The 71,002-nt window shown below is 51.2% G+C and overlaps 1 protein-coding gene across 1 annotated transcript; it reads right to left on the bottom strand.

The window, feature by feature from the left end:
• Positions 1-30,368: 30,368 nt before the first annotated feature.
• Positions 30,369-70,376, bottom strand: LOC139232737 (P2Y purinoceptor 4-like). The gene is made up of 3 exons (XM_070863246.1): positions 70,220-70,376; positions 40,915-41,045; positions 30,369-31,413 (listed from the first exon to the last, which is right to left on the bottom strand). Exons 1-3 carry the CDS (start codon positions 70,374-70,376, stop codon positions 30,430-30,432), a joined length of 1,272 nt encoding a protein of 423 aa, XP_070719347.1. The 3' UTR covers positions 30,369-30,429.
• Between the last annotated feature and the right edge of the window lie 626 nt (positions 70,377-71,002).

The raw sequence follows: 71,002 nt of genomic DNA, 5'->3' as shown, positions 1-71,002 counted from the left end.
CCAGTGTCCCCATGCTCGGTGTCACAGTGCTGGGTGCCCCAGTGTCCCAGTGCTGGTTGTCCCAATGCCCGAGTGCTGGGTGCCCCAGTTTCCCAGTGCCGGGTGTCCCAGTGTCCCAGTGCTGGGTATCCCAGTGTCCCAGTGCTGGGTGTCCCAGTGACTCAATACTGGGCGTCCCAGTATCCCAGTGCTGGCTGTCCCAGTGCTGTGTGCCCCGGTGTCTCTGTGCGGGGTGTCCCAGTGTACCAGTGCAGGATGGCCAAGGGTCCCAATGCTGAGTCTCCCAGTGTCCCAGTGCTTTGTATGCCAGTGCCGCAATGCTGGGTGTCCTAATGTCCCAGTGCTGAGTGAACCACCCTCCAAGTGCTGTGTGTCTGAATGTCCCAGTGCTGGGTCTCCCAGTGTCCCAGTGCTATGCATCCCAGTGCCCCACTACTGGGTGTCCTAGTGTCTCAATACTGGGTGTCCCAGTGTCCCAGTGCTGGGTGCCACGGTGTCCGAGTATTGGGTGCCCCAGTGCCCCAGTGCAGTATGTCCCAGTGTCCCAGTGCAAGGTGACCCAGTGTCCCAGTGCTGGGTGTCCCAATGTCCAAGTGCTGGATGTCCCAGTGTCCCAGTGCTGCGTGTCCCATGCCCCAATGCTGGGAGTCCCAGTGTCCCAATACCGGGTGCCCCAGTGTCCGAGTGTTGGATGCCTCAATGTCTGAGTGTTGTGTGCACCAGTGTCCCAGTGCTGGGTGCCCAGAGCCCCAGTGCTGGGTGTCCCAACGTCCGAGTGCTGGATTCACCCTGTGTCCCAGTGCTGGGTGCCCCAGTGTCCCAATACTGTGTTTTCTCCATATCCCAGTGCTGGGTATCCCAGTTTCCCAGTGATAGATGTCCCAGTCTCAGTGCTGGGTATATCAGTGTTCCAGTGCTGTGCATCCCAGTGTCGCAATGCTGTCTGTCCCAATGTCCCAGTGCTAGCTATCCCAGTGTTCCAGTGCTGGGTGTCCCAGTGCTGGGTGCCCAAGTGTCACGGTGCCTGGCGTCACAGTGCTAGGTGTCCCAGTGGCCAGTGCTGGGAGTCCCACTGTCTTTATGCTGGGTGTCCCAGCGTCCTAGTGCTGGGTATCCCAGTGTCCCAATACTGGGTGTCCCAGTGTCTCAGTGCTGGGTGCCCCATGCCCCAATGCTGGATGTCCCAGCTTCCTAGTGCTGGGTGCCAAAGTGCCCGAGTGTTGGGTGCCCCAGTGTCCCAGTGTGGGATGTCCCAGTGTCCCAGTGCAGGGTGACCCAGTGCCCCAGTGCTGGGTGACCCAGTGCCCCAGTGCAGGGTGTCCCAGTAGCCCAGTGCTGGGTGTCCCATGCCCCAATGCTGGGTGTCCCAGTGTCCCAATACTGGGTGTCCGAATGTCCGAGTGTTGGGTGCCCCAGTGTCCGAGTGTTGGGTGTCCCAGTGTCCCGGTGCTGCGCGACTGAGTGTACCAGTGCTGGGTGTCCCATTGTACCAGTGCTGGGTGTCCCAGTGCTGGGTTCTCCCTGTGTCCAAGTACTGGGTGTCTGAGTGCCCCAGTGCTGGTTGTCCCAACGCCCCAGTTCTGGGTTCTCTGTGTCCCAGTGCTGGGTGCCCCAGTGTCCCATTCATGGGTTCTCCCAGTTTCCCAGTGCTGAGTGTCCCAGTGCTGTGTGTCCCAGTGTCACAGTGCTGGGTGACCCAGTGTCCCAGTGCTGGGTGTGCCCGTGTCCCAGTATTGTGTGTTCCAGTGCCCAAGTGCTATGTGTCACAGTGTCCCAGTACTGTGTGTCCCAGTGCCCCAGTGCTGGGTGTCACAGTACCCCAGTGCTGTGTTCTCCAAGTGCCCCAGTGGTGGGTGTCCAGTGTCTCAGTGCTGGGTGTCCCCGTGTCCCAGTACTGGGTGTCCCAGTGTAGGGTGTTCCAGTGTTCCAATGCTGGGCGTCGCAGTGTCGCAGTACTGCTTGTCCCAGTGTCCCAGTGCTGACCGTCCCAGTGACCCAATGCAGATGTCCCAGCGTCGCAGTGTCCCAGTGCAGGGTTTCCCAGTGCTAGGTTTGCCAGTTCCCCAGTGCTGGGTGCCCCAGTGTCCCAGTGTTGGGTGCCCCGGTGTCCCAGTGCTGAATGTCCCAGTGTCGAAGTGCTGGGTGTCCCAGTGTCCCAGTGCTGGGTGTCCTAGAGTCCCAGTGCTAGGTGTCCCAACTGCTATGTGCTGGTTGTAACAGTGTCCCAGTGCTGGGTGTCGCTGTGACTCTGTACTGGGTATCCCAGTGTCCCCATGCTGGGTGTCACAGTGCTGAGTGCCCCAGTGTCCAAGTGCTGGTTGTCCCGGTGTCCCAGTGCTAGGTGTCCCAGTGTCCCAGAGCTGGGTGTCCCAGTGTCCCAGTGCTGGGTGTCCCAATGTCCAAGTGCTGGGTGTCCCAGTGTCCCAGTGCTGGGTGCCACGGTGTCCGAGTATTGGGTGCCCCAGTGCCCCAGTGCAGTATGTCCCAGTGTCCCTGTGCTGGGTGTCCCTACGTCCCAGTGCTGGGTGTTTTAATGACCTAGTGCAGCATTCTCCAACTGCCCCAGTGCTGGGTGCCCCAGTGTCCCTTTGCTGGGTGTCCCAGTGTCCCAGAGCTGGGTGTCCCAGTGTCCCAGTGCTGGGTGTCCCAGTGTCCCAGTGCTGGGTGTCCCAGTGTCCTAGTGTCCCACTGCTGGGTATCACAGTGCCCCAGTTCTGGGTTCCCAGTGCCCCAGTGCTGGCTGTCAGTGTCCCAGTGCTGGGTGTCCCAACGTCCCAGTGCTGGGTGTTCCAATGACCCAGTGCGGCATTCGCCAAGTGCCCCAGAGCTGGGTGCCCCAGTGTCCCTTTGCTGGGTGCCCTAGTTCTGGGTTCCCCAGTGTCCCAGTGCTAGGTGCCCCAATGTCCCAGTGTCCCAGTGCTGGGTGCCCCAGTGTCCCAGTACTGGATGTCCCAGTGTCCCAGTTCTGCGTGTCCCATGCCCCAGTGCTGGGTGCCCCAGTGTCCCACTGCTGGGTATCACAGTGCCACAGTTCTGGGTGCCCAGTGCCCCAGTGCTGGATGTCCCAGTGTCCCCGTGCTGGGTGTCCCTACGTCCCAGTGCTGGGTGTTTCAATGACCTAGTGCAGCATTCTCCAACTGCCCCAGTGCTGGGTGCTCCAGTGTCCCTTTGTTGGGTGTCCCAGTGTCCCAGTTCTGGGTGCCCCAGTGTCCCAGTGCTAGGTGCCCCAATGTCCCAGTGCTGGTTGCCCGGGTGTCCCAGTGATGGGTGTCCCAGTGTCCCAGAGCTGGGTGTCCCAGTGTCCCAGTGCTGGGTGTCCCAGTGTCCCAGTGCTGGGTGTCCCAGTGTCCCAGTGTCCCACTGCTGGGTATCACAGTGCCCCAGTTCTGGGTTCCCAGTGCCCCAGTGCTGGATGTCAGTGTCCCAGTGCTGGGTGTCCCAACGTCCAAGTGCTGGGTGTTCCAATGACCCAGTGCAGCATTCGCCAAGTGCCCCAGTGCTGGGTGCCCCAGTTTCCCTTTGCTGTGTGCCCTAGTGCCCTAGTTATGGGTTCCCCAGTGCCCCAGTGCTAGGTGCCCCAATGTCCCAGTGTCCCAATGCTGGGTGTTCCAGTGCCCCACAACTGGGTATCCCAGTGTCCCAGTGCTACTTGTCCCAGTATCCCAGTGCTGGCTGTCCCAGTGTCCCAGTGCTGGCTGTCTCAGTGCCCCAGTGCTGGGTGTCCCATTATGGCAGTAATGTGTGTCCCAGTGTCTCAGTACTGGGTGTCACAGCGTCTCGGTGCTCGGTGTCCCAGTATCCCTGTGCTGGCTGTCCCAGTGTCCCAGCGCTGGGTGTCCCAATGTCCCAGTGTGGGATTATCCAAGTGCCCCAGTGCTGGGTGCCCCAGTGTCCCAGTGCTAGGTGCCCCAATATCCCAGTGCTGGTTGCCCCGGTGTCCCAGTGCTGGTTGTCCCAGTGTCCCAGAGCTGGGTGTACCAGTGTCCCAGTGCTGGGTGTCCCAACGTCCCAGTGCTGGGTTCACCCTGTGTCCCAGTGCTGGGTGCCCCAGTGTCCCAATGCTGTGTTTTCCCCGTATCCCAGTGCTGGGTATCCCAGTTTCCCAGTGATAGATGTCCCAGTCTCAGTGCTGGGTGTATCAGTGTTCCGGTGCTGTGCGTCCCAGTGCCCCAGTACTGGTTGTCCCAGTGTTCCAGTGCTGGGTGTCCCAGTGCCCCGGTGCTGCGCGACTGAGTGTACCAGTGCTGGGTGTCCCATTGTACCAGTGCTGGGTGTCCCAGTGCTGGGTTCTCCCTGTGTCCCAGTGCTGGGTGTCTGTGTACCCCAGTGCTAGTTGTCCCAACGCCCCAGTTCTGGGTTCTCTGTGTCCCAGTGCTGGATGCCCCAGTGTCCCATTCCTGGGTTCTCCCAGTTTCCCAGTGCTGAGTGTCCCAGTGCTGTGTGTCCCAGTGTCACAGTGCTGGGTGACCCAGTGTCCCAGTGCTGGGTGTGCCCGTGTCCCAGTATTGTGTGTTCCAGTGCCCCAGTGCTATGTGTCACAGTGTCCCAGTACTGTGTGTCCCAGTGCCCCGGTGCTGGGTGTCGCAGTGCCCCAGTACTGTGTGTCCCAGTGTCCCAGTGCTGGGTGTTACAATATCCCAGTTCTGGGTGCCCCAGTGCCCTAGTGCTGTGTTCTCCAAGTGTCCCAGTGGTTGGTGTCCAGTGTCTCAGTGCTGGGTGTCCCCGTGTCCCAGTACTGGGTGTCCCAGTGTAGTGTGTTCCAGTGTTCCAATGCTGGGCGTCGCAATCTCGCGGTACTGCTTGTCCCAGTGTCCCAGTGCTGAGCGTCCCAGTGACCCAATGAAGATGTCCCAGCGTCACAGTGTCCCAGTGCAGGGTTTCCCAGTGTCCCAGTTTCCCAGTGCTAGGTTTGCCAGTTCCCCAGTGCTGGGTGCCCCAGTGTCCCAGTGTTGGGTGCCCCGGTGTCCCAGTGCTGAATGTCCCAGTGTCGAAGTGCTGGGTGTCCCAATGTCCCAGTGCTGTGTCTTCCAGTGCCCCAGTGCTGGGTGTCCCAGTGTCCCAGTGCTGGGTGTCCTAGAGTCCCAGTGCTAGGTGTCCCAACTGCCATGTGCTGTGTGTCACAGTACCCGCGTGCTGGCTGTCCCAACACTTCCGTGTTGGATGTCCCAACGTCCGAGTGCTGGGTGTCCCAGTGTCCCAGTGCTGGCTGTCCCAGTGTCGCAGTGCTGGCTGTCCCAGTGACCCAGTGCTGGTTGTAACAGTGTCCCAGTGCTGGGTGTCGCTGTGACCCTGTACTGGGTATCCCAGTGTCCCCATGCTGGGTGTCACAGTGCTGGGTGCCCCAGTGTCCCAGTGCTGGTTATCCCAATGCCCGAGTGCTGGGTGCCCCAGTTTCCCAGTGCCGGGTGTCCCAGTGTCCCAGTGCTGGGTATCCCAGTGTCCCAGTGCTGGGTGTCCCAGTGACTCAATACTGGGCGTCCCAGTATCCCAGTGCTGGCTGTCCCAGTGCTGTGTGCCCCAGTGTCTCTGTGCGAGGTGTCCCAGTGTACCAGTGCAGGATGGCCAAGGGTCCCAATGCTGAGTCTCCCAGTGTCCCAGTGCTTTGTATGCCAGTGCCGCAATGCTGGGTGTCCTAATGTCCCAGTGCTGAGTGAACCACCCTCCAAGTGCTGTGTGTCCGAATGTCCCAGTGCTGGGTCTCCCAGTTTCACAGTGCTGGGTGTCCCAGTGTCTCAGTGCTGGTTGTCCGAGTGTCCCAGTGCTGGGTGTCCCAGTGTCCCCGTGCCATGCATCCCAGTGCCCCAATACTGGGTGTCCTAGTGTCTCAATACTGGGTGTCCCAGTGTCCCAGTGCAGGGTGCCACGGTGTCCGAGTATTGGGTGTCCCAGTGCCCCAGTGCAGTATGTCCCAGTGCCCCAGTGCAGAGTGACCCAGTGTCCCCGTGCTGGGTGTCCCAGTGTCCCAGTGCTGGGTGTCCCAGTGTCCCAGTGCTGGGTGTCCCAGTGTCCCAATACTGGATGTCCCAGTGTCCCAGTGCTGCGTGTCCCATGCCCCAGTGCTGGGTGCCCCAGTGTCCCGCTGCTGGGTATCACAGTGCCACAGTTCTGGGTGCCCAGTGCCCCAGTGCTGGATGTCCCAGTGTCCCTGTGCTGGGTGTCCCTACGTCCCAGTGCTGGGTGTTGTAATGACCTAGTGCAGCATTCTCCAACTGCCCCAGTGCTGGGTGCCCCAGTGTCCCTTTGCTGGGTGTCCCAGTGTCCCAGTTCTGGGTGCCCCAGTGTCCCAGTGCTAGGTGCCCCAATGTCCCAGTGCAGGTTGCCCGGGTGTCCCAGTGCTGGGTGTCCCAGTGTCCCAGAGCTGGGTGTCCCAGTGTCCCAGTGCTGGGTGTCCCAGTGTCCCAGTGCTGGGTGTCCCAGTGACCTAGTGTCCCACTGCTGGGTATCACAGTGCCCCAGTTCTGGGTTCCCAGTGCCCCAGTGCTGGCTGTCAGTGTCCCAGTGTTGGGTGTCCCAACGTCACAGTGCTGGGTGTTCCAATGACCCAGTGCGGCATTCGCCAAGTGCCCCAATGTCCCAGTGTCCCTTTGCTGGGTGTCCCAGTGTCCCAATACTGGATGTCCCAGTGTTCCAGTGCTGCGTGTCCCATGCCCCAGTGCTGGGTGCCCCAGTGTCCCACTGCTGGGTATCACAGTGCCACAGTTCTGGGTGCCCAGTGCCCCAGTGCTGGATGTCCCCGTGTCCCCGTGCTGGGTGTTCCTACGTCCCAGTGCTGGGTGTTTCAACGACCTAGTGCAGCATTCTCCAACTGCCCCAGTGCTGGGTGCCCCAGTGTCCCTTTGCTGGGTGTCCCAGTGTCCCTGTTCTGGGTGCCCCAGTGTCCCAGTGCTAGGTGCCCCAATGTCCCAGTGCTGATTGCCCGGCTGTCCCAGTGCTGGGTGTCCCAGTGTCCCAGAGCTGGGTGTCCCAGTGTCCCAGTGCTGGGTGTCCCAGTGTCCTAGTGCTAGGTGTCCCAGTGTCCCACTGCTGGGTATCACAGTGCCCCAGTTCTGGGTTCCCAGTGCCCCAGTGCTGGGTGTCAGTGTCCCAGTGCTGGGTGTCCCAACGTCCCAGTGCTGGGTGTTCCAATGACCCAGTGCGGCATTCGCCAAGTGCCCCAGTGCTGGGTGCCCCAGTGTCCCTTTGCTGGGTGCCCTAGTGCCCTAGTTATGGGTTCCCCAGTGCCCCAGTGCTAGGTGCCCCAATGTCCTAGTGTCCCAATGCTGGGTGTTCCAGTGCCCCACAACTGGGTATCCCAGTGTCCCAGTGCTACTTGTCCCAGTATCCCAGTTCTGGCTGTCCCAGTGTCCCAGTGCTGGCTGTCTCAGTGCCCCAGTGCTGGGTGTCCCATTATGGCAGTACTGTGTGTCCCAGTGTCTCAGTACTGGGTGTCACAGCGTCTCGGTGCTGGGTGTCCCAGTATTCCTGTGCTGGCTGTCCCAGTGTCCCAGCGCTGGGTGTCCCAATGTCCCAGTGTGGGATTATCCAAGTGTCCCAGTTCTGGGTGCCCCAGTGTCCCAGTGCTAGGTGCCCCAATGTCCCAGTGCTGGTTGCCCCGGTGTCCCAGTGCTGGGTGTCCCAGTGTCCCAGAGCTGGGTGTCCCAGTGTCCCAGTCCAGGGTATCCCAACGTCCCAGTGCTGGGTTCACCCTGTGTCCCAGTGCTGGGTGCCCCAGTGTCCCAATGCTGTGTTTTCCCCGTATCCCAGTGCTGGGTATCCCAGTTTCCCAGTGATAGATGTCCCAGTCTCAGTGCTGGGTGTATCAGTGTTCCAGTGCTGTGCGTCCCAGTGCCCCAGTACTGGTTGTCCCAATGTTCCAGTGCTGGGTGTGCCAGTGCCCCGGTGCTGCGCGACTGAGTGTACCAGTGCTGGGTGTCCCATTGTACGAGTGCTGGGTGTCCCAGTGCTGGGTTCTCCCTGTGTCCCAGTGCTGGGTGTCTGAGTACCCCAGTGCTGGTTGTCCCAACGCCCCAGTTCTGGGTTCTCTGTGTCCCAGTGCTGGATGCCCCAGTGTCCCATTCCTGGGTTCTCCCAGTTTCCCAGTGCTGAGTGTTCCAGTGCCCCAGTGCTATGTGTCACAGTGTCCCAGTACTGTGTGTCCCAGTGCCCCGGTGCTGGGTGTCGCAGTGCCCCAGTACTGTGTGTCCCAGTGTCCCAGTGCTGGGTGTTACAATATCCCAGTTCTGGGTGCCCCAGTGCCCTAGTGCTGTGTTCTCCAAGTGTCCCAGTGGTTGGTGTCCAGTGTCTCAGTGCTGGGTGTCCCCGTGTCCCAGTACTGGGTGTCCCAGTGTAGTGTGTTCCAGTGTTCCAATGCTGGGCGTCGCAATCTCGCGGTACTGCTTGTCCCAGTGTCCCAGTGCTGAGCGTCCCAGTGACGCAATGAAGATGTCCCAGCGTCACAGTGTCCCAGTGCAGGGTTTCCCAGTGTCCCAGTTTCCCAGTGCTAGGTTTGCCAGTTCCCCAGTGCTGGGTGCCCCAGTGTCCCAGTGTTGGGTGCCCCGGTGTCCCAGTGCTGAATGTCCCAGTGTCGAAGTGCTGGGTGTCCCAGTGTCCCAGTGCTGTGTCTTCCAGTGCCCCAGTGCTGGGTGTCCCAGTGTCCCAGTGCTGGGTGTCCTAGAGTCCCAGTGCTAGGTGTCCCAACTGCCATGTGCTGTGTGTCACAGTACCCGCGTGCTGGCTGTCCCAACACTTCCGTGTTGGGTGTCCCAACGTCCGAGTGCTGGGTGTCTTAGTGTCCCAGTGCTGGCTGTCCCAGTGTCGCAGTGCTGGCTGTCCCAGTGACCCAGTGCTGGTTGTAACAGTGTCCCAGTGCTGGGTGTCGCTGTGACCCTGTACTGGGTATCCCAGTGTCCCCATGCTGGGTGTCACAGTGCTGGGTGCCCCAGTGTCCCAGTGCTGGTTATCCCAATGCCCGAGTGCTGGGTGCCCCAGTTTCCCAGTGCCGGGTGTCCCAGTGTCCCAGTGCTGGGTATCCCAGTGTCCCAGTGCTGGGTGTCCCAGTGACTCAATACTGGGCGTCCCAGTATCCCAGTGCTGGCTGTCCCAGTGCTGTGTGCCCCAGTGTCTCTGTGCGAGGTGTCCCAGTGTACCAGTGCAGGATGGCCAAGGGTCCCAATGCTGAGTCTCCCAGTGTCCCAGTGCTTTGTATGCCAGTGCCCCAATGCTGGGTGTCCTAATGTCCCAGTGCTGAGTGAACCACCCTCCAAGTGCTGTGTGTCCGAATGTCCCAGTGCTGGGTCTCCCAGTGTCCCAGTGCTATGCATCCCAGTGCCCCACTACTGGGTGTCCTAGTGTCTCAATACTGGGTGTCCCAGTGTCCCAGTGCTGGGTGCCACGGTGTCCGAGTATTGGGTGCCCCAGTGCCCCAGTGCAGTATGTCCCAGTGTCCCAGTGCAAGGTGACCCAGTGTCCCCGTGCTGGGTGTCCCAATGTCCAAGTGCTGGGTGTCCCAGTGTCCCAGTGCTGCGTGTCCCAGTGTCCCAGTGCTGCGTGTCCCATGCCCCAATGCTGGGAGTTCCAGTGTCCTAATACCGGGTGCCCCAGTGTCCGAGTGTTGGATGCCTCAATGTCTGAGTGTTGTGTGCACCAGTATCCCAGTGCTGGCTGTCCGCGTGTCCCAGTGCCGCGTGCCCCAGTGTCTCTCTGCTGAGTGTCCCAGTGACCCAGTGCTGGGTGTCCAATGTCCCAGTGCTGGCCATCCCAGTGTCCCAGTGCTGGGTGGCCCAATGCTGGGTGTCTCAGTGTCCCAATGCTTGGTGTCCCAGTGTCCCAATGCTGGGTGTCCCAGTGTCCCAATGCTGGGTGGCCCAGTGCTGGGTGTCGCAGTCTCCCAGTGCTCAGTGTCCCACTGTCCCAGTGCTGGGTGTTGTAGCCTCCCAGTGCTGAGTGCCCCAGTGTCCCAGTGCTGGCTGCATCAGTGTCCCAGTGCTACATGTCCCAGTGTCCAAGTGCTAGGTGTGCCAGTGCCCCAGTGCTGGTTGTCCCAGTGCTGGCTGACCCAGTGTTCCAGTGCTATGTGCACCAGGGTCGCAATGCTGTCTGTCCCAATGTCCCAGTGCTAACTATCCCAGTGTTCCAGTGCTGGGTGTCCCAGTGCTGGGTGCCCAAGTGTCACTGTGCCTGGCGTCACAGTGCTAGGTGTCCCAGTGGCCAGTGCTGGGAGTCCCACTGTCTTTATGCTGGGTGTCCCAGCGTCCTAGTGCTGAGTATCCCAGTGTCCCAATACTGGTTGTCCCAGTGTCTCAGTGCTGGGTGTCCCATGCCCCAATGCTGGATGTCCCAGCTTACCAGTGCTGGGTGCCAAAGTGCCCGAGTGTTGGGTGCCCCAGTGTCCCAGTGTGGGATGTCCCAGTGTCCCAGCGCAGGGTGACCCAGTGCTCCAGTGCTGGGTGACCCAGTGCCCCAGTGCTGTGTGTCCCAGTAGCCCAGTGCTGGGTGCCTCATGCCCTAATACTGGGTGTCCCAGTGTCTGAATACTGGGTGTCCGAGTGTCCGAGTGTTGGGTGCCCCAGTGTCCGAGTGTTGGGTGTCCCAGTGTCCCAGTGCTGTGTGTCCGAGCGTCCCAGTGTCCCAGTACTGGTTGTCCCAGTGTTCCAGTGCTGGGTGTCCCAGTGCCCCGGTGCTGCGCGACTGAGTGTATCAGTGCTGGATGTCCCATTGTACCAGTGCTGGGTGTCCCAGTGCTGGGTTCTCCCTGTGTCCCAGTGCTGGGTGTCTGAGTGCCCCAGTGCTGGTTGTCCCAACGCCCCAGTTCTGGGTTCTCTGTGTCCCAGTGCTGGGTGACCCAGTGTCCCATCCCTGGGTTCTGCCAGTTTCCCAGTGCTGTGTGTCCCTGTGGCATAGTGCTGGGTGACCCAGTGTCCCAGTGCTGGGTGTCCCCATGTCCCAGTATTGTGTGTTCCAGTGCCCCAGTGCTATGTGTCACAGTGTCCCAGTACTGTGTGTCCCAGTGCCCCAGTGCTGGGTGTCGCAGTGCCCCAGTACTGTGTGTCCCAGTGTCCCAGTGCTGGGTGTTACAATATCCCAGTTCTGGGTGCCCCAGTGCCCCAGTGCTGTGTTCTCCAAGTGTCCCAGTGGTGGGTGTCCAGTGTCTCAGTGCTGGGTGTCCCCGTGTCCCAGTACTGGGTGTCCCAGTGTAGGGTGTTTCAGTGTTCCAATGCTGGGCGTCGCTGTGTCGCAGTACTGCTTGTCCCAATGTCCCAGTGCTGACCGTCCCAGTGACCCAATGCAGATGTCCCAGCGTCGCAGTGTCCCAGTGCAGGGTTTCCCAGTGTCCCAGTGCTAGGTTTGCCAGTTCCCCAGTGCTGGGTGCCCCAGTGTCCCAGTGTTGGGTGCCCCGGTGTCCCAGTGCTGAATGTCCCAGTTTCGAAGTGCTGTGTGTCCCAGTGTCCCAGTGCTGGGTGTCCTAGAGTCCCAGTGCTAGGTGTCCCAACTGCCATGTGCTGTTTGTCACAGTGCCCCAGTGCTGGCTGTCGCAACACTTCCGTGTTGGGTGTCCCAACGTCCGAGTGCTGGGTGCCCCAGTGTCCCAATGATGGGTGCCCCAGTGCCCCAGTGCTGGGTGCCCCAGTGTCCCACACCTGGGTATCACAGTGCCCCAATTCTGGGTGCCCAGTGCCCCAGTGCTGGATGTCCCAGTGTCCCCGTGCTGGGTGTCCCAACGTCCCAGTGCTGGGTGTTTCAACGACCCAGTGCAGCATTCTCCAACTGTCCCAGTGCTGGGTGCCCCAGTGTCCCTTTGCTGGGTGTCCCAGTGTCCCAGTTCTGGTTGCCCCAGTGTCCCAGTGCTAGGTGCCCAAATGTCCCAGTGCTGGTTGCCCCGGTGTCCTAGTGCTGGGTGTCCCAGTGTCCCAGAGCTGGGTGCCCCAGTGTTCCAGTGTTGGGTGCGCCAGTGTCCCAGTGCTGGGTGTCGCAGTGCCCCAGTACTGTGTGTCCCAGTGTCCCAGTGCTGGGTGTTACAATATCCCAGTTCTGGGTGCCCCAGTGCCCCGGTGCTGTGTTCTCCAAGTGTCCCAGTGGTGGGTGTCCAGTGTCTCAGTGCTGGGTGTCCCCGTGTCCCAGTACTGGGTGTCCCAGTGTAGGGTGTTTCAGTGTTCCAATGCTGGGCGTCGCTGTGTCGCAGTACTGCTTGTCCCAATGTCCCAGTGCTGACCGTCCCAGTGACCCAATGCAGATGACCCAGCGTCGCAGTGTCCCAGTGCAGGGTTTCCCAGTGTCCCAGTGCTAGGTTTGCCAGTTCCCCAGTGCTGGGTGCCCCAGTGTCCCAGTGTTGGGTGCCCCGGTGTCCCAGTGCTGAATGTCCCAGTTTCGAAGTGCTGTGTGTCCCAGTGTCCCAGTGCTGGGTGTCCTAGAGTCCCAGTGCTAGGTGTCCCAACTGCCATGTGCTGTTTGTCACAGTGCCCCAGTGCTGGCTGTCGCAACACTTCGGTGTTGGGTGTCCCAACGTCCGAGTGCTGGGTGCCCCAGTGTCCCAATGATGGGTGCCCCAGTGCCCCAGTGCTGGGTGCCCCAGTGTCCCACACCTGGGTATCACAGTGCCCCAGTTCTGGGTGCCCAGTGCCCCAGTGCTGGATGTCCCAGTGTCCCCGTGCTGGGTGTCCCAACGTCCCAGTGCTGGGTGTTTCAACGACCCAGTGCAGCATTCTCCAACTGTCCCAGTGCTGGGTGCCCCAGTGTCCCTTTGCTGGGTGTCCCAGTGTCCCAGTTCTGGTTGCCCCAGTGTCCCAGTGCTAGGTGCCCAAATGTCCCAGTGCTGGTTGCCCCGGTGTCCTAGTGCTGGGTGCCCCAGTGTCCCAGAGCTGGGTGCCCCAGTGTTCCAGTGTTGGGTGCGCCAGTGTCCCAGTGCTGAATGTCCCAGTGTCGAAGTGCTGGGTGTCCCAGTGTCCCAGTGCTGTGTGTTCCAGTGCCCCAGTGCTGGGTGTCCCAGTATCCCAGAGCTGGGTGTCCCAGTGTCCCAGTGCTGGGTGTCCCAGTGTCCCAGTGCTGGGTGTCCTAGAGTCCCAGTGCTAGGTGTCCCAACTGCCATGTGCTGTGTGTCACAGTGCCCCAGTGCTGGCTGTCCCATCACTTCCGTGTTGGGTGTCCCAACGTCCGAGTGCTGGGTGCCCCAGTGCCCCAATGCTGGGTGCCCCAGTGTCCCGCTGCTGGGTATCACAGTGCCCCAGTTCTGGGTGCCCAGTGCCCCAGTGCTGGATGTCCCAGTGTCCCCGTGCTGGGTGTCCCAACGTCCCAGTGCTGGGTGTTTCAACAACCCAGTGCAGCATTCTCCAACTGTCCCAGTGCTGGCTGCCCCAGTGTCCCTTTGCTGGGTGTCCCAGTGTCCCAGTTCTGGGTGCCCCAGTGTCCCAGTGCTAGGTGCCCCAATGTCCCAGTGCTGGATGCCCCGGTGTCCCAGTGATGGGTGTCCCAGTGTCCCAGAACTGTGTGCCCCAGTGTCCCAGTGTTGGGTGCCCCGGTGTCCCAGTGCTGAATGTCCCAGTGTCGAAGTGCTGGGTGTCCCAGTGTCCCAGTGCTGTGTGTTCCAGTGCCCCAGTGCTGGGTGTCCCAGTATCGCAGAGCTGGGTGTCCCAGTGTCCCAGTGCTGGGTGTCCCAGTGTCCCAGTGCTGTGTGTTACAGTGCCCCAGTGCTGGCTGTCCCAACACTTCCGTGTTGGGTGTCCCAACGACCGAGTGCTGGGTGCCCCAGTGTCCCAATGCTGGGTGCCCCAGTGCCCCAGTGCTGGGTACCCCAGTGTCCCACTGCTGGGTATCACAGTGCCCCAGTTCTGGGTGCCCAGTGCCCCAGTGCTGGATGTCCCAGTGTCCCCGTGCTGGGTGTCCCAACGTCCCAGTGCTGGGTGTTTCAACAACCCAGTGCAGAATTCTCCAACTGTCCCAGTGCTGGGTGCCCCAGTGTCCCAGTTCTGGGCACCCCAGTGTCCCAGTGCTAGGTGCCCCAAAGCCCCAGTGCTGGTTGCCCCGGTGTCCCAGTGCTAGGTGTCCCAGTGTCCCAGAGCTGGGTGTCCCAGTGTCCCAGTGCTGGGTGTCCCAGTGTCCCAGTGCTGGGTGTCCCAGTGTCCCAGTTCTGGGTGTCCCAGAGTCCCACTGCTGGGTATCACAGTGCCCCAGTTCTGGGTGCCCAGTGCCCCAGTGCTGGGTGTCACAGTGTCCCAGTGCTGGGTGTCCCAACGTCCCAGTGCTGGGTGTTCCAATGACCCAGTGCGGCATTCTCCAAGTGCCCCAGTGCTGGGTGCTCCAGTGTCCCTTTGCTGGGTGTCCCAGTGCCCTAGTTCTGCGGTCCCTGGTGTCCCAGTGCTAGGTGCCCCAATGTCCCCGTGCTGGTTGCCCCGGTGTCCCAGTGCTGGGTGTCCCAGTGTCCCAGTGCTGGGTGTCCCAGTGTCCCAGTTCTGGGTGTCCCAGAGTCCCACTGCTGGGTATCACAGTGCCCCAGTTCTGGGTGCCCAGTGCCCCAGTGCTGGGTGTCACAGTGTCCCAGTGCTGGGTGTCCCAACGTCCCAGTGCTGGGTGTTCCAATGACCCAGTGCGGCATTCTCCAAGTGCCCCAGTGCTGGGTGCTCCAGTGTCCCTTTGCTGGGTGTCCCAGTGCCCTAGTTCTGCGGTCCCTGGTGTCCCAGTGCTAGGTGCCCCAATGTCCCCGTGCTGGTTGCCCCGGTGTCCCAGTGCTAGGTGTCCCAGTTTCCCACTGTTGGGTGTTCCAATGTCCCACAACTGGGTATCCCAGTGTCCCAGTGCTACTTGTCCCAGTATTCCAGTGCTGGCTGCCCCAGTGTCCCAGTGCTGGTTGTCTCAGTGCCCCAGTGCTGGGTGTCCCTTTGTCCCACTATCATGTGTCCCAGTGTCCCAGTGCTGGGTGTCCCATTATGGCAGCACTGTGCGTCCCAGTGTCTCAGTACTGGCTGTCCCAGTGTCCCAGTGCTCGGTGTCCCAATGTCCCAGTGTAGGGTGTCCGAGTGTCCCAGTGCTGTGTTTCCCAGTGCTCAGTGCCCCAGTGTCCCAGTGCTGGACGCCCCGCTGTCCCAGTGCTGCACGTCCCTGTGACCCAGTGCAGATGCCCTTGTGTCCCAGTGTAGGGTTTCCCAGTGCTCCAGTGTTCCAGAGATAGGTTTGCCAGTTCCCCAGTGCTGGGTGCCCCAGTGTCCCAGTGTTGGGTGCCCCGGTGTCCCAGTGCTGAATGTCTCAGTGTCCAAGTGCTGGGTGCCTCAGTGTCCCAGGGTCCCAGTGCTGGGTGTTCCAATGTCTGAGTGTCCCAGTTTTGGGTGTCCCAGTGTCCCAGTGCTGGATGTCCCAGTGTCACAGTGCTGGGTGTCCTAATGTCCCAGTGCTAGGTGTCCCAACCTCCATGTGCTGTGTGTCACAGTGTCCCAGTGCTGGCTGTCCCAACGCCTCAGTATTGGGTGTCCCAATGTCCGAGTGCTGGGTGTCCCAGTGTCCAAGTGCTGGGTGCCCCAGTGGCCCAGTGCTGGGTGTCCCAGTGTTCCAGTTCTGGGTATCCCAGTGTCCCACTGCTGGGTATCCCAGTGCCCCAGTTCTGGGTGCCCAGTGTCCCAGTGCTGGGTGTCCCAACGTCCCAGTGTGGGATTATCCAAGTGCCCCTGTGCTGGGTGCCCCAATGTCCCTTTGCTGGGTGTCCCAGTGTCCAAGTTCTGGGTGCCCATGTGTCCCAGTGCTAGGTACCCCAATGTCCCAGTGCTGGGTGTCCCAGTGTCCCAGTGCTGGGTGTTCCAGTGTCCCGCAACTGGGTATCCCAGTGTCCCAGTGCTACTTGTCCCAGTGTCCCAGTGCTGGCTGCCACAGTGTCCCAGTGCTGTGTGTCCGAGGGTCCCAGTGCTGGGTGCCCCAGTGTCCCAGTGCTGCGTGTCCAAGGATCACAGTGCTGGGTATCCCACTGTCCCAGTACTGCATGTCCGAGTGTCCTAGTGCTGGGTGTCCCAGTGTCCCAATGCTGGGTGCCCAGAGCCCCAGTGCTGGGTGTACCAACGTCCGAGTGCTGGGTTCACCCTGTGTGCAGTGCTGGGTGCCCCAGTGTCCCAATGCTGTGTTTTCCCAGTATCCCAGTGTCTGGGTGTCCCAGTGCTGGTTGTCCTAACGTCCCAGTTCTGGGTTCTCTATGTCCCAGTGCTGGGTGCCCCAGTGTCCCATTCCTGGGTTCTCCCAGTTTCCCAGTGCTGGGTGTCTCACTGTCCCAGTGCTGTGTGTCCCAGTATCCCAGTTCTGGGTGCCCCAGTGCTGTGTTCTCTAAGTGTCCCAGTGCTGGGTGTCCAGTGTCTCAGTGCTGGGTGTCCCCATGGCCCAGTACTGGGTGTCCCAGTGCTGGGTGTTCCAGTGTTGCACTGCTGGGCGTCTCAGTGTCGCAGCACTGCTTGTCCCAGTGTCCCAGTGCTGGGTGTCCCAGTGCCCCAGTGCTGGGTGCCCCAGTGTCCCAGTGATAGGTGCCCCAGTGTCCCAGTACTGGGTGTCACCTTGTCTCAGTGTCCCAGTGCTGGTTGTCCCAGTTTCCCAGTGCTGGGTGCCCCAGTGCCCAGTGCTGGGTGTCCCAGTGCCCCAGTGCTGGCTGTCTCAGTGTCCCAGTGCTGGGTGTCCCTATGCCCCACTGCCGTGGGTCCCAGTGTCCCAGTGCTGGGTGTCCCAGTGTCCCACTGCTGGCTGCCCCGGTGTCCAAGTGCTGGGTGTCCCAGTGTCCCAGTGCTGGGTGTTCCAGTGTCCCGCAACAGGGTATCCCAGTGTCCCAGTGCTGGTTGCCCCAGTGTTCCAGTGTGGGGTGTACCAACGTCCCAGTGCTGGCTTCTCCTTGTGTCCCAGTGCTGGCTGCCCCAGTGTCCCAGTGCTGTGTGTTCGAGTGTCCTAGTGCTGGGTGTCCCACTGTCCCAGTACTGCATGTCTGCGTGTCCCAGTGCTGGGTGCCCCAGTGTCCCAGTACTGTTTGTCCCAGTGTCCCAGTGCTGGATGTCCCAGTGCCCCCGTGATGTGTGTCCCAGTGTCCCAGTGCTGGGTGTACCAGTGGCCCAGTACTGTTTGTCCCAGTTTCCCAGTGCTGCGTGCCCCAGTGTCCCGGTACTGCGTGTCCCCGTGTCCCAGTGCTGCATGTCCCAGTGTCCCGGTGCTGAGTGTCCCAGTGTCCCAGTGCTGGGTGTCCCAGTGTCCCAGTGCTGGGTGTCCCACTGTCCCAGTGCTGCGTGCCCCAGTGTCCCAGTGCTGTGTGATCCAGTGTCCCAGTGCTGGGTGTCCCAGTGTCCCAGTGCTGGTTGCCCCGGTGTCCAAGTGCTGGGTGTCCCAGTGTCCCAGTGCTGGGTGTTCCAGTGTCCCGCAACAGGATATCCCAGTGTCCCAGTGCTGGTTGCCCCAGTGTCCCAGTGTGGGGTGTACCAACGTCTGAAGTGGAGGAAGTGCATCCGGGAGGGCACTGAGCACCTCGAGTCTCGTCGCTGAGAGCATGCAGAAATCAAGCGCAGGCAGCGGAAGGAGCGTGTGTCAAAACCTGTCCCAGCCACCCTTTCCCCTAACGACTATCTGTCCCACCTGTGGCTCTCGTATTGGACTGTTCAGCCACCTAAGGACTCATTTTAAGAGTGGCTGCAAGTCTTCCTCTATTCCGAGGGACTGCCTATGATGATGATGATGATGATGATGCATATTGATAGAGAAGTTCAAATCACCAACATTAAAATGCCCCAACAACGGTTTCTCACCTGTTCGAATTGCTGTAAATCCTAAAGTCAGTTGAAAGTGAACTGCTGCTGTGAGGGAAGTCACTGGGTAGATGCTTAAATTCTCAGTTCCCATTCAAAAAACAACATAAAATGAGCATTTGTTTCTATTTTCTATTTACTTTTGACACTGTTAACTGAATTGTTGAAGTATGACAGATGTTTGCTGGACAGATGAATGGAGCAGGCAGCAACAACTTAGATAATGCAGTTTGGATTAGGTACAGTCAAGGAGAACCATTTGAATGATGGCTTTTAGTTTGTTAATTTATTTTACTGCTTATTTAATTACAGCCATTATTCAAAAATGATATTTGTAGTTACACATTAACATTTCAAAGAGCTTCACAAAATGAGATATTTTCAAGTGCAATGAATTTGCGTTATTCCTTGTGGTCAAAACCCAAGGACTTCTTATTAGCAAAATGCATAGGGGAGGGGAGGGGGAGGAAGTTCTATTTTTATATTCTGTAAAATCAGGGTAATATTGAATTATAAAAGGCATGACTATTATAGGAAAAGTGTTTCTTGGACAGGCCTCAATCTTCCCATCATTTACTGTATATTCTGATTTAACTTCCCAGACTTTCCCAATCCAACCCAGGAGGAGATGTACAAATTGGCTAAAAAAAAATGAGCCATTGCTGTTCAGCAGCACTGAGCTTGGTCCTGCTGCTGCCATTCGAAACATGATTTCTGGCATCAGTCAACCAGTCATCACCATTGCGGAGCTCCTTCAACCAGTCACAGTGAAGCCCAACGCCGTGGAACGAGAGCTACTCAATACCCAGAGGTGGATTAACCCCGGGGGGATTAACCCCGGGGATTAACCGTGGGGGGATTAACCACAGGAATTAACCGCAGGGGGGATTAACCACGGGGGGATTAACCCCGGGGGATAAACCACGGGCGGATTGACCACGGGGGGATTAACCACGGGCGGATTAAACACGGGGGAAATAACCACAGGGGGATTCATCCCGAGGGGATTAACCACTGGGGGAATAACCACGGGGCGGATTAACCACGGGGCAGATTAAACACAGGGCGAATTAACCCCGGGGGGATTAACCCCGGGGGGATTAACCACAGGGGGAATTAACCCCGGGGGGATTAACCACGGGGTGGATTAACCATGGGGGGATTAACCCCAGGGGGATTAACCACGGGGGGATTAACCCCAGGGGGATTAACCACGGGGGTAATTAACCCCGGGGGGATTAACCACGGGGTGGATTAACCACGGGACGGTTTTACCCCGGGGCAGATTAACCACGGGGCGGATTAACCGCGGGACGGTTTTACCCCGGGGCAGATTAACCCCGGGGCGGATTAACCACGGGACGGTTTTACCCCGGGGCAGATTAACCCCGGGGCGGATTAACCACGGGACGGTTTTACCCCGGGGCAGATTAACCCCGGGGCGGATTAACCACGGGGCGGATTAACTGCGGGGCGAAGGGGGCTTCAGCCCCAGGCCCACCAAATAAATGTAGGAAAAAAATATAAGGCCTCCCAAATAAGCTGAATAGAATCGACAATGAGAGAGGAAAAAACAAGACTGGGGAAAATAGATGCACTTGGTTCTATCTATATACAGAAGTACCTATATACACTAATGTACCTATATACAGAACAGAATATGGACTAGCCTGTTTTATTTCTCGTTATTGATAGAAATTTGCATATATGTATAGAAATCTAGTATTGCAATGTTACCAGAACCAGAATATATACCTATTTGATACAGAATATATGCTTTCATTGTTGAATATACTGGCCTATGTTTTCATACTCAGAATCAGAATCATATACGTAATGTAAAGAACATGAAGAAACAGAACTAAAGGCCCATTTGGATCAGTTTGCCCCGAAGCAAAAGAGGAAATAGCAGAGGCTTTGACAATCATTTTCCAATCCTCTCTGGCTTCAGGTGTGGTGCCACAGGACTGGAGGACTGCTAATGTGGTACCTTTCTTTAAGAAGGGAGAAAGGGATAGACCGCGTAATTACAGGCCAGTCAGCCTAACCTCAGTAGTGGGAAAATTATTGGAAAAAATCCTGAAGGACAGGATAAATCTTTACTTAGAAAGACACGGATTAATCAAGGACAGTCAGCACGGATTTGTTAAGGGAAGGTTGTGTCTGACGAACCTGTTTGAATTTTTCAAGGAGGCAACCAGGAGGGTCAATGAGGGCAAAGCGTATGATGTAGTGTATATGGATTTTAGAAAAGCTTTTGATAAGGTCCCACATGGCAGACTGGTCAGAAAAGTAAAAGCCCATGTGATCCAGGGCAAAGTGGTAAGTTGGATCCAAAATTGGCTTAGAGGCAGGAAGCAGAGGGTAATGGTTGATGGATGTTTTTGTGACTGGAAGGCTGTATCCAGTGAGGTTCTGCAGGGCTCAGTACTAGGTCCCTTGCTTTTTGTTGTATACATTAATGATCTAGACTTGAATGTAGGAGGTATGATTAAGAAGTTTGCAGATGACACTAAAATTGGTTGTGTGGTTGATAATGAAGAAGAAAGCTGTAGACTGCAGGAAGATATCAATGAACTGGCCAGGTGGGCAGAACAGTGGCAAATGGAATTTAATCCAGAGAAATGTGAGGTAATGCATTTAGGGAGGGCTGACAAGGAAAGGGAATACACATTAAATGGTAGGACACTGAGAAGTGTAGGCGAACAGAGGGACCTTGGAGTGCAGGTCCACAGATCCCTGAAAGTAGCAGGTCAGGTAGATAAGGTGGTTAAGAAGACATATGAAATGCTTGCCTTTATTAGCCGAGGCATAGAATATAAGAGCAGGGGGGTTATGTTTGAACTGTATGAAACACTAGTTAGGCCACAGCTGGAGTATTATGTGCAGTTCTGGTCACCACATTACAGGAAGGATGTAATTGCACTGGAGAGGGTGCAGAGGAGATTTACCAGGATGTTGCCGGGAGTGGAGAATCTAAGCTATGAGGACAGATTAGATAGGCTGGGTTTGTTTTCATTGGAACAGAGGAGGCTGAGGGGAGACCTCACTGAGGTGTATAAAATTATGAGGGGCATAGATATAGTGGATAGAAAGGGCCTATTTCCCTTAGCAGAGGGGCCAACAACCAGGGGGAATAAATTTAAAGTAATTGGTAGAAGGTTTAGAGGGGATTTGAGGGGAAATTTCTTCACCCAGAGGGTGGTGGGGGTCTGGAACTCACTGCCTGAAAGGGTGGTAGAGGCAGAAACCCTCACCATATTTTAAAAGTACTTGGATATGCACCTGAAGTGCCGTAAGCTACAGGGCTACGGACCTAGAGCTGGAAAGTGGGATTGGGCTGAATAGCCTCTTGTTGGTCGGCATGGACACGATGGGCCAAAATGGCCTCCTTCCGTGCTGTAAACGTCTATGATTCTATTAGGCCCATCAGAACCTAATCCAACACCACCTCCAGTGTGTCAGTGTAGCCTTCTGTCACCTGAGGAACAGAGTGTTTGAAGACCAGGACCTCAAATCTGGCACCAAACTTATGGTCTACAGGGCAGTAATGATACCTGCCCTCCTATATGGCTCAGAGACGTGGACTATATACAGCAGACATGTCAAAGCGCTGGAGAAGTACCAGCAGTGCTGCCTCCGCAAGATCCTGCAAATCCCCTGGGAGGACAGACGAACCAACGTCAGTGTTCTCAATCAGGCCAACATCCCCAGCATCAAAGTACTGACCACACTACACAAACTCCGTTGGGCGGGCCACATTGTCTGCATGCCCGACACAAGACTCCCAAAGCAAGCACTCTATTCTGAACTCCTACATGGCAAGCGAGCCCCAGGTGGGCAGAAGAAACGTTTCAAGGACACCCTCAAAGCCTCCCTGATAAAGTGCAACATCCCCACCGACACCTGGGAGCCCCTGGCCCAAGACTGCCCTAAGTGGAGGAAGAGCATCCGGGAGGGCGCTGAGCACCTCGAGTCTTATCGCCGAGAGCATGCAGAAATCAAGCGCAGACAGCGGAAGGAGTGTGCGGCAAACCAGTCCCAGCCACCCTTTCCTTCAACCACTGTCTGTCCCACCTCTGACAGAGACTGTAATTCCTGTATTTGCCGTACAGTCACCTGAGAACTCACTTTTAGAGTGGAAGCAAGTTTTCCTCGATTTCGAGGGACTGCCTATGATGATGATGATGAATCCGGTCCTGTCGACACAAAGGGTTAACCTTCATCTTCAGCATTCGCAGCACACAGAGATTGCAGGAGCGGACAGCAATAACTGTGAGACACATGTGCCATGACTTCTCATCCATTCGGATAATTTCCCCTTGGTATAGTTGGAGATTGATGGGCATGTGGGAGGCCGAGGGTGGCTGTTGACTGAACAGTTAGCCGGTGAATTTGCCGGCTCAGTCATTTCATCTTCGGAATAGTTGGGTGTGACTGTCCGACATATCAACTGTTCAGGAGTGGTTTTGGGTGTCTTGCCAATATCTTTCATTTCAGATCTTCCAGTAACATTTTGGAAGCAGCAATAATTGGAAAGCTGTAATTTTTATTGCAAATATTTTGCAGTTTGTACATTTAAGCACCAAGGGCAAAAATCTTTTTTAACAAATACTGTGTATATTTGGAAAATAGTAGAGAATACAACTGGCATCCAAAGTCATTCCATTCAATGTAAACTATTCACCATTTAGAACAACTTGAATTTATATAGCGCCTTTAACATGGTAAAACATCCCGAGGTGCCTCACAGCAGCGTTACAAGACAAAACAGATAAATTTGACACCAAGCCACATAGGAAGAAATTAGGGCAGATGACCTAAAGCTGGGTCAAAGAGGTAGGTTTTAAGGAGCGTCTTAAAGGAGGAAAGGGAGGTAGAGAGGCGGAGAGGTTTAGGGAGGGAGTTCCAGAGCTTAGGGCCCAGGCAGCTGAAGGCACGGCCACCGACGGTGGAGTGATTATAATCAGGGATGCTCAGGAGGAGCGCAGACATCTCAGGGGGTTGTGGGGCTGAAGAAGATTACAGAGGTAGGGAGGGGCGAGGGCCATGGAGGGATTTGTAAACAAGCATGAGAATTTTGAAATCGAGGCTTTGTTTAACTGGGAGCCAATGTAGGTCAGTGAGCACAGGGGTGATGGGTGAGCAGGACTTGGTGCGAGTTAGGACACGGGTCAGCGAGCACAGAGGGTAATGGGTGAGCGGGACTTGGTACGAGTTAGGACTCAGGCAGTGAGCACAGGGGGTGATGGGTGAGCAGGACTTGGTGCGGGTTAGGACACGGGGAAGCCGAGTTTTGGATGATCTCTAATTTACATAGTGTAGAATGTGACAGGCCGGCCAGAAGTGCATTGGGGTAGTCAAGTCTAGAGGTAACAAAGGCATGGATGAGGGTTTCAGCAGCGGAAGAGTTGAGGCAGGGGCGGAGGTGGGCAATGTTACAGAGGTGGAAAAAGGCGGTTTTAGTTATGGCCAGAAGCTCATTTCAGAGTCAAATATGATATCTAGGTTGCGAACAGTTTGGTTTAGCCTCAGATCGATGTTAGGGATGTAGTGTCCCTGCACCTTACTGCAAATTCACACGAGGCATAGATATATCAGACACGGTCACTCTGTGACCTAACCTTTATTCCCAGGACCAAGGAGTGCTGACCCTGGGTGGGACCTCCCCTTTTATACCTGGAAACCCAGGTGAGGAGTGTCTCCTGCAAGTTCACCCCCTGTGGTCAGGGTGTGCATTTCTAGGGTATAAGTACAGTGTACAGGAGTTGCATGAAGGTTACAGTTACATGACGATTACCATTGCGAGATGGTTACATACATGACATCACCTCCCCCCTTAAGTCTTTTTGCCTCAAAGGTTAAGTCTTTCAGGTGGTCGACGCTCTCTCGTGGAGCGCCACAGTTGGAGCTCTGGTGGCTGAGCCTCGGCACGCATCTCTGTCACTTGAAGTGATTCCGGCCTGTCCGGGCTGGCCGCAGGGACTGTGCATGCTGTGGACTGTCCTTGTTGCTCGTCCACTGGCAGTGGAGCGGGTGACATCTAATGCTCTTCTTCAGGTTCCTCTGTGTCTATGCTGAACCTTTTCTTTACTTGGTCCAAGTGTTTGCGACATATCTGCCCATTGTTTAGTCGGACCACCATGACTCTATTTCCTTCTTTGCCAATTACGGTGCCCTCAAGCCAATTGGGTCCCAAAGCATGGTTAAGAACAAATACCGGGTCATCCATTTCTATACACCTCCCCCTTGAGTCTCGATCATGGAACTGAGTTTGGGACTGGCGCTTGCCCTCAACAATGTCTGCCAGGGCTGGGTGAATGAGAGACAGCCGTGTGCGTGCATTTCATGAGGCGGAACTCCTGTGAGCGAGTGCGGGCAGGACCTGTAGGCCAGCAGGAGGCGCGATAGGCAGTACTGAAGGGAGCGTCCTTGGTTGCCCTGTTTTATGACTTGGACCACACGTTCCGCCTGGCCATTGGAAGCTGGCTTGAACGCCGCTGTCCGGACGTGTTTGATACCATTGCCCGACATAAACTCCTGGAATTCATGGCTGGTGAAACACGGGCCATTGTTGCTGACCAGGATGTCCGTCAAGCCATGGGTCACGAAAATCGTACACAGACTCTCCACAGTGATGGTTGTCGTGCACGAGTTTAATATGATGCACTCGATCCATTTCGAGTATGCATCGACAACGATCAGGAACATTTTTCCCATGAACGGGCCCGCATAGTCTACGTGAATACGTGACCATGGCCTGGTGGGCCAGGGCCATGGGCTGAGTGGGGCCTCCCTGGGGGCATTGCCCAGCTGGGCACACGTCGTGCACCTGCGAACCCAGTGTTCCAGATCTGAGTCAATCCCCGGCCACCATACATGTGACCGGGCAATGGCCTTCATTAACATGATGCCAGGGTGCTCACTGTGGTGTTCCCTGATGAACGCTTCCCTTCCTTTCTGGGGCATGACTACCCGGTTGCCCCATAGCAGGCAGTCGGCTTGGTTGGAGAACTCAGCCATCCGTCTCTGAAACGGTCTGACTTCCTCGGGGCGCCCCCTGTGCGCGGGTGCCCAATCCCCAGTCAGGACACATTTTTTTATCATGGATAGGAGGAGGTCCCTGTTGGTCCAGAGTTTGATCTGGCGGGTTGTGATGGGGGAACCTGCGGTGTCAAAGGCCTCAACGGCCATGACCATCTCAGCGCTCTGCTCTGACGCCCCCTCGGTGGTGGTCAGTGGGAGCCTGCTGTGCACGTCAGCGCAATTTAAGGTGCCTGGCCAGTGCCGTATGGTGTTGTCATACACAGCCAGCATGAGGGTCGATCGCTGTATGCGAGCTGACGCATTGGCATTGACAGCCTTGCTGTCGGACAACAGGGATGTTAACGGCTTGCGGTCCGTCTCTAGCTTGAACTGTCTACCAAAAAGGTACTGGTGCATCTTTTTCACACCGTAAGCACACGTGAGTGCTTCCTTCTCGACCATGCCATATCCACGCTCCGCCTGGGAGAGTGACCTGGAGGCATAGGCCACCAGTTGGAGTCGACCGTCATCATTACCCTGCTGCAACACACACCCAACCCCGTAGGACGATGCATCGCACGTTAAAACCAGTTTTTTACAGGGGTCATACAAAGCCAACAGTTTGTTAGAACACAGCAGGTTCCTCGCCTTATTGAAAGCCCGTTCTTGACTGTCCCCCCAAAGCCATTCACAACCTTTACGCAGGAGCATGTGTAACAGCTCCAACAATGTGCTTAAGTTCGGCAGAAAGTTCCCGAAATAGTTCAAAAGTCCCAGGAATGATCACAACTCCGACGTGTTGCTGGGTCTGGGCGCCCGGCGGATCGCCTCCGTTTTTGATTCAGTGGGCCGGATCCCGTCTGCGGCAACCCTCCTGCCCAAAAACTCAACTTCTGGGGCCAAAAACACACACTTGGCCTTATTCAGCTGCAAGCCTACCCGGTCCAGTCGGCGTAGCACCTCTTCCAGGTTGTGGAGGTGTTCCTCGGTGTCTCGGCCCATTATAAGAATGTCATCTTGGAATACGATTGTTCCAGGAATGGATTTGAGTAAGCTTTCCATGTTTCTCTGAAAGATAGCTGCAGCTGAACGAATGCCAAACGGACACCTGTTGTAGATAAATAATCCCTTGTGCATCGTGATGGTGGTCAGAAACTTGGATTCTTCAGCCAGTTCCTGAGTCATGTAGGCCGAAGTGAGGTCCAACTTCATGAACAGCTTGCACCTGCCAGTGAGGCAAAAAGGTCCTCCGCTCTCGGGAGCAGGTATTGGTCTTACAGCGACACTCGGTTGATGGTGGCTTTGTAGTCACCACAAATCCTGACCGAGTCATCTGCTTTAAGGACAGGAACGATGGGACTTGCCCAGTCACTGAATTCAATGGCCGAAATTATGCCCTCTCTGAGCAGCCTGTCCAATTCACTTTCAATTTTTTTACGCATCACATACGGCACCGCTCTGGCTTTGTGGTGCACTGGTCTGGCGTCCGGAGTGATGCGTATCACTACTTTAGTGCCCTTGAACGTTCCGACACCGGGTTGAAACAGTGACCCGAATTTCTATAGGACCTGTGAGCATGAACTTCGCTCCACGGATGAAATGGCGTGTACATCCTCCCATTTCCAATTCATCTCAGCTAGCCAACTCCTCCACAAGAGCGTGGGGCCATTTCCCGGGACAATCCAGAGTGGCACCTGGTTCTGTGATCCATTATGTGTTACTACCAAGTTTGCACTGCCCAGCACTGGGATGAGCGCGTAAATTGGCTTGGTCTCCTCTTCCCCTGCCATAAAGGTCTGAGCTATCAACGCCGCCCCTTCTAAAGTCAAGTCCTTGGTCTTTATGAGATTCTTGAAAATCCCGGCATGATTAATGCCCTCGATGAAAAAATCCCTTAACATCTCCCTCCTGCAGGCGTCTGTGAACTTACAGAGACTGGCCAAGCGCCGCAGGTCCGCAACGAAGTCCGAGACGTTTTGTCCCTCCCGACGCCGGTGTGTGCAGAACCGGTGCCGGGCCATGTGTATGCTACTCGCCGGCTTGAGATGCTCACTGATCAGCTGGCTGAGCTCTTCAAAGGACTTGTCCGCTGGCTTTTGGGGTGCGAGCAAGTCTTTCATCAGCGTATATGTCTGTGGTCCACAGCTGGTTAGTAGATGCGCCCTCCGCTTGTCAGCCACTGTCGCTCCCAGCCAGTCCTTCGTGACAAAGCTCTGCTGGAGTCTTTCCACGAAGTCGTCCCAGTCCTCACCCACACAGTAACGTTCCTCTGTGCCACCGATGGCCATCCTCGTGGTTCGGTGATTCCCGTTTCTAGTCGCCAAATGTGGTGTCCCTGCACCTTACTACAATATCACACGAGGCATGTACTGCAGACACAGTCACTCTGTGACCTTAACCTTTATTCCCAGGACCAAGGAGTGCTGACCCTGGGTGGGACCTCCCCTTTTATACCTGGAAACCCAGGTGAGGAGTGTCTCCCGCAAGTTCACCCCCTGTGGTCAGGGTGTGCATTTCTAGGGTATAAGTACAGTGTACAGGAGTTGCATGAAGGTTACAGTTACATGACAATTAACATTGCAAGATGGTTACATACATCCCAAGGGAGAGGGATGGAGTCAGTGGCTAGGGAACTCAGTTTGTGGCGGGGACCAAAGACAATGGCTTCGGTCTTCCCAATATAGAGTTGGAAACATTTCTGCTCATCCAGTACTGGATGTCGGACAAGCAATCTGACAATTTAGAGACCATGGTGGGGTGGAGAGAAGTGGTGGAGAGGTAGAGCTGGGTGTCATCAGCAAACATGTGGAAATTGACGCTGTGTTTTCAGATGATGTCACCGAGGGGCAGCATGTAGTTGAGAAATAGGAGTTGGCCAAGATCAGATCCTTGGGGGACACCAGAGGTAACGATGAGGGGCAGGAAGAGAAGCCATTGCAGGTGATTCTCTGGCTATGATTAGATAGATAAGAATGGAACCAGGCGAGTGCAGTCCCACCCAGCTGTACGATGGTGGAGAGGCATTGGAGGAGGATGGAGTGGTCAACCGTGTCAAAGGCTGCAGACAGGTCCAGGAGAATGAGGAGGGATAGGTTACCTTTGTCACAGTCACAAAGGATGTTATTTGTGACTTTGGTGAGAGCCGTTTCGGTACCATGGTAGAGACCATAACCAGATTGAAGGGATTCAAACATGGAGTTCCGGGATTTGAGAGGCAACAACACGTTCAAGAACTTTGGAGAGGAAAGGGAGTTTGGAGATGGGGTGGTAGCTAGCAAGCACAGTGGGGTCAAGGGTGGGTTTTTTGAGGAGGAGCAATGATGGCAGATATGACGAAGAGGGTACCTGAGGAGAGAGAACAGTTAACAAGGTCAGCTAACATGGGAGCCAGAAAAATAAGTTGGGTGGTCAGCAGTTTGATGGGAATAGGATCAAGGGAGCAGGAAGTGGGTCTCATGGATAAGATGATTGTGGAGAGGTCACGAGGGGAGATCGGAGAGAAACTGGAGAAAGATGTGAGGTCAGGGCTAGGGCAGGTGGGAGCCTCAGAGGAAGTTTCCCCGGTGGGTTAGGGGAAGGAAAGGAAGAGGCAGAGGCAGCTGACCAAATGGTCTCAATCTTCATGAGCTCTTTATATGGTAAATATGGGTATTTTAAAAAAACTATTCTGCGTTCTGTATGCAAATTGTTTGTCTATAAACACAAAGTAAACAACTTGCATTTATATAGTGCCTTTAACATAGTGAAAGATCCCAAGATGCTTCACAGGAGTGTCATCAGACTCTTTTAGCACTGAGAATTGTGACATATGCTTTCTCTATTTAAACACTGAATTTGAATGAGAACTACCTAAATTGTCCTGGCTATTTCTGATCTCTCCATGTGTTGACATTACAGCCACTCCAGCCATTTCCTCTTTGCAATATCATTCTCACAATTTTTCAATCACTAAGGCACAGGAAATAGGGGGCTGGTCCCATCATGGCTTTTAGTCTCTCAGGAATGTTGTTTAGTCCATGCAGCACAGATGGGAGTGGGTGAGTATTGCACGTCCTCAGACACAGTGCTTCACAAGTGACGAGCTTCCCCTTGTGGCAAGGAAGAGAAATTGGAGTAAAAACTACAAATCTGAAACAAAGGCACAAAATGGCAGAAATACACAGCAGATTCATTGGAATCTGAAAACAGATAATGTCACACGTGTAGACCCACCATCAGAACAATGCTGACAAAACGTTTCTAACTGAATTTTAGATGCCGATAAGCTGCTATATATTTTCAGCAACTTCTGTTTCTATTCGCTGGAGAAATATCACCAACGATGTTTCCGCAAGATCCTACAAATCCCCTGGGAGGACAGGCGCACCAACATCAGCGTCCTCATCCAGGCCAACATCCCCAGCATTGAAGCACTGACCACACTCGATCAGCTCCGCTGGGCAGGCCACATTGTTCGCATGCCACACACGAAACTCCCAAAGCTCTACTCGGAACTCCTTCATAGCAAATGAGCCAAAGGTGGGCAGAGAAAACATTACAAGGACACCCTCAAAGCCTCCCTGATAAAGTGCAACATCCCCACCGACACCTGGGAGTCCCTGGCCAAAGACCGCCCTAAGTGGAGGAAGTGCATCCGAGAGGGCGCTGAGCACCTCGAGTCTCGTTGCCGAGAGCATGCAGAAATCAAACGCAGGCAGCAGAAAGAGCATGCGGCAAGCCAGTCCCACCCACCCCCTCCACTGTATGTCCCACCTGTGACAGAGTCTGTGGACTATTCAGCCACCAAAGAGCTCACTTCGGGAGTGGAAGCAAGCCTTCCTCGATTCCAAAGGACTGCCTATGATGATGAATGACAATTCTTTTTTAAACGCCACTTCTTCCTTCCATATACTTTTTTCTTTTCACCTCTGCAATTTGCAAACATGGCACTGACCTGTTGGATTAGGAGAAAATGCAGTTTAAATTCGCCAAGGCTTCTTCGGCAGTACCTCCCAAACCTGCAACCTCTACCACCTAGCAGGACAAGGGCAGCGGGTGCATGAGAACACCACCACCTCCACGTTCCCCTCCAAGTTACACACCATCCTGACTTGGAAATATATCGGCCGTTCCTTCATCGTCGCTGGGTCAAAATCTTGGAACTCCCTCCCTAACAGCACTGTGGGAGCACCTTCCACATGGACTGCAGCGGTTCAAGAAGGCAGCTCACCACCACCTTCTCGAGGGCAATTAGGGATGGGCAATAAATACAGGCCTTGCCAGCGACGCCCACATCCCAGAACGAATTTTAAAAAAATGACACTACACTGCCAAACTCAGTATCCTCCACAGATATTGGATTCTCCTCTATTTTATATTGATACTGATTTTAAAAGTAGAATGATCTGCATAAATTATAATTATTGTTATAAAATAGCAATATTTTGAATCGTATAAAATACATAATTATGTTTTATTTAACCCAAGGACAATTAGGAAAACAAGTACAAAAGCAAAATACCGCAGATGCTGGAAATCTAAAATAAAAACAGAAAATGCTGGGAATACTCGGCAGGTCAGGCAGCATCTGTGGGGAGTGAAACAGAGTTAACGTTTCATGTCCACAACCTTTCATCAAAGACAAGTGATTGGGGCAGCATGCAAGTCTGACAAGAAAAGGAAATACTCATTTGCACTTCTTGTTCTAGCATCTTACAGAACGCACAACACTGCTGAACGACTCCTTGAATTTTTTAGAAGCAAAAAAATACAATAAGGGGTCTAGGCAACAATTTGAGCTCGACAGCGCCAAACACTTGTAATAGACAAGCTCGATGATATTCAATAATTGACACTGATCAGGGTGAAAGAGCTTAATTGTAATTCCAACTGTTCGGGACACATGTACAGGCAGGAAGCAGATTATAAAAATCATCAGGGACACCACAATCATTTGCATGGACTTCATCTTCATATATTTACTCTTAAGTTGATTGGGGTTCAGTTGAACAATGAAGCTGCCAAGTAAGCTATAGCAAACAATGGAGACAACAAATGGAATAAGGTAGCCAGTGAATAAAATAGTTGTGTTCCACACAAAATACAAAACCATCATCTCATCCTGATGTATGTTCAAACACTGGGTGGAATTGTTCATTTCGCTGGTCTTGAGGACAAAAAAGAATGGAATTCCTTGGGCAAACAGAAAAACCCAGACTCCCACACAAAGGAGCTTGACAAACGTCTCCTCCTTAAAGATGGTCTTCTTTGTACAGTGCACAACGGCGATATACCGGTGTATGCTAATTAGGGTGAGAAAGTAAATACTGCCGTACATGTTGGTGCTCAATAAGAAGACCTTCAGCTGACAGAGAAATTGCCCAAAGGGCCAGTGCGACAGTGAGAAGTAGGCGATCATAAATGGTGCAGCAGGAGTTATAATGGCATCTGTTAAAGCCAGATTGAACTGCAGAATCATTCCAGCACTCCATTTCTTGATGCAAAACCAGAAGATCCACAGGCTGATGCTGTTCAAAATGAAACCCACTGAAAAAACCAAACTTAGAAAAATGGGAATGAAAATACCGAGCTCCTCAGGTCTACAGGGAGGGTTCCCAGTCGAATCATTGGCACTCACTTGCCAGTAGGAAGATGTGGAGGATGAACCATTCATCTTCAGCACTTGAATCTGGGAGAAAATTGAAATATTACTTCCATAAAAAATAACACTTATTAATACCAAGAGGTATAGTTTTCTCTTTTCAGAAATAGACAGATCCTGTGGAAGTTAACAGACCAGTTTAAAATGGTGATTGTGGGCCATTTTGCCAAGGTGGTCTCCGTGATATCTGACTCTGTTAGAAGAGCACAGGCCGTCAAGGATCCGCCTGCAATAAAGCTGGGTTTACATTTGTTCAACACATGAATTGTCATTTACTTGGTTCACATGGTGAATCATTCATTTGCCCAGCAGTGGAGGGCACGGGTTCTGAAAGGAATGTCTTCCTTAAAGTAACGTTCATTGACCTGTGCCTGAATACCCTCATAGATAATGTATGGGAAACACATGCTGCACTTTATGATCTGGGGACTGTCCATGATGACCCAATGCACCTGGCAAACATAGAAACATAGAAACATAGACAATAGGTGCAGGAGTAGGCCATTCGGCCCTTCGAGCCTGCACCACCATTCAATAAGTTCATGGCTGATCATTCCCTCAGTACCCCTTTTCTGCTTTCTCTCCATACCCCTCATCCTCTTAGCAATAAGGGCCATATCTAACTCCCTCTTGAATATATCCAATGAACTGGTATCAACAACTCTCTGCGGCAGGGAATTCCACAGGTTAACAACTCTCTGAGTGAAGAAGTTTCTCCTCATCTCAGTCCTAAATGGCCTACCCCTTATCCTAAGACTGTGACCCCTGGTTCTGGACTTCCCCAACATCGGGAACATTCTTCCCACATCTAACTTGCCCAGTCCCATCAGAATCTTATATGTTTCTGTGAGATCCCCTCTATTCCTTCTACACTCCAGTGTATAAAGACCCAGTTGATCCAGTCTCTCCTCATATGTCAGTCCAGCCATCCCAGGAATCAGTCTGGTGAAACTTCGCTGCACTCCTTCAATAGCAAGAACGTCCTTCCTCAGATTAGGAGACCAAAACTGAACACAATATTCCAGATGAGGCCTCACCAAGGCCCTGTACAACTGCAGTAAGACCTCCCTGCTCCTATACTCAAATCCCCTAGCTATGAAGGCCAACATACCATTTGCCTTCTTCATTGCCTGCTGTACCTGCATGCCAACTTTCAATGACTGATGAACCATGACCCGCAGGTCTCGTTGCACCTCCCCTTTTCCCAATCTGCTGCCATTCAGATAATATTCTGCCTTTGTGTTTTTGCCCGCAAAGTGGATAACCTCACATTTATCCACATTATACTGCATCTGCCATGCATTTGCCCACGCACCTAACCTGTCCAAGTCACCCTGCAGCCTCTTAGCGTCCTCCTCACAGCTCACACTGCCAGCCAGTTTAGTGTCACCTGCAAACTTAGAGATATTACACTCAATTTCTTCATCTAAATCGTTAATGTATATTGTAAAGAGCTGGGGTCCCAGCACTGAACCCTGCTGCACTCCACTAGTCACTGTCTGCCATTCTGAAAAGGACCCGTTTATCCCGACTCTCTGCTTCCTGTCTGCCAACCAGTTCTCTATCCACATCAGTACATTACCCCCAATACCATGTGCTTTGATTTTGCACACCAATCTCTTGTGTGGGACCTTGTTGAAAGCCTTTTAAAAGTCCAAATACACCACATTCACTGGTTCTCCCTTGTCCACTCTACTAGTTACATCCTCAAAAAATTCGAGAAGATTTGTCGAGCATGATTTCCCTTTCACAAATCCATGCTGACTTGGACCTATCCTGTCACTGCTTTCCAAGTGCGCTGCTATTTCATCCTTAATAATTGATTGCAACATTTTCCCCACTACTGATGTCAAGCTAACTGATCTATAATTACCCGCTTTCTTTCTCCCTCCCTTTTTAAAAAGTGGTGTTACATTAGCTAACCTCCAGTCCATAGGAACTGATTCAGAGTTGATAGACTGTTGGAAAATGATCACCAATACATCCACTATTTCTAGGGCTACTTCCTTAAGTACTCTGGGATGCAGACTATCAGGCCCCAGGGATTTATCGGCCTTCAATCCCATCAATTTCCCTAACACAATTTCCCGCCTAATAAGGATATCCTTCAGTTCTTCCTTCTCACTAGACCCTCGGTCCCCTAGTACTTCCTGAAGGTTATTTGTGTCTTCCTTTGTGAATACAGAACCAAAGTATTTGTTTAATTAGTCTGCCATTTCTTTGTTCCCCATTATAAATTCACCTGAATCCAAGGGACCTACGTTTGTCTTCACTAATCTTTTTCTCTTCACATATCTATAGAAGTTTTTGCAGTCAGTTTTTATGTTCCCGGCAAGCTTCCTCTCGTACTCTATTTTCCCCCTCTTAATTAAACCCTTTGTCCCCCTCTGCTGAATTCTAAATTTCTCCCAGTCCTCAGGTTTGCTGCTTTTTCTGGCCAATTTATATGTCTCTTCCTTGGATTTAACACTATCCTTAATTTCCCTTGTCAGCCACGGTTGAGCCACCTTCCCCGTTTTATTTTTACTCCAGACAGGGATGTACAATTGTTGGCATTGATCCATGTGATCTTTAAATGTTTGCCATTGCCTATCCACCGTCAACCCTTTAAGTATCATTTGCCAGTCAATTGTAGCCAATTCACGCCTCATACCATCGAAGTTACCTTTCCTTAGGTTCAGGACCCTAGTTTCTGAATTAACTGTGTCACTCTCCATCTTAATTAAGAATTCTACCATATTATAGTCACTTTTCCCCAAGGGGCCTCGCACAACCGTCCTTTTAGTCCTCTCTCATTACACATCACCCAGTCTAGGATGGCCAGCTCTCTAGTTGGTTCCTCGACATATTGGTCTAGAAAACCATCCCTAATACACTCCAGGAAATCCTCCTCCACCACATTGCTACCAGTTTGGTTAGCCCAATCAATATGTAGATTAAAGTCACCCATGATAAATACTGTACCATTATTGCATGCATTTTCATTTCTTGTTTGATGCTGTCCCCAATCTCGCTACTACTGTTTGATGGTCTGTACACAACTCCCACTAGCGTTTTCTGCCCTTTGGTATTCCGTAGCTCCATCCATACCAATTCCACATCATCCAAGCTAATGTCCTTCCTTACTATTGCATTAATTTCCTCTTTAACCAGCAATGCTACCCCGCCTCCTTTTCCTTTCTGTCTATCCTTCCTAAATGTTGAATACCTCTGGATGTTGAGTTCCCAGCCTTGGTCACCCTGGAGCCTGTCTCCGTGATTACAATTACATCATAACCGTTAACTGCCATCTGCGCATTTAATTCGTCCACCTTATTCCGAATACTCCTTGCATTGAGGCACAGAGCCTTCAGACTTGTCTTTCGAACGCACTTTGCCCCTTTAGAATTTTGCTGTAATATGGCCCTTTTTGCTTTTTGCCTTCGGTTTCTCTGCCCTCCACTTTTACTTTTCTTCTTTCTATCTTTTACTTCTGTCCCCATTCTACTTCCCTCTGTCTCCCTGCATAGGTTCCCATCCCCCTGCCATATTAGTTTCACTCCTCCCCAACAGCACTAGCTAGCACTTCCCCGAGGACATTGGTTCCGGTCCTGCCCAGGTGCAGACCATCCGGTTTGTACTGGTCCCACCTCCCCCAGAACCGGTTCCAATATCCCAGGAATTTGAATCCCTCCCTTCTGCACCACTCCTCAAGCCACATATTCATCTGAGCCATCCTGCGATTCCTACTCTGACTAGCATGTGGCACTGGTAGCAATCCCAAGATTACTACTTTTGAGGTCCTACTTTTTAATTTAGCTCCTAGCTCCCTAAATTCGTCTTGTCGGACCTCATCCCGTTTTTTACCTATATCGTTGGTACCTATATGCACCACGACAACTGGTTGTTCACCCTTCCTTTTCAAAATGTCCTGCACCCGCTCCGAGACATCCTTGATCCTTGCACCAAGGAGGCAACATACCATCCTGGAGTCTCGGTTGCTGCTGCAGAAATGTCTATCTATTCCCCTTACAATAGAGTCCCCTATCACTATAGGTCTCCCACTCTTTTTCCTGCCCTCCTGTGCAGCAGGCCACCCACGGCGCCATGAACTTGGCTGCTGCAGCTCTCCCCTGATGAGTCATCCCCCCCAACAGTACCCAAAGTGGTGTATCTGTTTTGCAGGGGGATGACTGCAGGGGACCCCTGCACTACCTTCCTTGCACTGCTCTTCCTGTTGGTCACCCATTCCCTATCTGGCTATGTACCCTTTACCTGTGGTAAGACCAACTCACTAAACATGCTGTTCACGTCATTCTCAGCATCGTGGATGCTCCAGAGTAAATCCACCCACAGCTCCAGTGCCGCAACACGGTCTGTCAGGTGCTGCAGGCAGATGCACTTCCCACATATGTAGTCGTCAGGGACACTGGAAGTGTGCCTGACTTCCCACATAGTGCAGGAGGAGCATAACACATATCCGAGTTCTTCTGCCATGACTTAACCCCGAGATTAACTTAATTTGGCAACAATAGTGCTAAAGTAAACAATAGTACACAAGGTGAACTTAGGGTCTACAGTCACCATTGGATCATTGGGGAAGTTTGCAAAAAGTTCCACAACTTGAAAAAGGTGACCAAGTTAAGGCCGGAAAATGCCCCCTTTCTTAATATGGCATAGTTAGCTGATTTAAGTTTCAGTGTGTTTCTTTAATTGCCTTGTAATGAATCAAATACTCACACATGCAAATTAATAATTGGCATGCCAGTTGGCCAGTCTGTTATAAATTCACACAGCTCTTACAAAGATAAAGTTGCATGAAATAATGAGAGACGTCTACCCATGAAAGGTGTTAACTGCCTCTGTGAACAGAGATTAGTGAATGAAAGCACTGCTCCTCATCAGGCTCAGAACCTGGGGGGGTACCATATAAATCATATTGGGGCCTATTTTCCAGGGTTTAGCAGCATATAGGAAAGCAGGCATAATTCATAGGAAAATTTGGCATTAACCATTTGCCCTCACTGCCTGAATACACAAATCCTACATTTTCTGCAAGTTATTTTTAGATAGCTGCACTTGACTGCGCCTGAAGAGGGGACAGAAATGTACGGTAAATGCAATTGAATGTCAGATACACACAGTTCCCTGCTACAGCACCAAGCACCATGGACAGACTGCTCCCAGATACAAGTTGGTGCTAATATTTCCAGAGCTGTCATTTAGCTGCCATCACTGTTAAGGAACAGGCTGGTATTGTCAATAAATATCTGTCTTTTTAGTTTTTTGTATTATAAATGATTTTGGTGCTTCAGTGCTTTTGCAGAATGCTTTCAGTCTTTTCACTTATTAACAAAGGCCGTATTTCAGAAATGTTGTGTTTATGGACTTGCACAAAACATTTGATAAAATACCACATAATAGACTTAGAAACATAGAAACATAGAAAATAGGTGCAGGAGTAGGCCATTCGGCCCTTCTAGCCTGCACCGGCATTCAATGAGTTCATAGCTGAACATGCAACTTCAGTACCCCATTCCTGCTTTCTCGCCATACCCCTTGATCCCCCTAGTAGTAAGGACTACATCTAACTCCTTTTTGAATATATTTAGTGAATTGGCCTCAACAATTTTCTGTGGCAGAGAATTCCACAGGTTCACCACTCTCTGGGTGAAGAAGTTTCTCCTCATCTCGGTCCTAAATGGCTTACCCCTTATCCTTAGACTGTGTCCCCTGGTTCTGGACTTCCCCAACATTGGGAACATTCTTCCTGCATCTAACCTGTCTAACCCCGTCAGAATTTTAAACGTTTCTATGAGGTCCCCTCTCATTCTTCTGAACTCCAGTGAATACAAGCCCAGTTGATCCAGTCTTTCTTGATAGGTCAGTCCCGCCATCCCGGGAATCAGTCTGGTGAACCTTCGCTGCACTCCCTCAATAGCAAGAATGTCCTTCCTCAGGTTAGGAGACCAAAACTGTACACAATACTCCAGGTGTGGCCTCACCAAGGCCCTGTACAACTGTAGCAACACCTCCCTGCCCCTGTACTCAAATCCCCTCGCTATGAAGGCCAACATGCCATTTGCTTTCTTAACCGCCTGCTGTACCTGCATGCCAACCTTCAATGACTGATGTACCATGACACCCAGGTCTCGTTGCACCTCCCCTTTTCCTAATCTGTCACCATTCAGATAATAGTCTGTCTCTCTGTTTTTACCACCAAAGTGGATAACCTCACATTTATCCACATTATACTTCATCTGCCATGCATTTGCCCACTCACCTAACCTATCCAAGTCACTCTGCAGCCTCATAGCATCCTCCTCGCAGCTCACACTGCCACCCAACTTAGTGTCATCCGCAAATTTGGAGATACTACATTTAATCCCCTCATCTAAATCATTAATGTACAGTGTAAACAGCTGGGGCCCCAGCACAGAACCTTGCAGTAGCCTACTAGTCACTGCCTGCCATTCTGAAAAGTACCCATTTACTCCAATCTTTGCTTCCTGTCTGACAACCAATTCTCAATCCATGTCAGCACACTACCCCCAATCCCATGTGCTTTAACTTTGCACATTAATCTCTTGTGGGGGACCTTGTCGAAAGCCTTCTGAAAGTCCAAATATACCACATCAACTGGTTCTCCCTTGTCCACTCTACTGGAAACATCCTCAAAAAATTCCAGAAGATTTGTCAAGCATGATTTCCCTTTCACAAATCCATGCTGACTTGGACCTATCATGTCACCTCTTTCCAAATGCACTGCTATGACATCCTTAATAATTGATTCCATCATTTTACCCACTACCGATGTCAGGCTGACCGGTCTATAATTCCCTATTTTCTCTCTCCCTCCTTTTTTAAAAAGTGGGGTTACATTGGCTACCCTCCACTCCATAGGAACTGATCCAGAGTCAATGGAATGTTGGAAAATGACTGTCAATGCATCCGCTATTTCCAAGGCCACCTCCTTAAGTACTCTGGGATGCAGTCCATCAGGCCCTGGGGATTTATCGTCCTTCAATCCCATCAATTTCCCCAACACAATTTCCCGACTAATAAGGATTTCCCTCAGTTCCTCCTCCTTACTAGACCCTCTGACCCCTTTTATATCCGGAAGGTTGTTTGTGTCCTCCTTAGTGAATACCGAACCAAAGTACTTGTTCAATTGGTCCGCCATTTCTTTGTTCCCCGTTATGACTTCCCCTGATTCTGACTGCAGGGGACCTACGTTTGTCTTTACTAACCTTTTTCTCTTTACATATCTATAGAAACTTTTGCAATCCGTCTTAATGTTCCCTGCAAGCTTCTTCTCGTACTCCATTTTCCCTGCCCTAATCAAACCCTTTGTCCTCCTCTGCTGAGTTCTAAATTTCTCCCAGTCCCCGGGTTCGCTGCTATTTCTGGCCAATTTGTATGCCACTTCCTTGGCTTTAATACTATCCCTGATTTCCCTTGATAGCCACGGTTGAGCCACCTTCCCTTTTTTATTTTTACGCCAGACAGGAATGTACAATTTTTGTAGTTCATCCATGCGGTCTCTAAATGTCTGCCATTGCCCATCCACAGTCAACCCCTTAAGTATCATTCGCCAATCTATCCTAGCCAATTCACGCCTCATACCTTCAAAGTTACCCTTCTTTAACTTCTGGACCATGGTCTCTGAATTAACTGTTTCATTCTCCATCCTAATGCAGAATTCCACCATATTATGTTAGCAAAATTGAAGCCCATGAGATTAAAGGGGCAGTGGCTCCATGGATACATAATTGGCTAAGAGACAGAAAGCAGAGAATAGTGGTGAACAGTTGTTTTTCAGATTGGAATTTCAAAAGGGAATTGTATAAGTACTTGAAAGAAAAAGATTTGCAGGGCTATGGGGAAAGGTGGGGCAGTGGAACTGGCTGAGCAGCTCTTGCAGAGAGCCGGCACGGGTTCGACAGACTGATTAGCTTCCTGCTGTGTTGTAACCATTCTAGGATTGTATGGAGTGAAGTGTGTCGTGGTGACCCCAGGGGTCGGTACTAGGTCACTGCTCTTTTTGATATATATTAATGACCTGGACTTGGGAATACAGGGCATAATATCAAAGTTTGCAGATGACATGAAAGTTGGAAATATAGTAAACAGTGTAGAGGATAATAACAGGAGGACATAAGAGGACAAAGAGAGACTGGTGAAATGGGCAAACAAATGGCAGATGAAATTTAACACAGCCAAGTGTGAAGTGATTCATTTTGGTAGGAAGAATGAGGCGTGGGACATTAAATGAAATGGTAATAAACTAAATGGTACAGTTTAAAGGGTTGCAGAAACAAAAAGACCTAGAGGTGTACGTACACAAATCTTTTGGACATTGAGAAGGCTGTTAAAATAGCATACAGGATCCTTGGCTTTATAAGTAGAGACATAGATTACAAAACCAAGGAAGTTATGATAAGCATTTATAAATCACTGGTTAGACCCCAGCTGAAGTATTGTGGCCAATTCTGGGCACCACACTTTAGGAAGGATGTGAAGGCCATGGAGAGGGTGCGGAGGAGATTGACTAGAATGGCACCAGGGATGAGGGACTTCAGTTCAGCAGAGACTGGAGAAGCTGGGGTTGTTCTTCTTAGAGCAGAGACGGTTCAGAGGCGATTTGATGGAGGTGTTCAAAATCATGAAGGGTTTTGACAGAGTAAGTAAAGAGAAAGTATTTCCAGTGGCAAAAGGGTCAGAAACCAGAAGGCACAGATTTAAGGTAATTAGCAAAAAAAACCAGAGGCGACAGGAGGAAACATTTTTTACGCAGCGAGTTGTTATGACCTGGAACGCACTGCCTGAGAGGGTGGTGGAAGCAGATTCAATAATAACTCTTAAAAGGGAAGGACATAAATATTTGAAGTGGAAAAATTTGCAGGGCTGTGGGGAAAGAGCAGGGCAGAGAGACTAATTGGATCGCTCTTTCAAAGACCCGCACGGGCATGATGGGCCCATGGCCTCCTTCTCAGATGTATCATTCTGTGATTCTACGATTTTGCGAGATAGTTCATTCGGAAACAGATGAGGAGCAACAACTACAAGCCCCTGTTATAATTGCTAAAGAAATTCATCTGGGTCTCTTCTGTGCCATTAACGATTGGCCTGTAACTCAGTACAGATTTCCCTATCACCACCCCCAGATCATACCAAGTGTCCCATACCACCTAAGAGGCCTCACAGTCAAAATAGCAGCCTTGTTATATTCCCACTATCATTCTTCAACACCACACTTACTTCCCCTGTGCCTCCACCTACTGCTTGGTAACGCATTACCAACACTCTCTCCAGCTCTCCCTATGACAGCCTGCACAGTTGCCCAGAGGCCTCCTTCGTGTGTTACTGCCATCTCAGCCAAGGCATGGCAGCACAAAGATATTCACAGTGAGTAGGAATTTTAAAAATTAGGAACAGCAAAGACCTTCACATTTTTGCTTCTGGCTGATAAAGTGCATACATCACTCTCAATTATCGAGAAGCAGTTGCCATAATAAAAATTAAGCTTCAATAAACAGTATAAAGTACTTGCATGAAAGTAATTCTGGCACAAGGCATGTACTTTGCCTGTCCCTTGAATGCCGCTGCCTTTAGGATCAAATTGCTCTCAAACTTCCTCTCCTCATTGACCTTGTTTAATAGTACACTTCTGTGCGCACCTAAAGACATACAGGTGAGGGGCCACAGGAAATTCAAATTCCAGGCATGGTAGGCTTCCAGTACACTACCTTGCCATTGCTCCATAACAGCACCTGCCCAGAGAAATTGGTCTTATTATTACTTGTTACATCAGTGTGACCAAACACTCTGATTGGCTGCAAGTGTCATATACAGAGAAAATAGCCAATTGGATAAACGCACAGACCTTTATGCTGCCTGAGGTAGTGGTCACCACTCAGTGGCTTCCATGGACAAGCATAGTCGCAGCTAAATGTTGCAATGAGTCATGTGCTACTAGTGAAATCTATCTTGTGGTGATGAAAACTCTGCTGTATTGTTCACTTCGACCACTGCTATGCAACTAAAGTTCATTTCATACAAACTGAAGTTGGTTTCTCTATCTTCATACTTCAAGAAGCAGCTAGGAAAGGTCACACCCAGTTCACCTGCTCCGTGTGTGGGAAGAGATTCACTTGGTCATCCGACCTGCTGACACACCAGCGAGTTCACACTGGGGAGAGGCCGTTCACCTGCTCCGTGTGTGGGAAGAGATTCACTTGGTCATCCGACCCGCTGACACACCAGCGAGTTCACACTGGGGAGAGGCCGTTCACCTGCTCCGTGTGTGGGAAGGGATTCACTCGGTCATCCGACCTGCTGACACACCAGCGAGTTCACACTGGGAAGAGGCCGTTCACCTGCTCCGTGTGTGGGAAGGGATTCACTCGGTCATCCGACCTGCTGACACACCAGCGAGTTCACAAGTGACTGCAAGTGTTGAAATCTCTGTTAGTGCTGCTGTTAATCACATCCTGACTGAACCATGTTTGTTCTGACAGTTGGGGTTTGTTTCTGCTGATAATAACCCTATAACTGGGCTGGACTTTAATATTCCGGATATATTGCTGATGGTGTTCTCGGCGCTGCAGTGTCCTTTTAAGAAATGCTGTGTGTCATCTTTCCCCTTAATTCAGCGACTCGCAACAGAAATTCAGTTTGCAATAAAATTATGAACTTTTACTTTAATCCCAAACTGATCTTTGGTACAAAATCTATAATAATGTCAAAGTTTCTACTGAATAAAATCTCCAATTAGAAAGAGAAAAAAAAACAGTGCAAGTTGCTTCTGCTGTCACGTAGTATTCACCTGTTCAGATTCCTAACAGCGATCTTAAATGTTTAATTATACAGCCAGCCAGACTGAATGAGCTAAATTAACAAAGAGTAGGATCTATCCTGGCCTCCTTGGTTTATTTGGCTCACTAGATTTACCCAGAGCCATCCATGGAAGACTTCATCATTTCTATCACCTCGGGTCCAAAATACACCAGTCCAGATGTGTCTGGAAATAGCCTAAAATAAAATTTTCTTCGATTGGATGCTCAGAGTAAATTGTGGACAGGCCAGTCTTACTAATCAATATAATTATGCTTAGAGATGAATAAAATATCACGATTGACCTCTGGCCAGAAATGTGTTCAGTCAATAATTGGTCAAACCCCTAGCCGCTCCTCCCCACAGATGGCCAGAAGCAGATTTACCAATGGTATTGTTATTGGTAAATCGGGTACGGTGCAGAATGCTTGCATTTTTACTTGCCGCCAGATTGATTTGATTATAACATCCAGCAAGTTCATTTTCTTCAGCTGCCACCTGGGATGGTAATTATACATATTTAGAGTCTCATTCTCCTTTCGTACTTATCTAAGCATCTATTATCGAGTAGGTCTACAACATACAGAGCTTCTGACTAAAATTCAGCTGCTTACAACTGCACTTTCAAACTCCAAAATTCCTAGTCTTTGTTTCACCATAATATTTCTGCAGCCATTAATCTGCTTAACCATTCCCTCATCTCCAATTTTACCTCCTATCCCCAGCAAAACCTTTACACTCTCCAATTCCAGTCATCACCACCACCCCCTCCTGAGTATGGCCCCCACCTTCGCTCCCTCAGGCCCAAGGGATGCAGACTACAGCACAACTGGTGCACAACTGTTTAGCCATGCATTGCTGGTATAGAGGTATTTGGGGGAACTGGTGCCATATTTAATAATTCACCACAGGCTGGGAGTTGAACCTTCGGCCTCGAGTCTATATACAATCTCTTTACTCACTGGACCATTAAGGGAGCTGTCAGCTACAGTTTATTTCTTGATCTATGTGTTAACTGGTCTCAGGCTTTCACCGTCACGGTGCCATTCTTGTTGACAACAAACCAGTTCATGTTTTATTATGATTGTAAATACTGTCATGTATTGCATTCGGAAGGAAATTCGTACCTTTCTAAGTACCTCAAGACTTGAATTCTCTGTCACAAATTCATTGTAGTTTATTGACACGCATATTGAAGTCACTAAAAGATGCAGCTTTCTATGTAAACCCCTAATTTATAATGACTGTCATGTTTCTCTGACTGCCTCCTTCTGCATCATACCTGTTTTCTCTCCTTTGGGCACTTCCTCCGTGCTTCACCTTTCTCAGGTTAAGTACTGTCCCCCAGTGGCACTCATTTGCTTCCGAAGTACCAGGAGTCGCTTTCAAGCTGACATGTAAATCTTTAAACGTTACGTGCCCTTTTATATCTAACACAGTGGCCAGAATATTGAACTACCTTACAATCACAGTACTCCTTTTAATTTTAATAAACACATGCTACCTAAACAACAACTATGATCATGTCAGCAATTTGGTGAAAAATATATATGTATATAATTTCTAGCCAGCGCTAAAGCACAATGTCGACCTACCTTGTGTCTCTCCAGTGCGGCCAATTACAAGAAAAGAGAAGTATTTGGAATAAAGTTGCAAATCATTATGTTTCAGCAAATATAAAAGGGAAGTACATACATCTGAGTATGTGGGTTACATTCAAACATATATTCACAGTTTACAAAAGGTCAATAGGGCTCATCGAGGAAACAAAACCAGACCAGAATCTTCATATACAGGCTGCCTAGGAAATCATTTTCCTCACTTTATACCTCAACAATGTTTCCTACTGTGATGTATGCACCTATGAATATGCTCACAGGTTTGTAGAGTTGTTGAGTCTGGAAGAGTCCGTGTTCCATGTGTATATACAGTGTACGAGGTTGCAGCCCCTCTTCCATTATTTGAAGAGGTCGCTCCTCAATTTTTAGCTGCACTTCAGTCCCACACTCCTGATCTTTGGGCACCGTGTGCGGAGGGGAGCGGGCAGGTCGGAAGGCCTCCTCGTAGGACTGCTCCTGGACCTGGCCAAGGGGGCCATCAGCCGGTCCAGGCAGCGGGCGGTCAAGGGGGTCATTCAGCCTGACTGCCTGCCTCTCTTCCGCGGTTACATCTAAGCCAGGGTGTCCCTGGAGATGGAGCACGTGGTGTCCATCGGTACGCTCGCGGCCTTCCACGAGAGGGATGGAGTACAAAAGCAGGGAGGTCCTGCTGCAACTGTATAGGGTATTGGTAAGGCCGCACCTGGAGTACTGCGTGCAGTTTTGGTCACCTTACTTAAGGAAGGATATACTAGCTTTGGAGGGGGTACAGAGACGATTCACTAGGCTGATTCCGGAGATGAGGGGGTTACCTTATGATGATAGATTGAGTAGACTGGGTCTTTACTCGTTGGAGTTCAGAAGGATGAGGAGTGATCTTATAGAAACATTTAAAGTAATGAAAGGGATAGACAAGATAGAGGCGGAGAGGTTGTTTCCACTGGTCGGGGAGACTAGAATTAGGGGGCACAGCCTCGAAATACGGTGGAGCCAATTTAAAACCGAGTTGAGAAGGAATTTCTTCTCCCAGAGGGTTGTGAATCTGTGGAATTCTCTGCCCAAGGAAGCAGTTGAGGCTAGCTCATAGAATGTATTCAAGTCACAGATAGATAGATTTTTAACCAATAAGGGAATTAAGGGTTACGGGGAGCGGGCGTGTAAGTGGAGCTGAGTCCATGGCCAGATCAGCCATGATCTTATTGAATGGCGGAGCAGGCTCGAGGGGCTAGATGGCCTACTCCTGTTCCTAATTCTTATGTTCTTATGAGAGGTGGGCACTGGAGGGACTGGAGTGCATCATCACCCCCGGCAACCAAATTTTAATTTGACCGCTTAATATACAAAGAGTTGTATTTATTAATTTGTCGGTTCTATTAGCCTTTACATAAGGGGGCACTCGGCTTCATAATTTTATTAAAATAGTTGTAGAGCTGTTGAGTTGGGAGTGGCATGATGTTCACAAGACTCAATAAAACCTCAGCCAGTTGGGTTTGGGGGAGCCATGAAGACGCAGGAGGTTGTGAGCCCGGTGGTAATGTGTCGTGTGATTGTCAAACCTTCTGCTAATAAACCAATTAGTTCTTAATAGCAATGTGTTGCTATGAATTCTTAAGCAAAGAATCCATGAAGCAAATACATTACCTACCAACTGTTCAGTTGAATTACTTATTCCCTCTCTGCTGTCTTGATTTCTCTCAGTTCTTTTCAAAGGTGTCAGCAGTCCCTCATCATGGATTTTCCTGCCGAAGCCTTCTACTTCGTGGACTATCCATTCTCCAAGGAGAACACAGACACATAGGAACAGGAGTTGGCCTTTCGAGCCTGATCTGCCATTCAATTAGATCCTGGCTGATCTGTGACCTAACTTCTCGGCCTTTACTCCATATCCCTTAATACCTTTAGTTAGCAAAGCTCTATCAATCTCAGATTTAACATTAACAAATAATCCAGCATCGACTGTTGTTTGTAAAAGAGAGTTCCTGAATCAGAGAACTTTGGAAGATTATAGTTAAAGCAACTGCAATGTTCTCATCTACTTACTTTAAAACCCTGGAATGGAAACCATTTTGTCCTGGGAAAAGGCACATTCTCCCAGGAAAAAGGCTGCTCACATTTGCCAAAGCTGAGGTAAAATGTTATGTTTTCTTCTGGCCTTCAAGCACAGTTTTTTCAATACCAAGAAAAAAGTACCTGTACAAAGACACATAGCAGAACAGAACCATTTAAGTCTTTAATTCATCTCTACATAATCTCCATTTGTTCAATATGAAATGTGCTCTGCACTGATGGTAATCAAATTAATTTCCTAATTAGTCCAATTTTGGAAGAAATATAAATGCAGAGTCCACAGAACAGCATAAACTGTTCTTCCTGCACTTTCTCTTCTACAATTCCAGACAGGAAAATTAAACATTTCCCCTCTTAAATAGGGCAGAGTCTTCATGGAAAAAAATGTCCAGTAAATAATTTTTATTTATCGCATAGAACTATGCGACCATTTCCTCTTACAAGTGAGATGATGCTTTTCCATGTGGCTTGTATCAGGCTGTATTTTAGTAAAGAAAGACGTTTCCTGAACACTTTAACAAAGATGGAGCCTGGTTTACAATGGAATTACTCACCAACATGATCATAAATTCAGTCTCGGGTAGTTACCTGATTCTTGGTTGTATTTTCCTGGAAAAAAAGCTTTTGCTCAAAACTCTTCACCAAACAAGCAAAGTTTTGCACCTCTCCAATGGTTTGGTGAGTAAAGGCACTGCCTGCTATTGCATCGAGCCAGAGAGATCAGACAGTCTTAGTTTGGTTCCTGGTCTGTGCTGAGTTAGCTGATCTCACACAAGGCAGTAATGGGCACTAGAATTTCCCTCGAGGTCGCTGGCTAGGGAGTGAGTGGGGGAGTGAGAGTGGGAGTGAGGGAGGAAGTGAGAGAGGGAGGGCATCAGCCAGGCTTCCTGTTCCTAATCACTGCTCAGTGAGTCCTATTCAAAAGTGTGCACATATCGACATTGTGTGAGGCTGGGATCACTCTCAACTGTAATGTCCTCCACCATGAACAGCCAGCCAGCACACACTGACCCTGTATATGCATGAAGAATTGTAACTTGGCTGAGATAACAGATGGCTGACAACACCCTTCGAATTGTACCCTGGCAAGAATCATCACTTTCAGATATTCTTGTATTCAGAATCTTGGAGAGGATGAGAAAGAATGGAGACACACAAGTGACAAGACCATGATCTCAGCATCTGAATTTCCTATCTGTCTCAATTTAATTGTTACTGGCACCCACCGGGTATATTTTGGGGTGTACCATTGGGCACAGGACCAGAGGGAAGAGAAAATCTGGGCAGTTCTGAGCCCTCAAAGGCAGCCGCAGCATTGAAGGGGCAGGTGCAGTAAAAGCCCTATGCAAGAAATTAATAGATTCATCTGTATTTCACAAGTTATATAATCATGAATTTAATATTGTCAGATGTCAGATGATAATGAGTAATTGTCAGCATTTAATCCGTTGTGGCAGACAGACGCAAACATTTGAAGGTTTTTGCTGCCTTTGATTATTTTACTTTGAATGTCACATCCTGCTGTACAACACCTCTATCTGGGCAGCCTTAACAGTCTGCCTTGGTAAAGGGACAGCACTGTGGGGCCAAGGTGTAGATGCAGAAACAACAACTTGAATTTACATAGCGACTTTAACGTAGTAAAACATCACAAGGCATTTCACAGGAGCGTTATCAAACAAATTTTGACACCAGGAGATATTAGGATAGGTGGAGAGATGTAGGTTTTAAGGGACAGCTCGAAGTAGTAGAGAGGGGGAGAGATTTAGTGAGGTAATTCCAGAGCTTAGAGTCTAGACAGCTGAAGACATGGCCGCCAATGGTGGAATGATTAAAATAATGGATGCAGAAGAGGCCAGAATTGGAGGAGCACAGAGATCTCAGAGGGTGGTAGAGCTGAAGGAGATTACAGATGTTATGTTCAGAATAAATCCACAGGACTATATCGCAAGCTCAAATTGTTGTGACCTTGGCCTCTTTATTCAGACTCTAGAATGAGGAAGCAGTATGGTGAGTCACCTTTTATACCTGCTTGCCCAGGGTGCACAGGCCACCCTTAGGTCTCCCACATGTGTGCCCCCTAGTGGCAAGTCCTACATTTTGGTAAGGTTTACATACTTACATAACATCACTCCTCCCCCCAAAATCTTATGTGCAAGTTATTTGCAAGTTAAGGCGATCTGGCACCCCGTATCCCCAGGTCGATCGCCTGGATTGAAGTCCTGACGTGGTGGGTTCATCCTCGTGGTTGACGGCGAGATCGATTGTGCTAGTGGGTCGCTGGGGGCCAGGTCCTTTCACAGTGGTTCCTGGTTATCTATAGTTCGCAGTTTGGTCTTGTCCAAATGCTTTACTCGTTAACCCCGGTACATGGTTTCACAATCAAACGCTCTATTTTTCATCACATACACTTCATTCCCCCCCATGGCTAATGCAATGCTAGTGGCCCAACTGGGGCCCTGAACATGGTCTACAACACTTATTCTGATGTCGCATGTAGGGGCCGTGTAATCATGGTGCATTCTCTGCTGATGGCCTACAGAAAGCTCGGTTCTGAGTGATTCTGTCTGGTGACTGCGTAGCACCCGGGATAGCCAGGTCTGTAGGGAGTCTACCGTGACACACATGGTGCTAGGTTTAGTGATTTGGGCTGCCTGCTCCGGGCTAGTGTCGCTGACCCTGAGGTCTGGCAAGCCCAGGATGGCCGCAATGGCCTTGAGACTTTCGGTAGTGGCGGGAGGCCTAGTGGTCCCCGTGGACCTAGGCCGTAGTATGGGGGCCCCGGACCACCGACTGTGTGTAGCCGCCCTGCCTTAGTTTGCAACGTTGGGATGGGTCTTTCGTCTCTACGATGGATAGGTTGCCACATACCGTCCAGCAGTTCACCTTTGGCAGGCAGTAACATGGGATCCTGGCTGGTCCAGGTCCTAAGCTGGGGGCCCCTCGCTTTCTAGCACTTCCGCGACCACAAATGGGTCTGCGGGCTGCGCCGTTTCCACCCCAGTGGTGGGCAATGGTAGCCAACTGAGGGCATTAGTTCTGCTCTCAGTGCCTGGCCCATGGCAGATCATGTTACAGTGCACAGACAATGTTAGACGTTCTCGAAACAACGCATCGATAATGGTGCCTCTGCTCTCCTAAATTTGTGGGATGAGCAGCTTGTCTGACTCGAGCACATATTGGGACACTCTTTGGTACGTCTCTTTAGTCCCGTGAACACAGGCTGCTGCCTTGGTTAATTTATTGGATACATGTTCAATCCTTTGGGGCTCGCCCGCTACTTTGGCTTGTTGTACAACACACCCGACCCTGTGTGATAACACATCACTTGTTACAAGTACTTTGTCAGATACATATATGACTGGTTGGTGTTCACCCACTACTTTGGCTTGTTGTAAGGTATCCACAACCCACATATAATGGTACATCATTGGCTGTGAAGGACTGCTCACATGGGTTACATAGTGCACACAATTTATTTGAGTGTGGTGGGTTCGTGGCCTTCTCAGCGGCCGACCCTTTACCTTTGCCCCGAACCCAGCCACCTTCCTTTCTGGGCAACACATTCCTCCGTTCCCTTGCGGCGACCTGCCATGGTCTGGACGCTCTCTCGTCCCGTGGTCTGGACACTCTCTCGTCCCGTGGTCTGGACGCCTTCTCGTCCCGTGGTCTGGACACTCTCTCGTCCCGTGGTCTGGACACCTTCTCGTCCCGTGGTCTGGACGCATCTTTGTCCCATGGTCTGGACGCCTTCTCGTCCCGTGGTCTGGACGCATCTTTGTCCCGTGGTCTGGACGCCTTCTCGTCCCGTGGTCTTGATGCATCTTCGTCCCGTGGTCTGGACGCCTTCTCGTCCCGTGATCTGGACGCACTCTTGTCCTGTGGTCTGGAGGCACTCTCGTCCCATGGTCTGGACGCACTCTTGTCCCGTGGTCTGGACGCCTTCTCATCCCGTGGTCTGGATGCATCTTCATCCTGTGGTCTGGATGCACTCTCGTCCTGTGGTCTGGACGCACTCTTGTCCCGTGGTCTGGACGCACTCTCGCCCGTGGTCTGGACGCCTTCTCATCCCGTGGTCTGGACACATTCTCGTCCCGTGGTCTGGACGTTCTCTCGTCCCGTGGTCTGGATGCATCTTCATCCCGTGGTCTGGACACTCTCTCGTCCCATGGTCTGGATACACTCTTGTCCCATGGTCTGGACGTGCTCTTGTCCCGTGGTCTGGACACACTCTCACCTGTGGTCTGGACGCACTCTCATCCCGTGGTCTGCACGCCTTCTCATCCCGTGGTCTGGACGCACTCTTGTCCCATGATCTGGACTCACTCTCATCCCATGGTCTGGATGCTCTCTCGTCCCATGGTCTGGATACACTCTCGTCCCATGGTCTGGATGCGCTCTCGTCCCATGGTCTGGACACACTCTCACCCGTGGTCTGGATGCACTCTCGTCCCATGGACTGGATGCATCTTCGTCCCGTGGTCTGGACGCCTTCTCATCCCGTGGTCTGGACGCTCTCTCGTCCCGTGGTCTGGACGCCTTCTCGTCCCGTGGTCTGGACACTCTCTCGTCCCGTGGTCTGGACACCTTCTCGTCCCGTGGTCTGGACGCATCTTTGTCCCATGGTCTGGACGCCTTCTCGTCCCGTGGTCTGGACGCATCTTTGTCCCGTGGTCTGGACGCCTTCTCGTCCCGTGGTCTTGATGCATCTTCGTCCCGTGGTCTGGACGCCTTCTCGTCCCGTGATCTGGACGCACTCTTGTCCTGTGGTCTGGACGCACTCTCGTCCCATGGTCTGGACGCACTCTTGTCCCGTGGTCTGGACGCCTTCTCATCTCGTGGTCTGGATGCATCTTCATCCTGTGGTCTGGATGCACTCTCGTCCTGTGGTCTGGACGCACTCTTGTCCCGTGGTCTGGACGCACTCTCGCCCGTGGTCTGGACGCCTTCTCATCCCGTGGTCTGGACACATTCTCGTCCCGTGGTCTGGACGTTCTCTCGTCCCGTGGTCTGGATGCATCTTCATCCCGTGGTCTGGACACTCTCTCGTCCCATGGTCTGGATACACTCTTGTCCCATGGTCTGGACGTGCTCTTGTCCCGTGGTCTGGACACACTCTCACCTGTGGTCTGGACGCACTCTCATCCCGTGGTCTGCACGCCTTCTCATCCCGTAGTCTGGACACACTCTTGTCCCATGATCTGGACTCACTCTCATCCCATGGTCTGGATGCTCTCTCGTCCCATGGTCTGGATACACTCTCGTCCCATGGTCTGGATGCGCTCTCGTCCCATGGTCTGGACACACTCTCACCCGTGGTCTGGATGCACTCTCGTCCCATGGACTGGATGCATCTTCGTCCCATGGTCTGGACGCCTTCTCGTCCCGTGGTCTGGACTCACTTTGTCCCACGGTCTGACGCACTCTCGTCCAGTGGTCTGGACGCCTTCTCGTCCCATGGTCTTGGCGCTCTCTTGGCCCATGGTCTGGACGCATCTTCATCCCGTGGTCTGGACGCACTCTTGTCCCATGGTCTGGACGCACTCTCGTCCTGTAGTCTGGACGCACTCTTGTCCCATGGTCTAGACGCACTCTCGTCCCATGGTCTTGGTGCTCGCTTGGCCCATGATCTGGATGCTCTCTCGGCCCGTGGTCTAGGCACACCTTCATCCCATGGTCTGGACGCACTCTTGTCCTGTGGTCTGGATGCCTTCTCATCCCGTGGTCTGGACGCACTCTTGTCCTGTGGTCTGGACGCCTTCTCATCCCGTGGTCTGGACGCACTCTTGTCCCGTGGTCTGGACGCACTCTCGTCCCATGGTCTGGACGCATTCTTGTCCCGTGGTCTGGACGCACTCTCGTCCCATGGTCTGGACGCATTCTTGTCCCGTGGTCTGGACGCCTTCTCATCTCGTGGTCTGGATGCATCTTCGTCCCGTGGTCTGGACGCCTTCTCGTCCCGTGGTCTGGACGCACTCTTGTCCCGTGATCTGGACGCACTCAAGTCCCGTGGTTTGGATGCTCTCTCATCCCATGGTCTGGATACACTCTAGTCCCATGGTCTGGATACACTCTCGTCCCATGGTCTGGACGCGCTCTCGTCCCATGGTCTGGACACACTCTCACCCGTGGTCTGGATGCCTTCTCATCTCATGGTCTGGATGCACTCTCGTCCCATGGTCTGGACGCATCTTCGTCCCATGGTCTGGACGCCATCTCGTCCCGTGGTCTGGACGCATCTTTATCCCGTGGTCTGGACGCACTCTTGTCCCATGGTCTGTACGCACTCTCGTCCTGTGGTCTGGATGCACTCTCGTCCTGTGGTCTGGACGCCTTCTCATCCCATGGTCTTGGCGCTCTCTTGGCCCATGGTCTGGACGCTCTCTCGGCCCGTGGTCTGGGCACACCTTCGTCCCATGGTCTGGACGCATCTTCGTCCCATGGTCTGGATGCATCTTCGTCCCATGGTCTGGACGCATCTTCGTCCTGTGGTCTGGACGCTCTCTCGGCCCATGGTCTGGCCACACCTTTATCCCATGGTCTGGACACTGTCTTGTCCCATGGTCTGGACGCCTTCTCGTCCCATGGTCTGGACGCATCTTCATCCCGTGATCTGGACGCATTCTCGTCCTGTGGTCTGGACACATTTTCGTCCCGTGGTCTGGACGCCTTCTCGTCCCGTGGTCTGGATGAATCTTCGTCCCATGGTCTGGATGCCTTCTCGTCCCGTGGTCTGGACGCCTTCTCGTCCCGTGGTCTGGACGCCTTCTCGTCCTGTGATCTGGACGCCTTCTCGTCCCGTGATCTGGACGCCTTCTCGTCCCGTGGTCTGGATGCATCTTCGTCCCATGTTCTGGACGCATCTTCGTCCCGTGGTCTGGACACATCTTCGTCCCGTGGTCTGGACACATCTTCGTCCCGTGGTCTGGACGCATCTTCGTCCCGTGGTCTGGACACCGTCTCGTCCCATGGTCTGGACGCCTTCTCGTCCCGTGGTCTGGACGCATCTTCATCCCGTGATCTGGATGCCTTCTCGTCCTGTGGTCTGGACGCATCTTCGTCCCGTGGTCTGGACGCCTTCTCGTCCCGTGGTCTGGACGCATCTTCATCCCGTGATCTGGACGCCTTCTCGTCCTGTGGTCTGGACGCATCTTCGTCCCGTGGTCTGGACGCCTTCTCGTCCTGTGGTCTGGACGCATCTTCGTCCCATGGTCTGGACACCGTCTCGTCCCATGGTCTGGATGAATCTTCGTCCCATGGTCTGGATGCACTCTCGTCCCGTGGCCTGGACGCATCTTCGTCCCGTTGTCTGGACACATCTTCGTCCCATGATCTGGACGCCTTCTCGTCCCGTGGTCTGGACGCATTGTCGTCCCGTGGTCTGGACACATCTTCGTCCCTTGGTCTGGACACATCTTCGTCCCGTGGTCTGGACGCACTCTCGTCCCGTGGTCTGGACGCCTTCTTGTCCCGTGGTCTGGACGCCTTCTTGTCCCGTTGTCTGGAGGCTCTCTCAGCCCGTGGTCTGGACGCTCTCTTTGCCCGTTGTCTGGACGCTCTCTCGGCCCATGGTCTGGACGCTCTATTTGCCCATAGTCTGGACGCTCTCTCGTCCCGTGGTCTGGACGCCTTCTCATCCCGTGGTCTGGATACATCTTCGTCCCGTGGTCTGGACGCCTTCTCGTCCCGTGGTCTGGACGCACTCTTGTCCCGTGATCTGGACGCACTCTCGTCCCGTGGTCTGGATACACTCTCGTCCCATGGTCTGGACGCGCTCTCGTCCCATGGTCTGGACGCGCTCTCGTTCCATGGTCTGGACACACTCTCGCCCGTGGTCTGGACGCCTTCTCGTCCCGTGGTCTGGACGCACTTTTTCCCGCGGTCTGGACGCACTCTCGTCCCGTGGTCTGGACGCCTTCTCGTCCCATGGTCTTGGCACTCTCTTCGCCCATGGTCTGGACGCATCTTCATCCCGTGGTCTGGACGCACTCTTGTCCCATGGTCTGGACGCACTCTCGTCCTGTAGTCTGGACGCACTCTTGTCCCATGGTCTGGATGCTCTCTCGGCCCGTGGTCTGGGCACACCTTCGTCCCATGGTCTGGACGCACTCTTGTCCCGTGGTCTGGATGCCTTCTCATCCCATGGTCTGGATGCATCTTCGTCCCGTGGTCTGGACATCTTCTCGTCCCGTGGTCTGGACGCACTCTTGTCCCGTGATCTGGACGCACTCTCGTCCCGTGGTCTGGACGCTCTCTCGTCCCATGGTCTGGATACGCTCACATCCCATGGTCTGGATGCACTCTCATCCCGTGGCCTGGACGCATCTTCGTCCCATGGTCTGGATACACTCTCATCCCATGATCTGGATACACTCTCATCCCATGGTCTGGATGCACTCTCGTCCCATGGTCTGGACGCCTTCTCGTCCCGTGGTCTGGATGCATCTTCATCCCGTGGTCTGGACACACTCTCGTCCTGTAGTCTGGACGCACTCTTGTCCCATGGTCTAGACGCTCTTTTAACCCATGGTCTAGACGCACTCTCGTCCCATGGTCTTGGTGCTCGCTTGGCCCATAGTCTGGACGCTCTCTCGGCCCGTGGTCTGGGCACACCTTCGTCCCATGGTCTGGACGCACTCTTGACCCGTGGTCTGGACGCCTTCTCAGCCCGTGGTCTGGATGCATCTTCGTCCCGTGGTCTGGACGCACTCTTGTCCTGTGGTCTGGACGCACTCTCGTCCCGTGGTCTGGACGCGCTCTCGTCCCATGGTCTGGACACACTCTCGCCCGTGGTCTGGACGCCTTCTCGTCCCGTGGTCTGGACGCACTTTGTCCTGCGGTCTGGACGCACTCTCATCCCGTGGTCTGGACGCCTTCTCGTCCCATGGTCTTGGCGCTCTCTTGGCCCATGGTCTGGACGCATCTTCATCCTGTGGTCTGGACGCACTCTTGTCCCATGGTCTGGACGCACTCTCGTCCTGTAGTCTGGACGCACTCTTATCCCATGGTCTAGACGCTCTCTTGACCCATGGTCTAGACGCACTCTCGTCCCATGGTCTTGGTGCTCGCTTGGCCCATGGTCTGGATGCTCTCTCGGCCCGTGGTCTGGGCACACCTTCGTCCCATGGTCTGGACGCACTCTTGTCCCGTGGTCTGGATGCCTTCTCATCCCGTGGTCTGGATGCATCTTCGTCCCGTGGTCTGGACATCTTCTCGTCCCGTGGTCTGGACGCACTCTTGTCCCGTGATCTGGACGCACTCTCGTCCCGTGGTTTGGACGCTCTCTCGTCCCATGGTCTGGATACGCTCTCATCCCATGGTCTGGATGCACTCTCGTCCCGTGGCCTGGACGCATCTTCGTCCCATGGTCTGGATACACTCTCATCCCATGATCTGGATACACTCTCATCCCATGGTCTGGATGCACTCTCGTCCCATGGTCTGGACGCTCTCTCGGCCCGTGGTCTGGGCACACCTTCTCAGCCCGTGGTCTGGATGCATCTTCGTCCCGTGGTCTGGATGCACTCTTGTCCTGTGGTCTGGACGCACTCTCGTCCCGTGGTCTGGACGCTCTCTCGTCCCATGGTCTGGATACACTCTCACCCCATGGTCTGGATGCACTCTCGTCCCGTGGTCTGGACGCACTTTGTCCCGCGGTCTGGACGCATTCTCGTCCCGTGGTCTGGACGCCTTCTCGTCCCATGGTCTTGGCGCTCTCTTGGCCCATGGTCTGGACGCATCTTCATCCCGTGGTCTGGACGCACTCTTGTCCCATGGTCTGGACGCACTCTCGTCCTGTAGTCTGGACGCACTCTTGTCCCATGGTCTAGACGCTCTCTTGGCCCGTGGTCTAGACGCACTCTCATCCCATGGTCTGGATGCACTCTCGTCCTGTGGTCTGGACGCACTCTTGTCCCGTGGTCTGGACGCCTTCTCGTCCCATGGTCTTGGTTCTCTCTTGGCCCATGGTCTGGACGCTCTCTCGGCCCGTGGTCTGGGCACACCTTCGTCCCATGGTCTGGACGCATCTTCGTCCCATGGTCTGGACGCACTCTCGTCCCATGGTCTGGACGCACTCTCATCCCGTGGTCTGGACGCACTCTTGTCCCATGATCTGGACGCACTCTCGTCCCATGGTCTGGACGCACTCTCGTCCCATGGTCTGGATGCAATCTCGTCCCGTGGTCTGGACGCACTCTTGTCCCATGATCTGGAAGCACTCTCGTCCCGTGGTCTGGATACACTCTCGTCCCATGGTCTGGACGCGCTCTCATCCCATGGTCTGGACGCGCTCTCGTCCCATGGTCTGGACACACTCTCACCCGTGGTCTGGACGCCTTCTCGTCCCGTGGTCTGGACGCACTTTGTCCCGCGGTCTGGACGCACTCTCGTCCCGTGGTCTGGACGCCTTCTCGTCCCATGATCTTGGCGCTCTCTTGGCCCATGGTCTGGACGCATCTTCATCCCATGGTCTAAACGCACTCTCGTCCCATGGTCTTGGTGCTCGCTTGGCCCATGGTCTGGATGCTCTCTCGGCCCGTGGTCTGGGCACACCTTCGTCCCATGGTCTGGACGCACTCTTGTCCCGTGGTCTGGATGCCTTCTCATCCCGTGGTCTGGATGCATCTTCGTCCCGTGGTCTGGACATCTTCTCATCCCGTGGTCTGGACGCACTCTTGTCCCGTGATCTGGATGCACTCAAGTCCCGTGGTCTGGATGCTCTCTCATCCCATGGTCTGGATACACTCTCATCCCATGGTCTGGATACACTCTCATCCCATGGTCTGGATGCACTCTCGTCCCGTGGCCTGGACGCATCTTCGTCCCATGGTCTGGATACACTCTCATCCCATGGTCTGGATACACTCTCATCCCATGGTCTGGATGCACTCTCGTCCCATGGTCTTGGTGCTCGCTTGGCCCATGGTCTGGACGCTCTCTCGGCCCGTGGTCTGGGCACACCTTCGTCCCATGGTCTGGACGCACTCTCGTCCTGCAGTCTGGACGCACTCTTGTCCCATGGTCTAGACGCTCTTTTAACCCATGGTCTAGACGCCTTCTCAGCCCATGGTCTGGATGCATCTTCGTCCCGTGGTCTGGACGCACTCTTGTCCTGTGGTCTGGACGCACTCTCGTCCCGTGGTCTGGACGCTCTCTCGTCCCATGGTCTGGATACACTCTCATCCCATGGTCTGAATGCACTCTCGTCCCGTGGTCTGGACGCACTCTTGTCCCGTGATCTGGACGCACTCTCGTCCCGTGGTCTGGACGCTCTCTCGTCCCATGGTCTGGATACACTCTCATCCCATGGTCTGGATGCACTCTCGTCCCGTGGTCTGGATGCATCTTCGTCCCATGGTCTGGACGCCTTCTCGTCCCGTGGTCTGGACGCTGCTTTATCCCGTGGTCTGGACGCACTCTTGTCCCGTGGTCTGTACGCACTCTCGTCCTGTGGTCTGGACGCACTCTTGTCCCGTGGTCTGGACGCCTTCTCATCCCATGGTCTTGGCGCTCTCTTGGCCCATGGTCTGGACGCTCTCTCGGCCCGTGGTCTGGGCACACCTTCGTCCCATGGTCTAGATGCATCTTCGTCCCATGGTCTGGACACACTCTCGTCCCATGGTCTGGACGCACTCTCGTCCTGTGGTCTGGACGCACTCTCATCCTATGGTCCGGATGCACTCTCGTCCCATGGTCTGGACGCACTCTCGTCCTGTGGTCTGGACGTACTCTCATCCCATGGTCTGGATGCACTCTCGTCCCATGGTCTGGACGCACTCTCGTCCTGTGGTCTGGAAACCTTCTCATCCCATGGTCTTGGCGCTCTCTTGGCCCATGGTCTGGATGCTCTCTCGGCCCGTGGTCTGGGCACACCTTCGTCCCATGGTCTGGACGCTCTCTCGGCCCGTGGTCTGGGCACACCTTCGTCCCATGGTCTGGACGCATCTTCGTCCCATGGTCTGGACGCATCTTCATCCTGTGGTCTGGACGCACTCTCGTCCTGTGGTCTGGACGCACTCTCGTTCTGTGGTCTGGACGCTCTCTCGGCCCATGGTCTGGCCACACCTTCATCCCATGGTCTGGACACCGTCTCGTCCCATGGTCTGGACGCCTTCTCGTCCCATGGTCTGGACGCATCTTCATCCCGTGATCTGGACGCCTTCTCGTCCTGTGGTCTGGACACATCTTCGTCCCGTGGTCTGGACGCCTTCTCGTCCCATTGTCTGGACGCATTGTCGTCCCGTGGTCTGGACACATCTTCGTCCCGTGGTCTGGACGCATCTTCGTCCCGTGGTCTGGACACATCTTCGTCCCGTGGTCTGGACGCATCTTCGTCCCATGGTCTGGACACCGTCTCGTCCCATGGTCTGGACGCCTTCTCGTCCCATGGTCTGGACGCATCTTCATCCCGTGATCTGGACGCCTTCTCGTCCTGTGGTCTGGACACATCTTCGTCCCATGGTCTGGACGCCTTCTCGTCCCATGGTCTGGACGCATCTTCATCCCTTGATCTGGACGCCTTCTCGTCCTGTGGTCTGGACACATCTTCGTCCCATGGTCTGGACGCCTTCTCGTCCCGTGGTCTGGATGCATCTTCATCCCGTGATCTGGACGCCTTCTCGTCCTGTGGTCTGGACACATCTTCGTCCCGTGGTCTGGACACATCTTTGTCCCGTAGTCTGGACGCCTTCTCGTCCCGTGGTCTGGATGAATCTTTGTCCCATGGTCTGGACGCCTTCTCGTCCCGTGGTCTGGACGCATTGTCGTCCCATGGTCTGGACACATCTTCGTCCCGTGGTCTGGACATATCTTCGTCCCGTGGTCTGGACGCATCTTCGTCCCGTGGTCTGGACGCACTTTCGTCCCGTGGTCTGGATGCCTTCTTGTCCCGTGGTCTGGACGCTCTCTTTGCCCGTTGTCTGGACGCTCTCTCAGCCCGTGGTCTGGACGCTCTCTTTGCCCGTTGTCTGGACGCTCTCTCGGCCCATAGTCTGAACGCTCTCTCGTCCCGTGGTCTGGACGCCCTGTCATCCGTGTCCGTGATGCCGACTGCCATGATCTTCCTCCCCAGGTATTTTGCCTCTGGCGTCAGGAAGACGCATTCAGATCATTTTGGCCAGAGTCCCACTCCGCATGGTCAACCTGGAGCCTCTTCCATTGTCGCGAACAGGTTGTCGGCTTTGGGTGGTGGATACTGTTATGTATGTGAACCTCACCTGTGTGTAAGACCAGAGGGCACACCTGTGGGAGACCCTGGTGCAAGCAGGTATAAAAGGCAGGCCACCATGTGGCTGCCTCACTTTGGAGTTATATTAAACAGACCAAGGTCACAATGGTTTAAGTTTAGAACACAGCCTCGTGGAGTTATTCTGAACATAACAGGTACCATGCCTGTACCGATGCTCAGTTGAACTTTACCTCCTCGTGGTTGTGATGAGCGGCCTGTGCCTCGGGGATCTGCAAATGGATCTGCACTTCGATGCCTGGTTTAGCTGAAGGTGGGGGTTTGCTCAGCTTTTGAGAAGGGGAGACGTCGTATGCCGGAGAAGGTACACAGAGGTCTTCCCAGTTCCATCAAATCTTCCCCATCCATCTCCTGCCAAGCAGCATTGGCCCATCACCTGAAACAATCCACAGTGGTAAATCGTGCACCGCTCCCTCATGGGATACTCTTATATCCACACTACCAATAACTGGTATCAGTTCCTTGGTGTGCAGCTTTGCCTGAATCGGAATCAGCTTGGGTCATTGTGCTCTGTCGTCCCACAGCCTCTCGAATAACTTCTGGCTCATAACTGATTGACTCGCCCCCGTGTCTACTTCCATGGAGACTGGAGTGCCATTAAGTTCAACTTTTAACATTATTGGAGGGCTTTTGGTGGTGAAGGTGTGTATCCCATATACTTCCTTCATCCTCAGGTTGAGTTGCCTCTCCTGCTTGTTCAGCATGATCCTCGCTGGATCGGTCGTTCTCTCCTGACTCTGCCACGTGGTGGGTCAGAGATCGTTTGCACATTCGCTGGAGGTGCCCCATTGTCCCATAGCCCTTGTACACATAGGGCTTGAATCGACATTGATGAGCTCTATGGCTGCCTCCGCAACGCCAACGTGGTGCTAATGGATACGTATTTACGCCCCACAGCGGACTCTGAGTCACGCTAGGCCTAGGTCTGGCCTCTGCGGTCGTGTGGGCTCTGCCCTGTGCCGTTCTACCTGTTACAAATATTATTTTGTGCACGAGCCTCGATTCTGTGAAGATATCTGTTTCGTGCTATCGCTCGTGGATATGAAGGCTTGGGCTTGCTCAGATCTAGGGATTCGGCAGACAGTAGTTCGCGAAGAATGACATCGTGGCTAATTCTAAGCACGAAAAGGTCCCCCAACATTTCCCCCAAGGATCCTGCAAATTCGCACTGTCCCGCAAGGCGTCTTAGGTCGGTGACAAAACTCGCCACGTTCTGGCCCTCAGAGTGATGCTGCATGTAAAAGCGGTATCCGCCCATCAGGATATTCTCCTTTGGTTTGAGGTGTTCCCTAGCCAGCGTACACAGCTCTGCGTAAGATTTGTCCATTAGTTTAACCGGTGCCAGAAAATTTTTAAGGAGGCTTTATACCAATGACCCACATACGGTGAGGAGAATTGCCATGCATTTTATCTCTGTTTCAACCGTGTCCAATTCATTGGCCACAAAGTACTGGTCGAGGCACTCAATGAAGACTTCCCAATCATCACCCGCAACAAATCTCTAAAGAATACCAATGGCAGCCATTACCGTGTGAAAGTTCATGATCAGTTACTCATCGCCAATTTGTTCAGAATAAATCCACAGGACTATATTGCAAGCTCAAACTGTTGTGACCTTGGTCACTGTATTCAGACTCCAGAGTGGGGAGCAGCATGGTGAGTCACCTTTTATACCTGCTTGCCCCAGGGTGCACTGGTGACCCTTAGGTCTCCCACAGGTGTGCCCCCTAATGGCAAGTCTTATATTTTGGTGAGGTTTACATACATACATAACAACAGAGATACAGAGGGGCGAGGCTGTGGAGGGATTTGAAAACAAGGATAAGAATTTCAATATCAAGGCGTTGCCGGACCGAGAGCCAATGTAGGTCAGTGAGAACAGGGTTGTTGGGTGAACGGGGCTTGGTGCTAGTTAGGATACGGGCAGCAGAGTTCAGGATGAGCTCCAGTTTACGGAACAGGAAGACGAGTATGGGTATGAAGAACAATATTGCTGGAACAGAAGTAGGTGCTGGTTTGACCGGGAGGCTTTCTCTTTTTATTCAAGGTGGGATGGAACAAATAAATGATCAGGGGATGGGAGAATACTTGCCTTAAGGTAATAAAACAGTATCAGTGGCTCAGGAGAGGACCAGCTGTCAAGGGTTTTTTTTTGTTGCTGTAAACTTGCACCAAAATTATCTGTATAGTAAAAGGAGGATGAACACGGTCTCCATCACTATGGATACGAGACTGACAGCATTTTGCAATGGAGGCATAAGAACATAAGAACATAAGAAATAGGAGCAGGAGTAGGCCATACGGCCCCTCGAGCCTGCTCCACCATTCAATAAGATCATGGCTGATCTGATCATGGACTCAGATCCACTTCCCTGTCCGCTCCCCATAATCCCTTAATACCTTATTGGTTATGAAACTGTCTATCTCTGTCTTAAGTTTATTCAATGGCCCAACTTCCAAAGCTCTCTGAGGCAGCGAATTCCACAGATTTACAACCCTCTGAGAGAAGAAATTTCTCCTCATCTCTGTTTTAAGTGGGCGGCTCCTTATTCTAAGATTATACCCGCTAGTTCTAGTCTCCCCCATCAATGGAAACATCCTCTCCGCATTCACCTTGTCAAGCCCCCTCATAATCTTATACGTTTCAATAAGATCACGTCTCATTCTTCTGAATTCCAATGAGTAGAGGCCCAACCTACTCAACCTATCTTCATAAGTCAACCCCCTCATCCCCGGAATCAACCTAGTGAACCTTCTCTGAACTACCTTCAAAGCAAGTATATCCTTTCATAAATATGGAAACGAAAACGGCACGCAGTATTCCAGGTGTGGCCTCACCAATACCCTGTATAACTGTAGCAAGACTTCCCTGCTTTTATACTCCATCCCCTTTGCTATAAATGCCAATATTCCATTGGCCTTCCTGATCACTTGCTGCACCTGCATACTAACCTTTTGTATTTCATGCACAAGTACCCCCAGGACCCGCTGTACTGCAGCACTTTGCAATCTTTCTCCATTTAAATAATAACTTTCTCTTTGATTTTTTTTCCACTAAAGTGCATGACCACACACTTTCCAACATTATACTCCATCTGCCAAATTTTTTCCCACTCACTTAGCCTGTCTATGTCCTTTTGCAGATTATTTGTGTCCTCCTCACACATTGCTTTTCCTCCCATCTTTGTATCATCAGCAAACTTGGCTACATTCCACTCGGTCCTTTCTTCCAAGTCGTTAATATAAATTGTAAATAGTTGGTGTCCCAGCACTGATCCCTGTGGCACTGCACTATTTACTGATTGCCAACCTGAGAATGAACCATTTATCCCGATGCTCTGTTTTCTATTAGTTAGCTAATCCTCTATCCATATACTACCCCCAACTCCGTAAACTTTTATCTTGTACAGTAACCTTTTATGTGGCACCTTGTCAAATGCCTTCTGGAAGTCCAAATACACCACATCCAATGATTCCCCTGTATCCACCCTGTTCATTACATTCTCAAAGAATTCCAGCAAATTTGATAAACATCACTTCCCCTTCATAAATCCATGCTGACTCTGCCTGACTGAGTTATGCTTTTCCAAATGTCCTGCTACTGCTTCTTTAATAATGGACTCCAACATTTTCCCAATCAAAGATGTAGGGCTAATTGGTCTATAGTTTCCTGCTTTTTGTCTGCCTCCTTTTTTAAATAGGGGCATTACATTTGCAATTTTCCAATCTGCTGGGACCACCCCAGAATCCAGGGAACTTTAGTAAATTACAACCAATGCATCCATTATCCCTGCCGCTACTTCTCTTAAGACCCTAGGATGCAAGCCATCAGGTCCAGGGCATTTATCTGCCTTTAGTCCCATTATCTTACTGAGTACCACCTCCTTAGTGATTTTAATTGTGTTAAGTTCCTCCTCCCGGCCCTCCCCCCTCCTATAGCCCCTTGACTATCCACTGTTGGGATATTGTTTGTGTCCTCTACTGTAAAGACTGATACAAAATATTTGTTCAGAGTTTCTGCCATCTCCATGTTCCCCATTATTCCCCGGTCTCGTCCTCTAAGGGACTAACATTTACTTTAGCCACTCTTTTCCTTTTTATATACCTATAGAAACTCTTGCTATCTGTTTTTATATTTTGTGCTAGTTTACTTTCATAGTCTATCTTCCCTTTCTTAATCATTTTTTAGTCATTCTTTGCAGGCTTTGAAAAGATTCCCAATCTTCTGTCCACTAGTTTTGGCCACTTTGTATGTCCTTGTTTTTAATTGGATACCGTCCTTTATTTCTTTAGTTAGCCATGGATGGCTATCTTTTCTTTTACACCCTTTCCTCCTCACTGGAATATATTTTTCTTGAGAGTTGTGAAATATCTCCTTAAATGTACACCACTGTTCATCAACCGACGAAAGCTGCAACATTATTTTGAATGCGAAAAGATAAACACTTTCTTAACAATGCCAGTCTGCCCCTAAAGATGAAGAGCAGCTAAACGCAGTTTCCATTTTAATAGTTCAGTCTTCTCTTAAACACATCATATGTGATATTTTTAAAGATTGTGCCTACCATTAGAATACTTTAATAGTTTTTCTTTGTGTGGTTCCACGCCTCACAGACTTGCTCAGCCTCGCTTCATTTTACCTCCAATGAGGTGGAATCAGCAACAGTACAACATTCCTTTGCTTGTTATTCTAACAGAGAGACTAACCTCTATATTTAAAATCTTACATTTGCACATACTTACTGTCTATAAAACTTTACTTCTTATGGTCACATGTTACTGCCAACTTTTCCATGACAAATTCCTATGTCCACATTTATAATAGAAACTGCCATTGTAAACTTGTCACGCTGTAATTACACCCTCCCATCAGTAGCAGCACTATAGTGGCTCACTTCTGCTCACCCCGCCCCCCACTCTCCCCAACCTATATTGCAGAGAAAGTCCTCCAATTCTGCCCTCCTGAGCATCCCCGATTTTAATTGCTCCACTAGTGGCGGCCGTACCTTCAGCTGCCGGGGCCCTAAGCTCTGGAATTCCCTCCCTAAGCCTCTCCGCCTCTCCACCTCGCTCTCCTCCTTTAAGATGCTCTTTAAAACCTTACCTCTTTCATCTGTCCTCCATCTGTTGTCAAGTTCAGTGAAGTGCGTTGGGACATTTTACTATATAAATACAAGTTTTTGTTGTTGAATGAACTAAACATGTCACTAAATGAATGTTGCCAAACGTACTATATTCCAAAGATTTAGAGGATAAACTATTTGGGAAAATAGAAATTCCTCCATATTATATAGTAACCAAGTAACAAATCCTTTTTAAAATAAATAGGGTAATGACTCTCTTAAAATAACAAGCAAAGAATTCACCCAGATGCATTTGCCAGTTCATAGAAAATAGTACGGTAGAAGTATATTTAAATTATTGATTACTGAAATAGAAAATGCAGCTAGTTTATTTACATACTTCTGCACATTTGTGTAAGCATTGTATCGTTGCAGACATTCCAACCGTGAGGGGTTAACAAAAACAAATAAGGGAAGAGCTCTATTGCAGGAAGTTTTGCAGAATTTACTTTCTACTAACTTGTTTAATCCTACCAAGGCTCCAATCCAATTTTAATTGGGATAAAAGTCAATAAATGCGTATCATCAGTTCCATCTGAGTGACATAATCTCATTATATTACCAGTCACGCTGCTGCACTCTCCCCTGTATGTAAACATAGTCATGTGTCTTGTCATGGGACACAACCCCACTTTTGAAAAAAACTGCACAGCAAAATAAATTATGTTTTAAGCAAAGGAGGAAAGGTAATGATTAGTGGGAGGACATAGCTATATTTAAAAATTTCAAATGATATTCAAAATGATGCTGCTGGATGCAGATCCAAGTAAATATTCTGCTGACTAGTTGTCATGTGCGGTGCATGGTTGGACAATTTGAAAGAACAGAGGCTTCTAACGTACTTTTATAAGCAAAAAGTTAATCAACATACGAGACAAATTGCCAGGAAAGAAAGAGGATAATTAGATAATAACTATAACAACCAATGCACTTCCTCAGCCTGAAATACATGACTATGTTACAATCTAATCGAGAGTTGCATATATTTATTTTAAAATTCTCTTCCAGCAGAGATTTGTAAAAACATTTATTGGCTTATTCCATGTTATAACTCTAAAGATTTCATTTTCTTTTGCATAGAACCATGCATTCATCTGGGTGCTAAATTGTATGGAAAAATCATTGATTTACCATAAAATGCCCAGTAAACAACATTACTACTGTTCTAATGAGTTTCTTTTTAATTTTTTTAGGCTACAGAACTATTTTCTTCCAGTGCATCTCTGACAACAACTTGCATTTATATAGCACCTTCAATGTAATAAAAACATCCGAATGTGCTTCACAGGTTGCAGTTGTACTGTAGATGTTGATCTTCACAATCAGCAAGTTTAAAAGTATAGAGAGTGCCTTGTTTTCTTACGACATTTAAATTAGTCTCAGTTTACAAAATGGTCAGGAGGCTTTAAAACAAGACATGACACCACACTGGAGTTTTAGACCATGTGATCTCCAACCAGAACAATGCAAGAAGGAGCTTTGTAACAACACAAAAATGAACGTAGAACTGCATCCTCAGATACATAACCTGGTCTCTGGCATATTTGCCACGGTTGACCACTCCATCCTCCTCCAACGCCTCGCCACCATGGTCCAGCTGGGTGGGACTGCACTCGCCTGGTTCCATTCTTATCTATCTAATCGTAGCCCGAGAATCACTTGCAATGGCTTCTCTTCTTGCCCCCGCATCGTTACCTCTGGTGTCCCCCAAGGATCTATCCTTGGTCCCCTCCTATTTCTCATCTACATGTTGCCCCTTGGCGATATCATCTGAAAACACAGCGTCAGTTTCCACATGTACTCTGACGACACCCAGCTCTACCTCACCACCACTTCTCTCCACCCCTCCACGGTCTCTAAATTGTCAGACTGCTTGTCCGACATCCAAAACTGGATGAGCAGAAATGTTCTATTATTAAATATTGGGAAGACCGAAGCCATTGTCTTTGGGCCCCGCCATAAACTCCGTTCCCTAGCCACTGACTCCATTCCTTTCCCTTTCATCTGTCTGAGGCTGAACCACACTGTTCGCAACCTTGGTGTCATATTTGATCCTGAAATGAGTTTCCCACCACATATCGCCTATTTCCACCTCCATAACATTGTTTTCCCTGAAGCCCTCATCCATGCCTTTGTTACCTCTAGACCTGACTGCTCCAATGCACTCCTGGCTGGCCTCCCACATTCTACCCTACATAACCTAGAGATCATCCAAAACTCGGCCGCCCGTGGCCTAACTCGCACAAGGTCCTGTTCACCCATTATCCCTGTGCTCGCTGACCGACATTGGCACCCGGTTATACAACGCCTTGATTTCAAAATTCACATCCTTGTTTACAAATCACTCCATGGCTGCGCCCCTCCCTATCTCAGTAATCTCCTTCAGCCTCACAACCCCTGGAGATATCTGTGCTCCTCAAATTCTGCCCTCTTGAGCATCCCTGATTATAATCGCTCAACCATCGGTGGCCGTGCCTTCAGCTGCCTGGGCCTGAAGCTCTGGAACTCCCACCTCTCTATCTCTTTTAAGATGCTCCTTAAAACCCACCTCTTTCACTAAGCTTTTGGTCATCTGCCGTAATTTCTTCTTATGTGGCTCGGTGTCAAATGTTTGTCTTATAACACTCTTGTGAAGTGCTTCAGAATGTTTTACTACGTTAAAGGCGCTTTGTAATTACAATGTTGTTGTATTTCGATGTCACTCTGAGGTGGCTGCTGAAGGTACCACACTGCAGCCTAGGACCCCTTTTGTGATTACCCCAATCTCTTTGCTCATGGTTTGCCACACAGAAGGTACCTTCCAGCTAGTCCATTCCATTCATAATTTTAAACACTTGCAACAAAATTAGCCAGCAGTTTTTCTTTAAACTTCTAATCAAATCAAAATGCCCAATTGATCAAGAATACTCTGAACTTCCTCCTGATCATATTCCTACAAGCTGAGCCCTCTGAAGACAGAGATATGTGCTCTCCTTACCTTACCTTATACATTGTTTGTCGAGTATAGAAACGTGTATCAGTGCTATTTCTCTAAAAACGCCTTTGAATGTTATTCCTTTCCTCACTTATTTGCACAATTTATCAGCAGAAAATATAACACTTCATTAAAAACTCTGTCAGTTAAGGCCTTAACTTAATATGAAGAACAGCGCAGGCTCTAGGACCGATCCCTCAATAAAATTAATTATTTATAATTCTTGAATTCTGTAACCATGTATTTTTTTGCAATGTCACCCCTTCACTTTACTTACCAGTTTTTGTGAGATTGAAGCTATAGAATATTAAACCAAGGGCTAGACTTTCCACTTCACATCGCCCATCTAAGGCCCATCTATCGCCCAAAACGGACCTTTATCGCCCATTTTGAACAAAAAGTGGAAACTAGGCCGAAAATATCGCTGGAAAAATAGGCCCCCAAGTTTCCACTTTGATCGCCGAGATGATCGCCCAAATGATCGCCCACACAAGGCCCATCCCAAGTTTCGGCACCTAGCGTGCACTTCGCTGGGCCAATGCAAGGCCCAAAAGAGTGCTCAAAAATAGTTGCTTTTTCAGGGCCTTAGACAGGGAAATCGGCACTACGGACGCCATTTTTAGCTTCTGAGGAAGGGTGAAGAATTAATTCTGAGTTATTTAGAGAGTAAAATTGAAGCAAATTGTACTCAGAAATTTGGGACAGGGAATATAAATAGGTATTATCAACTTATTTATGCTAAATAGATCTCATATATTGGAATTATTTAGTAAATAGCTTTTACATAGTGAAGTTATTTAATGATATTGTTGGTGCCTATCAAACTGACTGGTATACAGCTTAGAGATGACAGAAAGGGCACTTTTACAGTGATTAGAGAGTATAGAGTGCAGAGATTATTAAAATCAGTGAAAGTAATTATTAATATTGATAGTGATGAGGCCCAGGCTTTCCCTGCCTTTAATTGCAACTGCTTACACACTGGTTACAGAAAGGATCAATCGAAGGGGTGGCAGAGTAACACGTAGACGGAGATGAAGACAGAGGAGGAGACCGTATAGCCAACGGAGGTACTTGGAAAAGCAATCCTACCTGAACTTGTCTGAAAATGCTTGTCTTAGAGGCTGCAATTCCGGAAAGAGGTCAAGGGTGATCTGCAGCCTTCCAGCACCATCAGAATCGCACTGTCCATTGAGGTGAAGGTTACTGCTGCCCTAGTCTTTTACGCATCGGGATCTTTTCAGGCTTCAGCTGGCGATATCTGCCATATCTCTCAGCACGCTACACACTGCTGCATTCGACAGGTGACTGAAGCCCATTACGCTCGCAGGATGGAAAGCTTCCCAATGACCAGAGAGGCACAGACCGAGAGTTTATTGAGTACATAGGGGAGCTTAACCATAATAGCGATCTAGCACCGGTACCACCACACCCTTCCCGAAGACCAGTAGCCAGTGGCAGTTACACGGCCACTAAGCTTTTGCATCAGCAATTCATTAATGAACGCTTCGCATGAACTATTATTGTTGATTTTCAAATGTTCAATTACAGTTACGTTTAAACAAAAGTTTCATTTCCGTGGGGAAACAGAATTAGCAAACAAATATGCATGAAAAACTGTATGTTGTAAAACTTATGTAAGTAAGAGAGAAGGTACAAAAGTTGTAGAAAAACATTTTTTTATTAAGAAACATGAATTTTTTAAAGAACTAATGAACAACACCCTCCCTCCAACCCCCACCCCATGCACCAACCCACCCTTCCCTCAAAATCCCCAAAACATTAGAAGAAGAACAAATTGAACATTTTAAAGAACAAGTGGCCATTTAAATAATAATAACAAGTGACCATTTCAGTCATGCCAACAAGTGAACATTTCAGAAAGAATGGAAAGTGAACAGTTAAGTAATGATAACAAGTGAACATTTAACTATTGAATACAAGTGGCCAATGTAGTAACAATAACAATAACAGTAACAATAACAAGAGGAAAATAAAGTGATAAAGTGATAATAACAAGTGAATATTTTAAAACAAATGAACTATTGAGAAGCACTCCCCCCTCCCTACCTGCGGCCACGTTTCCCTCCAGATCCTGTCCCACCCCTTGTTCGCACCCCACCCGCCCATTTTGGTCTCCGCAGACCGACACCAAGACGTCGTGCAGAGTGGGACGGCAAGACTTCCTGCCGTGGTGGAGGTGACGGAGCTGAAGCAGAAGCCTCAGGCTCTACTTCTGAGTCAAGAGGAACTGTGTCCTCCGTACTCGCTTGCGTGCTTGGCGTCTCACTGCGAGCGGAAACGACACCTTGGGGTGCAGCACCGTGTCCAGCCAGCAACGCATGACGTAGGGCATTTGTTGCGGCTGTCTGCCAATGTCTCCCGAGCAGTCTGTGACTGCTCAGAAGACCAGCTGGAGAAGCGCGAGCAGAACTCGCTCCAGGATGTGGGGAAATGGCTCCAATTGTTTGAGAAACCCGCGAACCCCTGGATAAGGTCGCGACCGATCGCGACCGTCTCCCTGCACAGGGATAGTAAGCTCTCTGTCTGGTCCTCCGTGGCAGGCGAGTGCATAGAACGCTGACCGGACCACCGTGGGGTCAGCATCTGCAATATCACGTGCCTCGGCGTCACCACCTGCACACCGCTTGGTCCCGGTGCCTCATCTGTCTCAGAAGAGATGGCCGCAGGTTGTTCCCCCCACCACAAAAAAAATCTCCTGTTCTTCCTGTGATGTATGTAGCACACAAATCACTGACTCCACATGGTCTGGTGCTGATCTAACTGCTGTGACCTTGGTCCTTTATTGAACAGCTCCAGAGTGACTCTCAGGTATGGTGGTCAGCCTTTTATACTGCCTCTTGCAGGTACTTTCAGGTCTCCCACCACAGCGCCCTCTGTGGTGCACCATTGTGCTTATTATACATTTAAGGTACCAGGACGATACACACATCAATACATAACATCTCACATCCCCCCCCAGGTCGCAGGACGATACACATATCGATACATAACACTTCCTCCTCCTCCTCCTCCTCCTCCTCCTCCTCCTCCTCCTCCTCCTCCTGCTCTCGCAAAGCTGCAGAAGGAGTCTGCACTTGCTCCTCCTCTGGCTCGTCATCCTGGGAGTGCCCCAACTGGTCATTGGAAGTGTCCGTTGGCTCCATCAGTACTTATTGACCTTTGAAAGACAACTGGAAGTTATAAACAATGTTTAACAATGCAAATCAATTCATCTCAATTAAGAACTCAAAACATTACCAATAGCCCATATGCACAAGCGGTCACCAGGTCTAACATGACCTCATTTGAAGATCAATAGTACATCTCAGTAGTATAACTCAATTAAATATCAAATTAAAGTATCATTGCATAGGATTACCCACGTAACATATATTTACTACTGATTCACACATTGCACAATGCACAGTTCTCATTACTCACGTGACGCTAGGGTGGGTTCGGCCACACCACGGGTTGTGACCGAACGGCTTTCTGGCCCCACCAAGGCCACTGCAAGCTCCTCGTATGCATTGAGCGACTGCAGCATGGCACAGCCCCCGCCCGTCCTGCGTTGCTCTCGCTGGTTGATGGAAATCTTCTTCTGTAATAGATAAGGTAACATTGCACGGCATAAGCAGATGGATTTGGCAATAAACATTTAGGACTGACAGATTTATAAGTTCAATTTCAAGTTTGCAATACATTGCATAGGGAGATATTTCATACTGTAACATTAAAATTTATGTTGCGGTCATAAATATAATCATAATTTAATCCTAATTTAGTTACT

The sequence above is a fragment of the Pristiophorus japonicus genome, chromosome 20 (genome assembly GCF_044704955.1).
Source record: "Pristiophorus japonicus isolate sPriJap1 chromosome 20, sPriJap1.hap1, whole genome shotgun sequence".
Classification (NCBI taxonomy): domain Eukaryota; kingdom Metazoa; phylum Chordata; class Chondrichthyes; family Pristiophoridae; genus Pristiophorus; species Pristiophorus japonicus.
The sequence above is the reverse complement of the archived record's forward strand: the minus strand, read 5'-3'. Positions and strand labels throughout refer to the sequence as shown.

Excerpts from the sequence above, each read along its gene's own strand:
- LOC139232737 (XM_070863246.1), bottom strand. The coding sequence starts at position 70,376 with ATGGAGCCAACGGACACTTCCAATGACCAGTTGGGGCACTCCCAGGAT. Across the intron at positions 41,046-70,219 it reads GGAGGAGGAGGAAGTGTTAT|GTGCGCACAGAAGTGTACTA; the intron begins GTATCGATATGT and ends GTATGTCTTTAG. Across the intron at positions 31,414-40,914 it reads CCAGAATTACTTTCATGCAA|ATTCAAGTGCTGAAGATGAA; the intron begins GTACTTTATACT and ends ATTTTCTCCCAG.